Source organism: Ursus maritimus, unplaced genomic scaffold (assembly GCF_017311325.1).
Source record: "Ursus maritimus isolate PB19 unplaced genomic scaffold, ASM1731132v1 scaffold_10, whole genome shotgun sequence".
NCBI classification, from domain to species: Eukaryota; Metazoa; Chordata; class Mammalia; order Carnivora; family Ursidae; genus Ursus; species Ursus maritimus.
In genome coordinates this window covers 46,925,543-46,997,631 of record NW_024423344.1, presented here as the reverse complement: position 1 = coordinate 46,997,631, position 72,089 = coordinate 46,925,543, and the positions used below count along the sequence as shown (strand labels likewise).

The 72,089-nt window shown below is 39.9% G+C and overlaps 1 long non-coding RNA gene across 2 annotated transcripts; it reads right to left on the bottom strand.

Annotated features, from left to right (window-relative positions):
- Nucleotides 1–17,926: 17,926 nt before the first annotated feature.
- On the bottom strand, nt 17,927–39,010 carry LOC103659159. 2 transcript variants are annotated; one of them, XR_005832999.1, is made up of 6 exons: nt 38,393–39,010; nt 38,196–38,312; nt 36,458–37,609; nt 35,811–35,937; nt 18,555–18,732; nt 17,927–18,238 (listed from the first exon to the last, which is right to left on the bottom strand). It is a non-coding gene; the product is annotated as an uncharacterized LOC103659159 (long non-coding RNA). The 2 variants fall into 2 exon arrangements; XR_567412.2 differs by having other exon boundaries at nt 38,196–39,010.
- Nucleotides 39,011–72,089: the final 33,079 nt, after the last annotated feature.

Here is a 72,089-nt window from a genome sequence, read left to right as displayed (position 1 = left end):
TGTCCATAATTCCAAGTCTACTCTCTTCTCTGCAAGGTTCCCGTTTATAAAAAGCACTGTCAGCCCTTCTCATTCTAGAAGAATGCTCGGGACGTGGGTTGACAAACCCTCGTGGTGGCAAACACAGAGAGAAGGTTACTTTAGATTTCTTCATTGTTTGCTAGATTTTTTCTTCTTCTTCTTTTTTTTTTTTGCTGCAAAAAATTACCCCATTGCTTCTTGTCCTCAGTTCCAAATCAAAGCTTTTCCCATTGTGTGCATATCTTAAATATCTTAAACCTCATAGATGCAATTTTAGCTTGAGTGCAGGCTCACCCATAATCACAAGTCTGAAAAGAAAGGTTTGGGATATTAACAAAACTGGCAAATTTCTCGGCTAAAGCATCAATAATGTCTTCTCAATGTGCTTACGCAGATGTTTACTCTGAATTTATGTAAGAAAATGCTGCCAAGCCACAGGATGGAAACTAAATAATTCAATTAATGCATAGAGAATACTAATAATTCTATATTCTAATAACCATTTTATGAAAAGCTTTTCATTTAACTCTCAAAACCAACTTATAAATCGACACTTGGATAATGCAACGAAGTTATATTTAACTCCAGAACTAGCTCCACATGTCAGGTTTCAGATGTGCTTCTAAGTAAATGTCCTTTTTGGGGCTTATTATGACTATTCCTGTCTTCCCCCAAAACAAACTGGCTATGCATGCTCATTTCACTTCTTCTCTTGATTTCTGGCTGTCAGATTTATACCTCTTCCAATCCATGTTACCCTGGCCTGTAGCAGCAATATCACACCCAAGGACAGGGAGCCCAAGCCTGACAGATGTTGCCAGAGAATACCTAATAAATGTTTTCTTATGGGATGGATCCACTCAAGAGATGACCTAAAATCATATTACACACAAGGTTTATAATAAGCTACTGGGTGAATTATTAATAAATCGCTGATCAAAACCTGTGATTAATAATAGACCAATTTTCCCAAAACACAGAAGGTACATACATAGCCAGATCCCACAGATATACCCCAGTGCCAGCCCAAAGCTTTGAGATGAGAGGGGTGAGGCTGTGTTGCCCTTTGGCAAGGTGTCGAAGTCATGAACAAAATGGCTTGTGGTACGTGAAGATATTGCTGTAGCGGTCAGCATGGCTTCTGTGTCTAGGGGAGGATCTAGTTAAGAATCTTACCGAAAATGCATTCATTTCTTAGTCCAAATCTCCCCCAAAGATTCACCTTTATTAAAACACAAAAACTTCCCAAACAGAGGGTCCCAAAATGCCTCAAGTGCCCTTGACTTTACCAGAATGATCTGTGGTCAGAGCAGCTGAAGAGTTACTCTGTGCATAAACGGAAGAAATGGGACATTCTATCTTTTTATTTGATGACTTTCATAGGTACTAACATCCATGTTAAAATTACCCTTTAGTTTTCAGAAAAATAGAGGCATAAATGCTCAAACGATGAGTTTCACATTCCTGAGGACTCTGACATTTAAAAACATAAAGTTAGCATTTTTAGCTCAGCTTATAATAGGTAACAAAATATGTCCTTATTGTGTACGACATAATGCGCGTGTGTGCGTGCGTGCATGCGTGCGTGTGTGTGAAGAGAGAGAGAAAGAGAAAGAGAAATGTGTTCGACCTTAAACACAACATTAATGGGCACAGAAATCTCAGTCCAAAACTAAGGTGTAACACTCACAAAGATTCATTTAGTGGCTTTGGGCAAGTTACTTAATTTTTGTGTTGTTTCAGTCACACGTTGGAGACCCTAATAGTACCGCATCTCTCAGAGTGCGTGTTCTGTAACCCAGTTTTAAACATTTCTGAAAATAAGGCCTAATTTCTTCACATCTCAATGGAGCAATGAGAGACAAAGCCTGAGACTTGAGCTCAACTGCAAAAAACAAGCAGTTGGGTGCAAGCAATTAGGTGCAGGAGAATAGTTTTCTCAGTGTAGTCCATGAACACAATCTCTTTCAACATTAAAATCTTTATAAACTCGTGGTATTGGTGGGTCCAGAGCCCAAATAAGTGGAATAATATCGAAGTAGAAAATTGTATCCAACAAAACCAAATCTTTGGAAGATGAGGCTGGTGGCCTGGGGTTTGGTCCCTTGTGCTCTTTTCGCCACCTGACCCAAGCAGCAAGCATCTTCCTAGAGACCCTGCGGCAGCCCCATAGCCAGGATCTGCTGCTTGGGAAGCGGATGAGTGGGGCCTGACTCTGCTCAGCATTCCAGATTCATCTGCCCGCTCTTCGTGAATTAGGTTTACTTAGAACCTGTCATAAAAGGTGAGTTATTGATCTCCTACAAATTCGTTCTTTGGAATTATTTGGAAAGATCGTGTCTTCCAAGGGAGTTGATTTCAAAAGTAACTAAAATGTATTCTCAAAACTTAAAAAGGAAATACATAATTTTAGAAGGATATTTGTTCTATGACCTATGGAAAATTTCAATTTCAATTCCCAGAACACTGAACTGCCCTCCTCTTCTCTTTGGTGGTTTCCTATAGAGAATGAAATACTGTATTCGATGATTATTACACATGAGCGTTATTTATGGAGTAAAAAAAAACCACATTATTTTTTTTCTTTATTTTGTCTTCTTATTCAAGGGCTGATCCCTAACACTGAGATGAGAGTTTTATAATCTTTCCCAACAAAGACTGCTTCAGAGAAAATTTGGAAAGATCATTAGGGAAATTGACCCTTTCTCAGAAAGCTAAAGTGAAATGAAAATATAAAGTGAAACTATTCAAGTCAGGACAGAGAACACTTGAGACTAATTTCCAAAGAATAATTCTGATTTAGGTATGAGGGGTGGGCAAGAACATGCATCAGGTGTAGAAGCTATAACGAACTGGAGAGTCCAGAAGTCAGGTGCAAAACAATGTCTTCACCTCATGTAGGTCCATAGCATAGCATTGCATTGAACTATCCTCCCCCCATCCATTGGCTCGCTTACTCATTTATTTATACTTTCATTCATTTTCTGTGTATGGATTAACTGAACAAAGCCTAAAGCAGGCGCTGTGTTAGGTGCTTCAGATACGGAGGTGAATACAGAGCAGCTTCATCTGTAATGTATGCACAGCCGAGATCAGAAATCATGTAAGTCAGTGCAGTACGGAGAAGTGAGAACAATAAGAACTTAAAGTATAGGGTGATAAAGTGGGAGAGAAGAGCACTGGATCCAACTTAGGGGAATGAGGGTGAAGTCTGGGCCAAGTTCTAAAGACTGAGTTGGAATGAACAGGCAGACCAAATCAGACAGGATGGAATTGCAAATAATGGAAACACGTGGACATGGGGACTTGATATGTGATGTGAACGATCATACCATTCAATATGGCCGTACCTTGCAATCTATTAAGGTGTAGGGAGAGATATGGCTGCAGAAATGGACAAAATCCATATCCTGAAAAGACTTCTATGCCACTCAAAATGGTCTGTATTTGGTACTGAAGGTAAGAGTGGATCCAAGAAACATTTTAAGCAAAGCAATAGCATGATCATATATATATTTTTTTACCTTTATGTTCTTTAATTTTTTAACTTATTTATTATGTATTATAATATGTAATAATTACACAGCAATACATAAAATGCTTTCAAATTTTTTTTAAATTTGTGAATAATTTTTTAACTTTAATTTTTGCATTTGGCAGATTCACAGTTTCAAAAATCAAGACAAGCAAAAAATATACAATGAATTATCTCATATCCCTCCCTGCACTAAAACATTCTTTTCAAATGCCCTTATCACGTAGACAGCCAATTCTTTGTTGCTTGCAGAAACAAATGAATATAAGTAAATATTCCTATTTTCTTCCTTTCTTACATAAAATTCAAAATCTATGTCCAGTTTTGAGCCCTCTTTTTTTTTTTTAAGATTTTATTTATTTATTCAACAGAGATAGAGACAGCCAGCGAGAGAGGGAACACAAGCAGGGGGAGTGGGAGAGGAAGAAGCAGGCTCATAGCAGAGGAGCCTGATGTGGGGCTCGATCCCATAACGCCGGGATCACGCCCTGAGCCGAAGGCAGACGCTTAACCGCTGTGCCACCCAGGCGCCTCTTGTGCCCTCTTTTTCCTTAATAATGTATCTGGAGATTTTTTTATATCAATATGTAAAAATCTGCCTCAGTCTTTTATAAAGAAATATTCTCATTACGATGTAAAAGAAGGGTTAGTGAAATAGAAAATTGCAAGCATATGCTCAGGAAAATAATAAGATCCTTGGAAAATTATAGATCTGAGAGATTGGAAAAATACTGAGGAGACAAAATCAACAAAATATGGAGATAAATTGGGAAGGAGGTGAGGTCAAGAAAAGAATCAAAGGTGACTCTGGCCAGGGCAATTAGCAACACAGTGTTAGATGATGAACCATTTACCGAGCGGAGTTAACTCCCTAAAGGACCGTGTTAGGATAAGCAGGACCGGAAGGAGATAATAAGTTGAGTTTCCAACATATGGAACTTGTGGATCCAGGTGGAGCCATTCAGTAGTAAGTATAGAGCCCAAGAGAGAGGTGAGGATGGAGGGTTTGGAATCTTTGGAATATATTTAGTGATTACAGCCTTGGATATAGACGAAATCATCTAGACTGAATGTGGAACAAGAAAATACAAGCGAGTGAGGGTAGAGTCCCCTACACTTAAGAGCAGTAGGAGGAAGAGGAATACACACTCCATGACAGTAGAGAATAGAATAGGTTTTGCCAAACCCTGTGCTATGGAGATGTTCCACACACGGGCACAAGTGCATGCACACACACACACACACACACACACACACACACAGTGTTCCACGGTCAAAAATCTTGGAGGTTCACAATATGCATTACCATATTAAAGACTAATAACATCTTAGATCTCATTTCTGAAAAATACAATCCCAGTGTTCAGATAGAGACGGGAAAGTACTGCTTTTAGATCTAGAAAAATGGCCAGTCTTGGGCTCTGTGCTTTTGAGGATGCTGCCCTGGCTTTCCCCTACTTGTTCCCTTTCCGATAGAATGAAAAGTCGAAGGAATTAGTGTATATATCCACCAGGAATTTGTCCCACCCCTACCTCCACATCTAGCACATGCTCTGGGTATCCCAAATCTGTATCCAGGGCTTGTGTGGCCCCTTATCCAGTCCATTCTCCTGAGGGTCAAGCGTATCTACTCTCTACTGCACACAGCAGTGGGCCAACCTTGTGGTCAAGAAGTGACTGCGTATGGAGAGTGTGAAAGAAGCTTGGATGGGTGAAATGAGGTAGTCATATGCATATGCATACGGATATGATACGGATCCTCGTAGTGTGGGTGGGAGCGAGGGTGGGAGAAGAAAACTGACGGACCAATAACCAAAGACTTCAGCCAGATTTTCTCACCCTACCACATCCCTCACGGAGTCTGAGAATCTACAGCAAACTAGCCTTCCGGGCCATGTGATCGTAGATTTATCAAGTTGGAAGACAGCATGTATTTAATTTAGCAGTGTGTTCGCTTGATTTATAGCTTGTAAATATTTAAACATATGGTATATGGGCATCTGTTTGTATTCTTGAGCTAGCCCCACCGTTTATGGGCTGGTCTGGGAAGGAATAACAAGAGAATAGGACAATTGACAGCCAATGAGGAAGGGTGACGTAAGGGCAGAGTATCTATAGAAAATTAATATTATTAAACACGCTTGAGAAAAAGTTGGTTATTCGGTCAATAGCAAATGTCCTCATTCCTAGAGCTATGGGTCCTGCATTAACTCCTTTAATCCTTACAACCTTTGGGTTTACTAAGGAGTACATAAACTGCGATGAGATCGATCAGTAACGTGCCCAAATTCACACGACTAGTACTTGCTGGAGATTATTGCTCAGGATTACCAATTCCCACACCAATGTCATTGCCACCATATCCTGCCGCTTCAAAACCTGGGAACGCCAAAACCTTTATCTTGCACAAAATGAAAAGAAATACCTTACTAAGACAAATATGTGGTCTTCAACACATCGTACATTTGAAATTCATGATGCAGGCTTAAAAAGTAATCTGTTATACCGTCCTCATGCATCATCTGCTCAGGTGTCTCCAGTTTAGGAATAAGCAGTTACGCTCTCACGTAGACACAATTCTCTCACCAGAAAACATACACATTAGTGCACCATGCAAATCACCTTTTAACATGGACATTGTGGATCAGCATTTAATAACTTAACTATAAACGTTCAATTTAGCCCACATACAGAAAAAGGGAAAACTCTCTCAGATACACACACACACACACACACACACACACCACAGTGTGTGTGTGTGTATATATGAAGGTTGGATGGTGAGGTGCGGTATTCGTAGAGATATGCATAAGGACCCTCATAACTGAGTTCGGGGTTAGATTGATACGTGTGAAACAATGCCCCTTCCCCTCTAGGGAGGAAAAAAATGGGACCCTGGGAGTAAACAGAACATCGTTTAACTCCCATACTTGTGGAGGGAGGTCCAGGATTGTGTGCGGCCACCACTGACCCAGTGTCCCTCATTCCTAGAGCCCCTGCTTAACATCAGTGAAAGGATTGTATTACGGGGCCCCAACCATTCTGCTGTGGGAGTCCACCATGAAAGACCTGGGCACAGAGAGTGTGAGAACTATTGGTCCAGAGGAAAGAGGCAGCAGTGACACCATGTCCAAAAGCCCCAAAGTGACCGTGAGAAGGGTACAGAGTGACAGCCACAGCCTCTGGCATGGGAGCTTTACCATTTGTCCCCCTCCTGGCACTCCCAAAGGCAAGAGATTTGCCTAACACCAACAAGGTGGCATAGGGCGCACTTGACTTCCACATAATAGTTCTAAGATTTCCCAGAGATACTGAGGGAGGGGAATCTGGAAAACTCAGTACCTATCTATTATCAGTAGATGAGCTCAGAGCATCAAAATGTGGGCATTTACCATAAATGAGATAGACATTCGCCAACTAGGAAAGCCAGGAACACACATAACACTACCTAATATGCATACATCCATATGGCATGGTATACATAATGTTATGGTGCATTTTTGCCATTTGATCTCATTACTCAAATGAAAATTGTAATTCCTCTTGAGATATGTCCTTTATTTAATTTTAATGCCACTTCAAGATAGACATATACTATGCATGTGCCTATAAGACATTCATTCAACATATTAAGTGATTTCCATGTGTCAGGCCCTATACAAAGAGCTGGGGGAGCGGGGCAGATGTAATTCCTACTCTCGTGCACATTAGAATCAAACTCCCCTCCAAATGCAATTATCACTGTTTCATCAAAATCCCAAGTTTAAAGTATGCTAGTTTCTACCTATTTTTTAAATATAAGAGGAAATATTTCTAGATTTCACCGTAACAAACCACACCATACCAAATGGTAAAAGCATGGCCAGCTTCATGGGTGGTGTGATCTGTGCGATCGCCCAGGGCCCATGCTTAGAATGGCCCCAAGTTTAACTTAATGCTCCGTTGTCACCGTCTTAAAACGTGTAATAATTTTTGAGCAAGGAGACCTCATATTTTCATTTCGCAGGCCTTGAAAATTACGTAGCCACTTTGAGGTCAGAATAGTTCTGCTGCTTCAGGCATAGACAGAGTGTCGCTCATGTAAATGGGTAAAGGGTTCATGAGTAGGGTCGCCAGATTTAGCAAATAAACATGCAGACACTTAGTTTTAGTGTAAGTCCCAAATATTGCATGAGACATGGGTAGGCTACAGAGTTATCTGTCGTCTATAGAAAACTCAATTCTAACTAGGTGTCTTATATTTCAAGTGGCAAGCTGTCTCATGAGGTAAAGGCAGTTGTAGGCATGACTGTTAGTTTCACTCTCCAACGTGTCTTCATCTGTGAAATAAAGCTTTCGATCATTCTAGGTAAAGGGCCTCAGAGAGGAGAACCTGATATTTATGACAACTCTGAGGCCTGGAGCCTTTGGGACATCTTGAAGGCTGAGGTTCTGTGCCCTTAGCCTTTAGAGACATGCGCAGTGGTAAAAGGCCCAGGAGGGTGATAGGAGAGGAGGTGCGTGGTTAAATGTGGCCGGTGCCAGCGGGTCTTATGAGAGAGAGTTCAGCAGACTCTCCAGATTTAATCATTTTGAAAATTCTTTTCAATGTGGAATTAGGGGGAAAAAATTACCTCATAAATCATGCTTAATTGCTCATGAATAAGCCTTGAGGAGGCTTTCTTTGAAAGGACAAATTCGGGAAATGGAGAAGAATGTGCAAGGCATGGAAGCCTCTCAAATCAGCTGAGTCATGGAGAGTTTGCCAAATCTTGACTGTGGAGTTTTTAACTTCACTTTTTGGGTTCATTTGTATGTCTGTTTTCATTCCCTCTACAGTATTTCCTTGCGATAGTGGAATTGTTTGAATATGGCCCAACGGTGATTGCTAATAAATGGAAATCCATACACCACTGACTCAATCCTGAATCCCTTATATTCTGACTTCTGTTGCTACCAATTTCCTAAAGCTGTTCTCTTAAAATCCTCAAATTTCTCTTAATTGCCCAACTCAGCAGTAATTCTTCTGTCATGATGTTCTTTCTCTTTCTTTGGCTTCTACGACACTCGCTCGTGTTGATGTCCCATTTTCCTAACTTCTAGCACCTCCCCCTCGTCTGGCTCCACATCGTCCTCATTGTCCTTAATGTGGGCAATCTACAGATTGTCTTGGTCTTTTTGTTTGCTCGTTTCTTTTGTTTTTTTCTATGCTCCCCTCTGCAATTTCCTCCCTTCTCATAGCTTCAACTAACAGGCGCTGATTCCTACGTGCAGCTTCACGTGCAGATAGAAAATCAGCAAATACACAAATCTAGCAACTTCTTCCCCCACCCGGTATCTGAGTATTCAACATTTATCAGGCCACTCCTGCTATACCCAATGTTGAAGGCCTCTTTAAACCTGGATGCAACCTATCCTGCAGCCTGATCTTCCCACTTCTCGCTTTTCTGTGTCGTCTGCTCTTACCAAATGAGACTATTCAGTGTTCTTCCAATGGCTATAAGCCACCCTACCACTCTGCCATTGTCCGTGTTCCCTACCTCCTCCGTGATGTCTTCCATCCTGACCCAGACCTACCTCTGAACTTGGCTCCTAATTTTGGCGGTCTCTTGTCTTGTATATCTCATATTCTAACTTGCATCACAGTTACTTGTGTACTTGTCTTTTCTCCTTTCCAAAGTCAAAAGCACATCAAAACATGAGCCCAATCTTTCTTTGTCTGTTTTTAAAATATGTTTGTCTCTTCCTTTATCTAGCCCACTAACTTAAATAATCCCTGCTTTGAAATACAGGTTCTTCGAGCCCTGGATTTATCCAAATGAAAAAGAATTCAGACTTTGGAGAGCATCTTTAAAAGATAAGCAAATAATTTGGCACAGAACAATTGACTTTGAATCTCTTTGATTGCATAAGTCTTAGAGAGATGCCAACGTACTCTAATAAAACTATGCTTCGGTTTTATTGAGAACCGAGAATTTTTTTTAATGTGAATGGCAATAGAAGAATCCTTTTAAGCTGGAAATTTAGGAAATCATTACCTCCTCATGATAGATCATAGCTAACATATCACATTGAAATTGCCTCAACAAATATTGAGTCCCTCCTCTATAGAAGATGCAATATTATGTGCCACACTTCATAAAATACTTTGAATTGCCAGAAAATAGAAACCCGTCCTCAATTTTTATGTGCTAATGGTGTTGAAAACAAAGAGGGTGATTCATGTAGTGCAATCCATATTAAAATTTAAAATGCATTAAAATTAAATAAAGGGCATACTTCAAGAGCACATATAATTTACATTTGGGTAATAAGAGAATAGATACTTCCTTTTCAGAATTTTCCCTTGGTATTCTATGAGCGGTGTCAACTATTGATGCCTTCAGCTTATAAATGCAGTGCAGTCATAGAAACAGAATTTTAAAATCCATTTGCCGGGCCTCATTCTCTCCCCAAAAAAAAAAAAAAAAAGTCTCTATTGTATGCCTCTTTATCTATTTCCTGATAGCTTCTCTCATTTAATTTTACTGGTACTGATAGTGGTTGGCGTGTGTGTGTGTTTGAGCGAGGAAATGTAGAGTGGAACAGTGTGGTAATTCTTGAGCTGTCATGCTTTCATGTAACACACACACACACAAAAGAGGACTGCATTAAGATATGGAACATTCCACAAAGCCAGTGAGATCCAAGCTAATTTCATGGAAGTGGGGTGTGATAACACTGGAAACCGAGGCATTTTTACAAGCTCATAGGCTCGCAGCGAGCAGAGAGCAGCTCCAAGTCTGGGCGCTGCATTTTTTGCAGCGCTGTTGGGCCAGACTTTGAAACGACCGCTCTGATTCAGGTGGCAGGCTGCAGGAGACAGCCCCTTCAGGGGAAATCTCTGCAATTTCTCAGCCAGGGCTGGACTCTGCTCAGTAATTATTCTAGCTCTGGGGAAACCTTGATTCTTGACAGTTCTCCAGGAAAAGGAGGTGAGTGGAGCAACAAGGCTCTTCAACCATGAGACCTGCCCAGGAACGTGGACTCACCGGAGCGTGCCCAGCTGGTTCCGAGAACGGACAGCAACCCTAGCTGGAAGGAGTTCCCCATTAAGCAGTTAAGACTGCTCTTCCCAAAACCTAGCTATGTCGAGCCTGCCTCCTCTCTCACTGGCCTGACAAAACTTGCAAAACTCTACCTTGGGAAGACAAGTGTGCCAGTGCCAGAGTCACTCCATCAGGCACCCCTGCGCAAATCTGCAAAAGGCACCCCTCTGGGAAGACAGCCTCCGCACAGGGCGCACGGCCCAGCGAGCACGGTGCCAGCTGGGTTTCACACCCGCCCAACTGCCTGCCCCACTGCGAGCTCTTTTGCAGGACCCAGTTTATATACCCAACAGTTCTGAGTTTCACTGTTCATTTGCTGTTTTCACTTCAATAGTACGGACAACATCGCACCCATCCATTTCTTCAAGCTTAATATTTGCACTGTTCAGCAGTACCTTGATAACATTCCATGATGAGATCTGCTGATAATAAGCCCCTAATTACATCCCGGTTTGCCATATCCTGTCTGCTTCAGACACGTCATTACCAAGGTTATAAGCAGATGTATGAAAGATAAAGCCTTCCTTTAAGATGACGCTCACAGTGGTTTATCTGTAAGACATGTCAGAAGATTTCTCTGTATTATCAAATTATTGTAAGCCTGTTTTGGGTGACTCGATGTTACAATCTCTATGTGTACTAGTCATCAGGTAATTAAATAGCCTTACAAAGAATTGTTACTGTGTTCTAACATAATTCTAGGGAATTTCTCTTGAGGTCCATGTGGTTACAAGAAGGGAAGGAAAAAAAAAAAAAGTTAACAGCACCATGCTAGAAATGCATTTCTTTTTGGCTAAGTCACCAATATAACCCACTCCTTCCTTTTCTGTGGGACAAGTGTCCTCTGCAGGGACGGCCTTGAAGGCCCAGGGCCTAGGGAAGGTCATCTCCTTGGAGACAGGGGACCTCCTCACAGGAGAGAAAAGAAGGAACCAGAGTATCTTGTTGCTGACTAGAGAGGGGGAAACAAGCAGAACGGGGTGAAAGTAGATGGGTAGGATCCCAGCCATTTCTACGCTTTACCCTTGCACTGTGCCTGGAACAGCATAGGCGCTCAGGGAATATTTATTTGTCGAATGATTGATTGGGGGGGGACTGACGCACAATAGCCTTGTGACATATATCACCATCTCAGGACTAGGTCCTTTCAGATGTGGAAAATCTGAAATGACACCGGAGTTTTCGATCCAGTTCCGTCCGTGCCTTAAGATACACAGACGAGGACGCCGATTTACAAATTCCCAGATGGTTCTATTTTTCTATATATTTGCCACAATGGAAATGCCTATGATCGCATGTGCATCACCGCATAAGCATATCCTGACAAGTTTTTAAAAAAATTAATAGCTATTTAATTTACAAAGAATGTTGCTATTATTAAGGACATGTCGGTTCCACTGGATTAGGGCAGCTCATCACATTTTATAAACTGCTAACATGTAGTGACACTTGCCTCTTTAGGATGAGTTTCATCAAATTGAAGTGCTGGTTTCTGGTTTATAATTCAATCCATTTCACTGACTCACGGGAGGGTGGAGTAAAATGACAAAGGCCTTTGGTCCTGCAGTCGGAGATCTTCATATTACCGGGTGATTATACATTTATCTTCTTACGCCGTGAGGTGCTGTGTAAAACCGCGGTCAATAATTACCACCCTGCAACTGACTTTTATGTATTCGAGAGCTGCCCTCACATAAACATGTTGGATCAGAGGAAACAAATAAAACATAAGACTGTCATTAAACTGAGAAGGGTTGGAGGAACCGGCAGGGAGAAAATATCATGGCTGTGCCAGGTAGAATCCTGCCCAAGAGGAGACTCCGGCAACTTTTCACCCCCAGGTACATTACGTACTAGCCCCAGTTATTGCCTGTCATAAAGGGAGGCAGAACACCAGCAGACGCAGCGTAACAAAGCTTACATTGTACACACGAGGATACAGGAATATAAATATAGAGAACCAAATGCTATCACGATTAAAAAAAGATATTAACTTATTTGTGCTGGCAACTTTCTCAACTGGTTAGGTTAGACTTTAGACTTCCTTCCTCTCCTAGACCCCTATTTTGTGTGTGTGTATGTGTGTGTGTGTGTGTGTGTGTGTGTGTGTGTGTATAATCAGTGTTTTCTTATACTTTGGACCAAGTGGCCTCATATAGTTGTTGAAGTATGTTAAGGAATTAAGGCTTTTTCAGAATATCTGAAGGGATCCGGAGAGTACAGGGGTTATGTGGCAGTTAGGAATTCTACAGAGAAGTACAATGATTTAACCAAATCATAAACTCTCTGTAGTGATTTGGGTTGGTTTTTGTTTTTGTTTTTTTTTTAATATGTGCTATTTTCTAGTTGAGGTCATTTAAAATGGGAACAGTTTAATTTTGAATAGATTGTTGATTTAATGTTTAAACATACGTACCAACCGAGGAGAGCCAGGTCTGGAGCCCCCGTATCCATAAAAGAGAAAGGTAGCCTAACATTTGAAAATGAAGATGTTAAAAGGATCCTGTATGTTTCTCTTTGAAAAACATTTCTGGGTTTCTATTTCATTGTAAATATGTCTGAATCCTGGGTGTTTGAAAAACCTCAATGAAATAAAGCCCCAATTCTGAAAAAGGTAGAGGACTGGCCATCTTCCCCATTCCATCAATTTCACAAGCCCTCCTTGCTCCTCATCCCACACAAGAAACTGACGATGTTGCTGGTCAGTGCTGGGCATGCATGAGCCTGAACAGAAGCCGACGCGAAAGTGGCCGTGGACAGTTGACCTATAGATGGTTAAACTGTTATTGTCTACTTACGTACATATAAAAAGAATTACACATACACACCCCAGCAAGAACATGCTCTTTTTCAGAGGCTGTGCCTCCCTATTGCCTGATCTATTGCCCTGGTAGTGGGAGAGCAGGGGAAATGGGATTTACTGTGACATTTTCCTAACTTGGTAATTCTAACTTAAGCTCTTTTGTCAATGTTCATTTTGAAAAGCAACAAAATATTAGGGTAACAGGTCTTCCATACTCATGCTGCATTTTGGTTTTCCTTAACCCTAATGAAGTTGCCTTCAGAACGTTAGAACCCAGTAGCTCTGCAAACATATGAAGTACAAATCTAGTTGTTTCTGTCTATAAGCACGAAGCAACATTTCTCAAGCCCTTTTGCTCAGAATACTAGTCCTGAGAGATGGTAATAGATTTACCATGAAATCAAGTTTTTCAAACAAATTATGTTTGGAAGCATTTCTTTCTGGATAACTTTCTTGAAATTTCTTCATGAACATACTCATAACAAAGGCTCATGAAAGTACTGTTATTAAGAAACTTCTTTGTTGAACCCATAATTTTCCAAACTTCTTTGACAGTAAAACTTTCTTTAAGAAATACCTACAAGCATCTTGTAGAATAAGTGTCTACAAACATATTTTTGGAATCCTATGCATAAAGAACAAGAGTGAAGGAACTCTTATATCTGTACGTAAAAGGAAAAAATCCACATAAAAAGCAGAGTGTTTTAATAATACTCCATGACTTCGTTTTGAAAAGAATTGTTACAAGTCCCTGGAAGAGTGAATTTATGAGCAAGCAGTATTACGGTTATAGCTTAAAATGATAATGGAATACAGGTCTCCCCCACTATCCAAAAGATAAGAAAACTTCCAAAGCCGAAATGACATAAATTGAAGGAGCAATTGCCAATAATATATGAGAAAGGGTTTTTTAAGAAGATTTTATTTATTGATTTGAGAGAGAGAGCTCGAGCACAGAGGGAGAGGGAGAGGGAGTAGCAGGCTTCCCACTGAGTGGAGAGCCCCACATGGGGCTCGATCCCAGGACCCTGACATCATGACCTGAGCCGAAGGCAGATGCTTAACAGACTGAGCCACTCAGGCACCCCTGAAAAAGTTTTTTAGAGTTTCCAGACCTCCCCCCAAAAAACCCTTTTAGGCTTTTCTGGTACCTTAAGACATGTCTGGATGCACAAAATAAATCAAGACAAAGCCCACATGCTTGGGGTGCCTGGGTGGCTCAGTCAACTGCGTGCCTGATTCTTGATTTTGGCCTGGGTGGTGATCTTGGGGTTATGAGGTCGAGCCCCATGTTGGGCTCCGAGCTCAGGCGGGAGTCTGCCTGAGATTCTCTCTCTCCCCCTCTCCCTCTGCCCCACCCCTGATCGTTCTCTCTCTCTCTCTCTCTCATAAATAAATAAATCTTAAAAAAAAAAAAAAAAGACAAAGCACAGATGCTCACAGACTGTTCAAAGACCTGGAAGCTTGATGCTGAGATACTGAGCTTTGTTCCTGGGGCGGGGGCTTGCTGGGCCCACTCACCGCTGGGAGCGCACACTGCCTCTACGCGGGCTCACTGCAAAACAAACACTGTTTTGCTTTTCACCTTTGCTCTTAAAAGTGAAAACATTCATCTCTTTCTTTCTGTTAGTGAAAACAGGTACTAATATAGGCCTTTCGTAAAAGTGAAGTGGCATAATGCAAACTTTCTAAAAGCTGGGGATACCTGTAAATAAATGTATCTTAATATACTTTATTTTTATTGAATGCCATTTGTACTTTCCTTAGAATGACAATGGGATAACAATAGTTTTCCTTCTATTTTACATCGTTTAGATTTACCATATCGTGTACAAACTGTACTTTAAAAATTAAGAAACTACAATGCTGAATTTAATATGTGAAGCTGTGAATTACACCCCAGGCCAATTTTCCCCCCATTGATTCTTATTCTATGACCTATTAAAACAGTTGAGATTGAAAAAAGTCACTTTCTTCCCAAATTCCCATCACTGGACTATGGATGTTCCATGAGCACCTTTTCCTAAAATCTTTTGGAGTCTGGAAATTTCACAGGATCTCCACCAGAGAGTCACGCTTTCTTCATTTAGAACAAACATGCTCGAAGAGATCATTTGCAGTTCTCAACAGCAGTATCGGAGGGACTGAGCACCTAAAACACAACGCTCTGGGGGTCGCAACAAAATGCTGGCTATGCATTTACCTCTATCCCCATAACGGAAGCGTGTGCTTTCCCAGGAGGAGCACTTCTAAGCTGTGCACCATTCCTGGCTTGTTACACAGGTGAGGAAAGATCACTGCCCTGCTCCCCTGGACCCTGCTGTGTGTTCCCAGAGCCTCGTCCTCGCCTGGGCGCCCTCTGATCCTCTTTACCCTGCAGAGACCGACCCCGGGCTCCACCTTCCACTCTCAGCATGTCTCCCATGAGCTCACATGAGACAATCGTCCTGATCAGCTCATTTCTCTCCAGGCCAGAGCTCCCCTCCCCTGAAGACTCTTGCACCTGCCGCACGGAGACCTACAAGTACCTCAGTCAATTAATAATATAAACCGGGGTCGATTTTAAAGACATGTTGAAGCTAAAAAGAAAAAAGTAAGAGGCTAGAGCCTAGAGGGGGAAATACCTATTCTTATCTGCTAACTCATTTCACCCTCCTGAGACTCATCAATGTATGTTCTAATTTGTCTTCCCTTAGCACCCATGTCGTCTTTGGCACTTGCCCACCATGACACATTTTGCCTGGAGATTCTGGTAAAAATACCTAACAGAGGAGGATTCAACTCAGTTCCCCTCCCCCCCCACTTTCTTACCTCTCTTTCTCGCTGCTTCTATTAGGGATTCTCCCTGGCCAACAAGCTCAAATGCCTGGCCTATTCTAGTGGCATTCAAAGGTTGCTCTGCGGAACGCTGAGAGGAGTGAAGTCCAAACTATTTTCATAATAATATTAAGATGATGATTATTAGCTGCTTTTTTCTCTCACGTTCCTTCACGAGTATACACATTTGGAAAACCACCACAGGTTTCTATCAATAGAAATCTCTGGTAATAAGAACCAGTTGTCCAGATTCAATTAATGAAAGTTGCCAAGCAATAAGCTAGATAATTTCATATGTACAAATATTTCATTGTTACTACAACCCTGACAGACAGATACTATAGCAGTTTTGCCAACGAGGAAACAGAGGCCCGGGAGATGTGTTTGTACATCTGCGGCCTGCACACCCCCCCCCCCCCGCCCCGTCACCATTTGAACCTTTGTCTATTACCAATGGTCCCACCTCTACACCTCTCCAGTAACACTTGCCTGAATAATGACATTTTCCTTTGAAGAAGGGCTAGCAGCTATATAAACAACTTTCTCTTTACACTGGGTGATAATGAGGTTGGCCTCTAAATTGTGTAATAATGAAGCCTGAGTCTTTGGGGTAGAGAATTGGCTGTGATGCTCTATTTGACTCTCCGTAGATGCAATCATTTTCTACTCATTGGTATGTGAGCCATCCGAGGACTTGTGATCAGAGGGATTTTTTTTTTCTTCTTAGAAAGTCAGAATTTCCCAGACTGAATGTTGTCAAAATACGAGGTCTCCCCTGCGATGCCGGTTATCTGGCACGATAGGCACATGGGAATGTCCCGGACGGAGGTCGGTTGGGCACGGTCTTCGACATCTTCAGAAAGACTAGGCAGGACTGTCATTTGCTATTATGCTTCTAAACACCACCAGAGGACACCGAACAATGGGGCACCCAAAAAATAAATCAAAGTTTTAGAAGTGCTCTCTCTGAGATCACGAAGATCAAAGAGTTCAGGGGCAGTTTGGCTGGGCTTGTGTTTTAGGAGCTCAGAGTGTTTCTGCCTTATTGATCCTGCAGCCGGACGTTGCCAGTCAGCCAATATGGGTCAGACGTCTCTGAGACCAAAAGGGGAAAACAGCAGTCCCTGATTACAGGGCACCAACCAATTGATAAAGTCCACTCTGTCTGCTCAGTTGCCTGGCTGCCATGGACTTCCCAGGGGTGCATATGATTTTGCTAATTAGCCCTTTAATTCGTTTTATCTGTATGGGTAATTATTCTCTGGGGATGGTGGGGAGGGTGGCACCTGCTGTTTGACCATCGCTTCTGTTGACAATAAAATCTGCTGTGTGGATGTTTCTAGTCAGGCCTGCGAGGAGTCTCGTAATTCTATGCCATGGTTTCTTTGAATAATTTCTTCTAATTCTATGTCATGGTCTACAAAGCTTTCTATCATATCTGCAACGGCGAATTTGAAAATCCCTCTTCTAAAAATGTGCATGACAGAGTTCAACGGACTCTGACTACATTTGAATAACTCACTGTATGGCCTTCATAAGAAAGTTCACTGGGGCCCATTGTTTGGGATATTATTGACTTAACATTCATTAAGAGACTCATAAAAACTTACTTCCTGCATGTTCAGGGCATGGTGTTTAAGTTGTAAATACGGCAATATGGGTGTAAATATTGGCTTAAAACTCCTCTTTGAGTCATTTATTTTCTTTATCTTATTGTCTCTACATCACCATTCTCCCCTGTTTAGCCTGGCCCTTCCCCAGTCTTCAAATGTGTTCTCTGAATTCCCAGTGGCAGCTTGGTTGGGATTCTTCCCGAAAGAGTCAGGGGGCACCAAACGAGGATAATTTTTGTTCTCACTCTGTTCCAGACACTCCGTAGCGGCTGAGCACGAAGACGGCACTCCACTGGGATGACCTTTGACTCTTGGCAGAGGAGAGCGATTTCACTGAGGGAATTCACTCCGCTTGATGAGTCTCTCGTGTTTGTCGAGATCTCTGTGGAAACAAACATTCAGAGGGTCTTTGTGGAAGAGTCCAGAAATAATTGAGTAAGCCAGGAGACCCTTATTCCACCCGCTGCAAAAAAAAAAAAAATGTCAGGTTACACTTTTCTTTTAAGGGCTCCCTAACTGATGGCCTTGTATAAATAATTGCTATTCCCCAGCACTTTCCCTTTTACTGAGAAAAATACAAAAGAAAAGTCAACCGAATCAAGACATAAATTCATTTTTACAGCTGAATAAGCTTTGTCTTTGGTTGTTTTAAAAATGAAATAAATGGGAAAATATTTGTTAGGGAATAATAAACACACCCAGGTATTTGCTGCTCTTCTTGGGCCAGGCTAGGATTGAAGAGGCTCGGTAAGACCACCTGTGTTTCTTGGTGCGAGCCCAGCAGAGCTGCAGATTTTGTGTAGTTGGTCTCAGTCCAGCGACCTGGCTACATTCTTGGATCTCTTACTCAACATGAGGCATCAAGATCACTGGAAACTTTAACAAAAACATCAACAACTGAAAGAGCCAGTTAGCCTATGGTCTGACCCCCAGCCTGCACACCCCTACATCAATCTACTTCGAATCTTCTGGGAAATCAGTTCAGCGTTCAAGGCAGGAGAAGGGGCAACCTGAGGGTACAGCTGCTCGGTCTCCCTGAGGAGAGGAAGAATCTGCAATCACCCCAACGCGTACATTTCGACGGTTGCTTTTTAATCTGCTTTCCACTTGGCCAAATAGATACTTCCATAATAACTCTAAAAGCATCAAAGAAAAAGCAGCGCACTCTGTTGCATTCCACAATGGAATCCAATAAGAGAAACATAACTCAAAATCATTTCAGAAGCAATTAATAAATTGCTACTCAGAAGCAGCTCCTCACGGAAGTTTGCTCTGCGGCCCAATAATCTCAAACACATCCTGAGAACAGGAGCTGAGGAGGAAGCAAAGCGATAACGAATCTTATTTTCGACTTGCCCTTTTGGTATACTTCACAATAATTTGGATCCTTTCTGAAGCAGCTACTTGAGATGGTTTTATTCAAGTTCCCAAAGGTCTACTCCATTTAACTACCTTTATCTACGGAGGGCAAAATGGCCACGTGAGCTCTGACAGTGTCACTATTGATCCAGCCAGCCGTGGCCTCAGGACAGCTTCCAGAACCCATCTCTGTGACTGGGGACAGGTCATCTGAACCCTTTCGGCTCAAAGAGTTCACGTAAAAAATGAAAAGGTAGGATAAGATTCTGGTTTCCCCCAGGGCATTCCATGAACACACTGGGTTAGTAGGTATTACGTGGAGAAAGATTTTTACTTTTCTGTTTCAGAAACACTATATTAAGCAAAGTTAAATGGAATTTTACAAGAGGACTTCTCATATCTTTTAATGTACTAATCACTACCGTAAGTTGGGGGGCTACACTATGTAGCAACATGTAAGCTTATCTGACCATGGGACTCTTGTTCATAGACTATCACGGGACTAGTGTAGTCTAAGGTTGCTTCCAGCTCTAAAATTCCATTTTTTAATCTGAAGTAGCTAATTGCGAATTGGCACATATACAGAGGTCATCATCACAGTATTACTAATCATCATTGAATGATGTACTTGCAGGTGGATGTGTGGGAACATGGAACAGAGCAGGCAAATATAAAACCCTACCTCAGCAGGAGGATTTTCCTATTCTCCACCTATTCTCCTCACCCTTGGGGGGCTGATCTCCCATATCCACATGGCCTTGTTCAGAGAGAGAAGGTCCAAGACTCATCAAAATGTAAACTAGTATTACTCATTACTGCTATTACTCATTGTACCCTGTTATTCTCCTTGCCTTTCCTAGGGGCAATATAAAGTTTAAGTAATCGACAAGGTCTGTTTCTCTACTCAGCATTATATCCACCACACATACATCATTTCTTTTCCAGAAAATAAGATCAATTGTATTTTAAAATCTTTTAAAGCAACAGGCTCAGTTACAGCCTTAGACTTTTATAAGTTCCTTCCTGCTATTGTGATTAAAACTTATCATCAGAGGTTAGGAAAGAAAAAAAAATTGAGAGTAAATATGAAATAACTGAATTGTCTCTGTAGTGTCTTTCTAGGTTGTTTTCTTATCTCAGTTGTCTCCTTTTCCTAAATTTTAAAAGGTATAAAAATGATCTGGGATTAATTTATGTATATGATAAAGGATAGAAAGTTAGTTAACATTTTAGGTAGATTAATTTTTAACTATAAATGTAAACATATAATTGTAAATAAAAATAAATTATAATAGTTTTCCTTGTCAACAGTTACTCGTCTCCTTCACTTTAATGATTAAGTCCGTGTGTGGTCAGGTCAAAACTTGTTTAACACTTGGTAGCTGTAAAAATACTCCTCTCAAATCTCCTATCGCATAGAGTGTAACTGACTGATGGCTTCAGCTGCTGCTCTCTGAATCACCACTGAATTTGAGCAAAGGTCACATTTCCCATGAGCATTCCTGAGAGACACAGGACTTCTTTGATAGGCAAATTTGGCTTGAAGACTCTAACAACCTTGCCAAAACTGTTCAACTGAACTACTGTCCAAGGCTCCTCCACTCAAACTTCCTTCCCCCTCTCTTTCACAAGGGTGAGACCTGCATTGTGGTCTCTGATGGTTCTCCCTCCCTATTTTCCCTTCACTGGCATTTGCTCTAATAAATCTCTTGTATTGCTCATTTTATCTTGGCTTCTGTTTTTTGGAGGACCTGAGCTAACATGAACCAATTCCCTATATTTGGAGAGTTGGGCTATTTCAAGTTTTTGTGTTTATTTATTTTTAATAAATAGCATTGCAGTGAAATTTTCATAAGATCTTATCCATGGCTATTGTAAATTAATTCCTTAGTACATAATCTTAGAAGTTTAATTGCTGGCAGCACAGAGAGTATATTTTTTAAAACTCTTCATACACCTCGAAAAAATGCACTCTAGAAGTTGTTCCAGTTTATATAACCAAAGCAAATTCCTTTTCTCTTTTGGGTTGTTTATACTTTTTCCTACTGACTTACAAGAGAGTTTTACATATTAAGGGCAGTAAACTTAGTGAAATTATTTTTTTTTTTAAGATTTTTTTATTTATTTGAGATAGAGAGAGAAAAAAAAGACTGGGAAAGTGTTGGGGGAGGATCAGAGGGGGAGGGAGAAGAAGAGGTAGAGAATCTCCAGCAGACTCCATGCTGAGCCCATCTCAGGCTCAATCTCACAACCCTGAGATCATGATTTGAGGCAAAACCAAGAGTCAGATGCTTAACCAACTGAACCACCCAGGCACCCAAGTGAAATCATTTTAAATATTGGCAATCATTGACATAAGTCATCAATCCCAAGTCAAATAACCATACTAAATGAATTCCACCTACTGTAATAAAACTTAAACCTCCCCCGCACTTATGGATACACACACAAACTCACAATATCTAAAAAAATATATTGTACCTGGGATTATTAAATTGAATGAAGCAAAATAGAAAAATTTGTCTTCTGGAAGAATTCCTATGGTACCAATAATATTAAGGAGCAACTCAGTCTCATATTGCTGGTAAATCATCTTGGGGAGCAGCTAAGAGAATCTGGCCAGAGATAGCAGAGGAATTTTGTGTGGGCATGTGCATTAGTTTACTTTCCAAAATAATCCCATCTGGATGTATGAGAAATGTTCTATCTGTTTCAGCTCATTAGGAGACGAGAGTCAAGCAAACACACTCATTGATTTAACATGCTGGATCTGTGAGAAATGAGTCACCCACTGCAATTTCCTTCACCAACTTTGGAGACAGAAGATGACCCACACACATTTTCTGAGTTGCCTGTTATTTTATAGTTTAGAAACCCATAATATCTTATAGACTGTCTCTAAATCGGACACCTGAAACAATTAGAAACTTGGGGAGTGGGAGGATGAATGGTTTCAACTCTAACATATTTTACTTGATTCTTGAACCTTTGGGGTCAAAGAGACAACATTGCTAATTTTAACTAAAATAACCCTGTACAAAGATACCTTGTAAAACCTTAGTTTTCTACGCTCGGAGTCTCAACTCAAAAATAGTCCTCGAAAATGCAGTTCAGTAGTTTAGAAATCATACCATTTCCCCATGTAAACAATGTTTTTTTCCTGTTCCTTTCTACAGACAAGTACTGACCAACCATTGTATTCCCAAGTGAATAACAAAAATCTTACAAAGTCCATAATAGACTCTATAGGAGCTGTGACAAGTGACAGAGAAGGCATGACTCTCCACCTTAGGGTCTCCCTGGCTGGTAGAAAACAGAAATGAAAATGTCTGAAAACCATTTAGGTCCACTTAAAAGCTCCAAAGTATCAACTTACTGCTAAGGGGCACTAATAGAGAGAGGGAGCTTAACATTTGCATTACTGACTTGAGCAAAACAAAGGAAATGAAGGCATGAGCCTTTTAGAATGACCAATGAAAGATGCAGCCGTTCAGAGTATTACATATTCATTTTCCTGGAAAATGCCTGCTATTTTAACTTTCGACATATCTTTTGAAGTAATAATCTATGATTATTAGTGTGTTAATATCTTTACAACAAATCTCTCCATTTTGACTCTGATTTCTAGACCATTAACAATAGGGAGGTATGTGGTCCTGTGTGTGTGTGTGTATATGCGTGTGTGTGTGTGTTGTTATTTTAATTGTTGGTGTATACTGCTGTTAGAATCCTTTTCAGTGTTGGTATAAGGACACTAATGACTTTATTTTAAATAAACTGTAGGAAATAAATCCACAAGCAAAACCACCTAAAATAGTGTGAAGAATGTAAAAGCTTGTATTTCTATAAAATGAACCAAACCACTTATACTGAGATTTTTTTAGGACCAAATGATTTAAAATAATGTTTTCTCTATCTACTTATGCTGACAGAAATGTATCTGTTTTTATCAAGGCCAAAGAAGTTGGTAAACTGAGGACAAACGCACTGTCTCAGCTGGCTGTTGGCCAATTTACATTTCCCAAGTTCAGATTGGAGGAATTATTGTTACTTTTTGTCCTAGATTGTTAAATTAATAGTTTCAGGGTGCAAAGTTAAAGACTGTCATATTTATTCCAAAAATGAATACATTTTAGAGGAAAGAAGAGTTCCTGCACGTTGTGGCTGAATAATGGCCACCCAAAGATGTCCATGTCCTAATCCCCGGGAAGCTGTGACTATTTATATTACATGGCAAGAAGAAATCAAACTTGTAGATGGAGTTAAGTTTGCTAATCAGCTGAACTTAAAATAAGAAGATCATCCTGGATTACCTGGGTGGGCCTCGTGTAATCACAAGGGTTCTTAAATGGGGACAAGAGAAGCGAAAGAGTCAGATCCAGGAAGATGGCATCATGAGAAACACTCCCCTGGCCATTGCTGGCTTTGAACATGGAAGGAGCCATAAGCCGAAGAATGAAAGTACCTTTTGGAAGCTAAGAAAGGCAAAAAATGGATCCTCCCTAGGGCTTTCAGAAAGGAACACAGCCATGCCCATACCTTGATTTTAGCCCAGTGAAAGCCATTTCAAACATCTGACTTCCAGAACTGTAAGATAATAAATTTGTGTTATTTTAAGCCACTAAATTTGTAGCAATTTGTTACAGCAGCAATAGGAAGACGAAACACTGTGTCATCAGTCAGTCATACAGGATTTTCAAAGGTAATGGGGTGTGTGTGTGTGTGTGTATTCAGTGTTATTAAATCTGAGTTTTTAATCATAATAGGCTAAATTCTAAATTCAGATAAAGTTCTCATGGATGGTTCTTTTTATGAGAGTATAATGCAGTAGTAATATAAAACTGCTTGGAAAAATCTTGAATCATAAGAAATAACTCACTTCTATTAACTTTGAGGAAAGTTCTATGACTAGAGACTCATCTCTGGGGAAAATAACCTCTGATTATTCCAAACTGAGTGTTTTAGGCAGGAAGCTAACGGAGGATGTCCTCTTTGTAAAGAACAAGGGAGACTTAGGGTCCAGGAAGGAAGGGATTCAACACAAAAGTGACAGAAAGGAGTCCTCAGGATTACAGTGAAGAGAGATCCCAAGACGACAGTAAAGCACCAAGAATAAGGTAGGACAGTCATTACTAGAGAGATCAGCCATCTCCAGGAGAGACATCTTCCAAAAGTTACACTGATAGAATAATAACTGATGCATTAAAGCATAAATTTGGGGGGTACCTGGGGTGGTTCAGTCAGTGAAGCATCCCACTAGATTTCAGCTCAGGTCGTGATCTCAGGGTTGTGAGATCAAACCTCATGTGGGGCTCCATGTTCAGCATGGAGTCTGCTTGAAATTCTCTCTCCTCTCCTTTCTATGCCCCTCCCCCTGCTCGCTCTAAATAAATAAATAAATGAACAAATAAATAAATAAATAAAATCTTTTTTTAAAAAAGCACAGGTTTGGGCTTGAATTAATGACAATTACTAATTCAATGAAAAATCAGGGCACCTGAATGGCTCAGTCAGTTAAATATCTGACTCTTGATTTCGGCTCAGGGGTTGTGAGATTAAGCCCCTCCTTGGGCTCTGTGCTCAGTGGGGAGTCTGCTTCTCTCCCTCTTGCATTCCTCTGCTTTTCCCACCACTCTCCCTCTCAAATAAATAAATAAATCTTAAAAAAAAAAACTGATTCCATGAAAAAACAAAAAGTGGTGCAAAGGACAGCAATAGCATGATACTATAGAATTTAGCTGCCAATAATTCTCTCATGATCACAATAATGCAGTCCTGAAGATTGAGCTAACCAACATTACAACGTAACATTAGGAGAATGGGGAATGGGAACGTTGTTTGTGTGGCGGAAGATGGGATGTAAAAGAGACCCAAATCATTATTTTCCAAAGTGGGAAGTCAATAAATAAAGCCTAAGTAAATAAGAAACGTCTACAGCTCAAAATCCAGAACTAGTCATTAGGAGGTGAATACCATAAGGACAGCCATAGGAGTTGAAAAGTGGTTTCCAGGAGAAAAGGAGGAGGTAGAAGGGCACCGGGCATCCATGCGTCTCAACAAGCCTCATACAACCACACCACACTTCAGACGACGCATATGTATTTAATTGTGTTCAATAAACAACCTCATAACATTGAAATTTTACACTAAGAAAAGACCAATGAACAGTATGCTTTAATAAGCACCCACACCTCCACCTCTGCTGAGCCCACAGTGTATATTTCTCCAAGGGTTTTTATTGTTGTTGTTGTTGTTGCTGCTGCTAATGATGATGATGATGATACAAATTAGCCCTGGGGCCTATTTCTCAAGCTTTCCTAGTGAATTTGCCATGGGATAATGAGGTCTGAAGGTTTGCATTCTGTAAGGAGGATCATTAAACACACCTTGTCCCCTTACCCTCTCGGAGACTGACACCTACTGAAACATATACTCGAAAGTCAGATAAGAATCCAAATATCTTCTATGTTAGTTGTAAGCCTGGATTGGAAAATAAGATTTGGGGTTTTAGTTGAAAAGACACTTCCTTCAAATCTCCCAGAAATCTGGATGTAGAAACCCTTATGGGAAGAGCCGTGAAGAGGAAAGGCACTGCTAAGGCCGCAGAACGAGTGCACCCATCGGGGCCCAGAGCCCAGGTGGGCCTCTGACCTGCCTCTACATGGTAGGTAGTGGGCCCTGAGCCAGTGTGCCTTGATGGGAGGGACAGGAGCATTACAAGTTCCCCCCTCCAACTCTAGGGAGACTAGACTGAAAAGGGGGGAGACCTAGAGCCCCTAGCTACATATGCAAAATCTCCTTGCCCTACCTCAGCATGTTGCTCTTGAGACTTTGAGAGGGGACAAGGTGGAAGCCTTTCCCCAATAGTTCTAAGAAGTTATATGTTTTTGCCTTATGAGGTTTGAATAAAAGGAACAGGAGAAAGTGGTCTCTCCTCTATGGAGAACTGAAAGACGGCAAGTGGTTGCCAACAGTCAGTCAACAGATACGTATTGAGTGAATGCTCTACACCGGGCATCGGATGCCACACTTGGCTCAGCTCCTGTGCTTTGCGAACTCTGACCTCTCAGTAAAACTTACAGGACTTGCTGATTCCTAGCACCCTAGCAACTTGAATTTTGTTCCACTCTTTCTCTATCTATCTCTGTTTCTCATCTTTTTTCTGGGGATGTTTCTCCGCTTTTCTCCCATTTTCAAGTCTGTGTGCGATATCTATTTGACCTAGTTCTAAAACACCCCAAAGCCAAAACACAGCCAAGCACTAAAAATATAAGCTAGCAACAAGAAAAGAAGCAGGTACATTTTCTGTTATGTTACAGCTTCATAATATTTTATCTATTTTGCAGCCAGCAACAAAGCAAACAGATAAAATTCTCCCTACTACTCCAGAAATACCATTCATGTCTTTTTGAACCTTTACACTAGAAGAAAGCTCCTTATGAAGTCATTTCCTTCCTGTAAATCAAACAAAATTATTTCATAAAATAAAGTTTCTGCTTTCCTATCATCATGATAGCCTATAAATCTGGAAGAGAGGGCAAGGAAAAACTGTCTGCATCAAGGTGAACTCTCTGAAGATGCAGGAGTGGCCTTTCCTGTAGCCTAGTCAACCAATGCAAATATACCCCATTCTGGAAAATAGGGAGGACCCCTGGGAGGAACTAAGGAGACTGAGTCTAGTTAGGCATGACATGAGATTCCAGAAGTAAAATATATCGAAAGCAAAAAGAAGGAGCAGAAAAGAAAAAGAGCTAAAAGACACTTTGCTCCGAATTCTCTGGTAAGGCACAAGAGCACAAAACGAAAGGAGCCCAGTGCATTTGCCACTGCGGCCCTCGTGAGTGTCCGCCGTATGTCGGGTACTAGACAGACACTGTCTCGCATCTTCACAAGAACCCTGCTACGGAGGTATTTCTACCCACGTTCACAAATGAAGACTGAGGCTCAAGCTGGTCAAACAACTGGTCCAAGGCCACCCGGCTCTTATGTACTGTAGCCAGGATCCCAACCCTGACCCATCAGATGGATAAACTCCAAAGCCATCCTTCTCTCTGCCATTCCAGACTGCCGGGCAGCATTCCCAAATGTTTGTCAAACTAATGAATGAATGCAAGAATTGGGTTCAGGAAAAAATGATTTTAGAATATGGAATTGCAACTATTAGAAGGAAGGAATAAATAGACACAAGACTTGAGTAAGGACGTTGGCCTTTTTTTTTTTTAAGAATATACATCTGGAATCGTGACGGATAGAAAAAGAAAGAAGCCTATGAGTAAAGAAAAGCTGCTGGACAGTAAGAACTGCTATTTTAAGGAATTATCTCCCTAGCACAGTAATGAAAGCCATCATAGGGACATTGAAAACCAGCTGAAAATAATATTAACGAGAGCTTTGGAAAAAGAAAAACAATCCTGGCAGCAAAAACATGGATTAATTGTTATGTCGATTCTATTCATTTCAATGATGTTATACTATGGAATTCATGTGGCTCCTAATTAACTCAAGGCTGTAGAAGATTCTTATATTTATTGAACTTCATAAGGGGAAGCAACAGAATATATATTTCAGCATCTTAAGTGATATTAACAAATGATAATGATACTTACCTCTGGGGATATTAGATACTAATAACATTGCTTGTTCATGTAAGTGCCAAATGCTTTTTACATCTAACAGTTCTACTTAAATTAATACTACCCATTAATTCTATCTTCTGACATTAAGTTCTACAGGTTAATTACATATCTTCGGTTGTTTCCTTGTTACCAGTTTTACTTGTCTTTAATTGGGTCTTCTTTTGTTTGAAAGAGGCCTGATCGCTCTCATTAGATTCACTGCCTTCTTTAATTAGTTTAGCTAACTATTAAATCTACTGCATTACCAATTCCATGGTCTCCCCTGCGTCTAATACCATGTTTGATGCTGCATGCCTTAAGTAGAATTAAGATAGACTTTCACCAATAATGTGACGTAGGAAAAATGTGGGATCTCCATTCCCTTTCCAATACTCTGCCTTTCCTACTGTATACCCTCTTCCTCTTCTACCCCCCGAACCCTAGACCACCACAACCATCGCCATGTCTGTCGGCATCACCATTACCATCACCACCAAGTCCTCCATAAACATATCTTCTGGCACAGGGATCTACACTCGTGGTTTGTGAGGTTTGAGCGTCACTCTGAGTATATACCGAACCTCATAAAATAATCTTGTCAAACACGGTTCCTGTCTTCCAGAAAGAGGTTAATCCTCCCTAGCCTCATTCCCACTTGTTTTCTTCAAATTTCTTTCATTCAAACTGGCCAATTTACCATTCCCCTTTTGTAACCTGACCCTATCTCCTTATAAATCTGCATAGCCTTTTCTATGTAAGATGCTTTACCCTCCCAAATCATCAAGATACAGTACAAAGGCCACATTCTTCACAAAACCTACTCTGTTCCCTTCTCTGTAAGTTCTGTCTCTTCTATAACTCCTTATCTGCACATCCTTCACGTTATCAGTCTGCCTTTTATACTAAGATTTTATGTCTTCCACATAGTAGAGCTTAGTAAATGTTTGTTGATGGAAGGGAGGAATGAGGGAATTTAGAACATTGATCTCGGTTTAGCTTTCAAGGGTTACATGCCTTTCTCCTCCATTGGAAAGGGAGTAGAGGTGTCACTATGTATACTCATATCCTCGTCACACCTTTCAGTGTAAATCCCATAAGATAGACACTCACTGCACGTCTACTTATGCGAAATAAAAATCGTATTCGGATGGAGAAGGTGAATGATTGCTGTGAAAATGGTAAAGTGTGAGAATATTTTTATAGCAGCAATGTTAAAGCATACGCAAAAGCCTTCTAAAACATAACTGACCAATTGCCCTGACCTCCCCACCCCAATGTGGTATTCTGAACTCAACTGAGTAAAAATGAAGTGTCTCCACAGATACGGAGGGGAGATTAATGAGCCTTGGATATGACAATATGAAGAGGTCATAGCACTTTACTTCCCATTCAGTAATAGTATAAACAGGTCTGAGAGACATTGCAAGAGAAGAGCTTTCTACACCCCTGTTCTCCCCTGTTCTCCATGCCTTCCCAGGATCGATGGGCCTGCAAGGGGTAATGAGCAGCTGTCTGTCTTGGTAGGCACACGGTGGTTGGTTCTTAATGGTCCCTGTGCCTTTAAATGGCCTCCACAAATATGAAGTGGGAAGAAGTGAGTTCACAGTGTCATGGAAAGAACTTGGTCTGGAGACTCAAACTGATCTCACTTTGAGTCCTGGATCTAGTACTTTCTAAAAGTTACTCCGCTGCTTGGAGTCTCAGCATCCCCATCTGGGAAAAAAAAAAAAGTGGGGCTAACATCTTCTACTCTGTAAGATCATTAGAAGAATTTGAGGATATGTGATAGATGGATAGACATACAGACATTCTCTAGAACAACACCTAGCATTCCAGAAAAAAAGACACAGTGTTTTCAACTTTGTCAGGAACCTTAACTTAACTGGAATGGATCCCGTATTTACCAAATTTAGAACCTTACTTTGAGATCTTAAACAAACACTGAGGCTAGTACGGATATATCAAAGGTCTGAGGTTACCCAGACATTTTGTTAACATTAAGTAAATCGGAGATCAGGGCAGTAAATATTTATAGCAAACACGAGCAATGGAAAGCTCTATTGTGTCTTAGAAGTGATGAGTGACTCATGTGTGGCTGCATGTTCAGGCAAAGTGGAGTGGAGGAAGAAATTGCTTTTTTCCCAGTTACTAAGCAAAACTTTGGGAAAGAGGTGAAAATAGGGGGAAAAAGGACCTGGTTCATCTAAGAACAGCTGGTGTTTCCAGGAATAAAGATTAAAAGAGAACAAGGAATTGATTAAGTCATCTAAAGAGAATTCACAGGGACTATAAAATAGAAAAATAAGAAAACACCTGGCTTTCTTTTCCTGGTGTGTGCTTACACAACCTCTCTGAGGCTCCTTCTATCATTTACTCATTTATTCATGTACTCACTTACTCAGTTGCTAACAGGTATTTAGTAGTAACTATGTGCTAAGCACTAAGTGTTGAGAACAAAACAGAGAACGCTTTGGACCCCACTGTGTGATGAAACTCTTGCATGTTTCATTATAAAAGGATGGCTATACGCTATAAAGAAACCCTCAGTTTTTGACTCCCTATAATTATGGATTTGACAAGTTGTGTGTTTCTTCCCTCTCCAAGACTACAGTTGTGAGCGCTCAAACTCCTTCTGCCAATCTGCGCTTTCCAGTTCGGCAAAGGTCATCAAACACAGAACATTGCTCACTTCCAACGTTCTTCACGTCTGAAATCCCTGATGGGCTGCTATTACCCGTGCAGGGACTCGTATATACGCTTGTCACCACAAGCCTACAGACCTAATCTCTCTCTCTCTCTCTCACACACACACACACACACACACACACACACACACACACGCCTGGGAGTGGCTTGAAGCACTCAGGGAAATGTGGACATTAGAAAAATATCTTAAGAAATTATCATGGGATTAAGATCATGCATTAGGGTCAGTATGCAAATAATTGTATCAAGTATTTGCCCTTTCTAATGAGATAACAACACTAAGATATTATCCTTTAGGATAATATCTTTTATCTTTTTCTGTCCAGTCGTTTAAATCTATGAACTAAAGACACTTTTGTATGTTTTAAATATGAAAACAGTGAACTATTACGATTTTCTTTAAAAAAAATCTCATGTAACTCAAAACTATTTAAATGCTAGAACAACAAGCATCCCCCCTTCTCAAGTTTTGAGTCATTCATCTCAGATGTGTTAGTCACATTCCTCAAGGCTGAACCTTACTTTATTAATTTCTGAAAACTTTTCCTCATATAAAGATACCTGCAGTTCTGCAAGAGTATCAGAACAAGATCAGTTTGTTCTCAACGTGACAAATTATACGGTTTCTTTGTGAACATTGCCCTTCTCCATTCAGAGTCAGCACGAGAGATGAAATGACTCACAGTTTCCCGACACTGGTGGAACTAGTTTACTTCTACAGCCCCTTAAATACCAGCAGAGATGAACTTGATTCTTCCCAAGTGCAAGCAACTTTTAGAAGATCACATTCTAGATAAGTGATATATCATTAATAACATACGAGTGCAGTGTAAGTTTAGCAATAGAATTATAGCCGTCAAGATAAGAAAAGGAGCCGAGGAAGCCATTTTGTTAACCCCCATGTTGTCCCAGACAAATCAACATTGAAACTTTCTTACACAAATGTTTATCCATCAAACCGGCCTCGTAATGTTAATTTGGTAAGGACTATCAACATCTTTATGTTGCAAACAGACATGTAGAGACCTATTTCAAATCACGAAGCAAGTCACAGATTAGATAATCAATGGCATGCCAATGCTCAGACCTCCTGGGAAACCCAGTGTGAGGCTACGTTTCTCTACTTGATTGAAATATTGCTCGTTTCCTCAGCAGTCTTAAATTCTAAAATTATTCTATATGTTCTTTTTTTTTAAGATTTTATTTATTTATTTGACAGGCAGGGTGGCAGGCAGAGGGAGAGGAAGAAGCAGGCCCCACTGAGCAGGGAGCCTGACATGGGGCTCCATCCCAGGCCCCTGGGATCATGACCTGAGCCGAGGGCAGATGCTTAACCGACTGAGCCACCCAGGCGCCCCAACATGTTCTTTTTTAAAAAGACCCTGGGTGTCAGAGCCATCGCCCAACATATCTCAGTACTTGCATATGAAAAAGTAGAGTGCACACACAGAGTGGTGGACAGAAAATAGACTTTAAAGTCCAAGAGAATTACATTAGGGCCCTGCTATGTGAATTACTTAATTTTTCTCCACCCTAATTTCTTCATCTGCTAAAAAAAAGGATAATGAGATCTATTTCATGGGGGTTTGTGAAGATTAAACAAGATAATGCATTTAAAGTGTTACTCCACAGATGTTAGTTATCATTCTCTTCCCTTCTTAGAAAGCAATGAAGTTTTTTTTCCACAAAGAAGATTGAATAAGGATATGTTTAACATTTATCCAAAAAAAAAAAAAGAAGAAGAAGAAGGAGAAGGAGAGGAAAAGAAAGAAAAAAGAATTGTACAAAGAAAATAGTCAACAAAGGACTAATGGAAGCTCTGTGTCAAAGACCTATTAGTATAGTGATTACCAAGCTAAGCTTAGAGTCACCCTATAGCAAACACCCCCAACACTGCCTCTACCAGGCACATCCCACATCCCAGATTCCATTGCAAGTTTCCCACCCCTGGTATTGATGCTAAGGAGAATGGGTTGTGGGGACAGGATGAGTTTTCTTCCACATGGCATCTCCAGCCCATGCCATCCTCCCCAACTTCCTGGGCTAGGGCAAAATGGCGGCAGAAGCCAGAGTTAACAATAACAATAGCATCATCTCCTTCAAATCCTTTCCGAATGGAGGCAGTCTATAAATGTAGAAATAAACAAATTGCAAGCTGGGAGGCAACCACAGAGCATTATAAAAAGTGGAAAGACTGTCGGCTGTGGAGTCAGCCAGATGTGTTCTCTGCTACTTCTTAGTTGCACGCTCTTTGGTGAGTTTCCAAAGACCCCAGAGCCTCACTTTCTTCATTGTCAAATAGGGCAGTAATAGTGCTAAAGAAGGTAGTCCTTTTTTTTTTTTTAATTTTTTTGAAAGATTGTATTTATTTGTCAGAGAGAGAGAGAGAAATCACAAGCATGGGGGAGGGGCAGAGAGAGAAGCAGACTCCTCACTGAGCAGGGAGCCAGATATGGGACTTGATCCCAGGATCCTGGGATCATGACCTGAGCTAAAGGCAAGTGCTTAACTGACTGAGCCACCCAGGCATCCCTAAGGAAGGTTATTCTGAGAATAAAAGTATATAGCATAGGGGCGTCTGGGTGTCTCAGTCAATTAAACGTCCAACTCTTGATTTTGGCTTAGGTCATGGTTTAAGGGTGGCAAGATTGAGCCCTGTGTTGGGCTCTGCACTAGGCATAGACCCTACTTAAGGTTCTCTCTCTTCCGGGGCTCCTGGGTGCCTCAGTCGTTAAGCGTCTGCTTTCGGCTAAGGTCATGTTCCTAGGGTCCTGCGATCAAGCCCCGTATCAGGCTCCCTGCCCAGCAGGAAGCCTGCTTCTCCCTTTCCCACTCCCCCTGCTTATGTTACCTCTCTTGCTGTGTCTCTCTCTGTCAAATAAATAAATAAAATCTTTAAAAAAAAAAAAAAGATTCTCTCTCTTCCTCTCCCTCTGCCCCTTCCCCCCACACTCTCTCTCTAAAAAAAAAAAAAAAAAAGATGTAGTATATGTAAAATGATTAGGCCAGGTTCCCAGAACCTGGACTGTCCTATAGATGTTAGCATCTTCCCAATGTTCACAGACACACGACTGCCACATAGCATTTGCTGTATTGGAAGAAGTGGGGAGCGAAGACAGAAATTGAGAGGTTACAAACAGCAAAGCAATTACACTACTAGCAAAGGCAGTAATAAGTTGAAAGGGTGGGCAAGGAATTAACCCACCAGCCTAATACATACTGATTCAGATTTAGAAAGTGCAGAACATATGATATTTTTTAATAATGCCATGAAAAAGGGGAAATGAGAGTTGAAGAAAGGCAAATAACTTATTCTTTATCAGGCTGATTTGGACTGTGTAGTAATCTCCACAAGACAAAATATAGAAAAGACCATAAGACTCATGTATTCAGTTAGTCCCTGAATACCAACAATTACCAAGTTAAAAATTAAAAAGAACAACACTTACAGTGGTTCTTTTTTTTTTTAATAATAAAAGTAGAAAAAAAAATCTCATTTTTGAAAATTTAAGTAGAGAAGAAGGAAAGAAGGAAATTTAAAAAATCTGATTTATTTAGAGATATGTCATTTATTTGCCCATTTGTTTATTTATTCAACAAATAAGCCAGGCACTATTCTAAGTAATGGAGAGCCAACAGTGTGCAAAAAAAAGTCATCATCTCCCGGAAGGCTTATATTCTATGAGGAAGAGAGCATGAATAAGGAAAACATAAATAAGTCCTTTGGTGGTAAAGGTTATCTAAGGGGGTAGGGAGAGGAACTACTGGGGTAAGGCCAGGGGTCATTTTTGTCCTCTTTTTTTTTTTTAAAGAAAGGCAGACTGCCACTTGCAGCGTATCATCTGGATGTGTCTGGGGTCTTGGAAGTTTGATTACCCTATGTTCTCCTACAAATGGACCTTGGGAGCTTTTTTGGAGGTTCTAGCAGTGGAGGCCAGGGGTCCTTTAATATGACTGGTCACATGGGGAGATGACACACAGATAAATCCCTAGAGAAAGTGATGGCATCAGCCATGTGAAGAATTCCCAGTAGAGGGAAGAGTAGGTAGAAAAGACCAATGGAAAGGAACACAAGGGGCTAGAGTAGCTGAAACCAATAGTTTGAGAAGAGTGGTAGAGAATAACTTCAGAGAGTGAGTAGAAATGCCAATCAGGATGAGCTGGCTTTATTCTGGAGGTTCTGAACAGAGGAGTGACATGATCAGACATATTTTAACCGTTCCCTCTGGATGCTGTACTGGGAAAAGAGCACAGAGGGTGGAAGAGCTGATGCAAACACCCAAATGGGGCACTTCTGCAATGACCTAGTGGGGAGGTGATGGAGGCTTGAACCAGAGAAGCAGTTGAGATGGACAGTGGTCAGATTTGAGACAGCTTGAAGGGAGAGGCAAATGGATTGATGGCTGGATTGGCTGCGGGTATGAAAGGAAAAGAGAAGTTCAGGAAAGATTTGACCTGAACAACGGGAAAGATGGGATTTCCTTTTATTAAGATGAAGAAGACTAGAGGAGAGATTTAGGGGTTGGGGGCTGGGAATAAAGAAATTTGGATGTAGACAGGTCAAGTTTGAGATGCCTATCAGCCATTCACGTGGAGATGTCTAAAAGACATCACTAACACTCACATGTAATACACATGTAATAACAAAGTGAGATCATATACTCTGTTCAGTTCTGTAATATTGTAGTATTTTTCCTCACCTTAAGTGTTTTTTGAGAACTCCATATAAACTTCATAGCATTCCTTTGGTAGATTTTACCATTCATCTCTTTTCACACATTAGTTTCACATTTATCATTATTATATATAATGCTTTCATAAAAATCTCTGACAGCCTCACTGACTAATTCCTTAAAGGACACGTCCAATTAGAGGGTCAAAAAGTGTGAAAACTTTTAAAACCCTTGATACATATTAAGCTGCATTCCCAAAAGGTTATAACAATTTACAGTCTCACACTTCGGTATAAGAGTACCTGCCTGTTTAACTGTATTTTTGCCTGAGTAGAAAATTACCATTTTCAACAGTCCTCTCCAATTCTGTAGTAAAAATGATCAATGTTGAATTTGCATTTATCTGGTTGTTAGGGAATTTGAATGTTTCCTTATCAGTTTATATGGCTTTTGAATTTCTCCTTTTATAAATTATATACTCCTAACACTGAACACTGAAATAAGGACTGTCATACAGCAGTAGCTAACACCGGCCGTATGTGCTGGGTGGTACACAAAGCAATTGACAGGTATTAGCCTTCACAACATTATTAATGCTGACCTTACAGATGAGGAGATCTCAGAAAAGGAGATGGCCCACTTTCGGGTGCACGACTAGTCAGTGTCTGAACTGGGACTTGAACCCACCCTGACTCCGGAGTCCACCAAAAGTAATCATCTTCGGTAATCTGAGAAGAGAACAAGTTCAGAGACCATAGAAAAGTTTGAAATGTAAGGTCTGCATTTGCTCAGGTAAGAATTTACTAGGACAAATGCATCCAGCACAGAGATGTTATTTTAGCAATGCAACTATTCTACTTAATTGAATATCTGCTTAAAGGCAAAGGTTCACAGAAGATGCTAGGGAAATGTAAAGGAGGGCTTGATGCGCTCATTTCTAGAATGTGAACACTTAGCTTACCACCCCAAAATATGGCTGATCTATTTTCAGATGGGAAGTTCTGCTAGTTTTGAATTTACCTGAATTTTACATAAACTTTATGACTATATTTTAAAAAGAAGTGTTGGAAGAAAACTATGGGCTGCCTGAAAAGATGCTTTTGGTGAGTGATTTATTTTCCTTATAGTAGATGCCTCAAGAAATAAATGGTACTTAGATCTTTTTTTCCTAATGTCATAAAATATTTTTAGAAAGGATGGTGAGGTCCCCTCCCTTTCCACACCCGGCACCTGCCCCCTTGGTTGTACCTTCCTTGGCAGATTTTTATTTCCCCAAATTCATAGTGAGCTGTGATCTTGCCCAAGGCGACTTCAGCTTCATTACAATAATGCTTGTATTTCAGGATCAAAGTTTCACTCTAAATAAGTAGGTGGTTGTGCCTGTGGCAGAGAATCAGGGACAGGTCCTCAAGAAGGAAGAATAGACAGAAGGTTTAGGTGAGGATCCCCGCAGGTTGTACAACATATTTGCCAAAGCCCTGGGAAGATTCCATTTTTTTCTAGGCCAAGAAGGGCAGCCAAGACAAGTATATCTTCTAGTCACTTCAGAATGAAGATGAACAAAAAACTACAGTCCCTACAAACTTAGATTGCTTATAAGATTAATGAATATATCGTTAACAGGTCCCTGCATTAGTCAGCAAAGCCTTTAGGTATCATAGATATCACTCTTGAAAAGTTGAAAATGACAAGGACAAGACATGGCCGAAGTGTAGCAGGAACCTGGTTATAGCCGTGAAGGTTGACCAGGGGTGTCATTGAGAGACCCTGCTCAGTGCTTGGGAAAAAAATGGATTTGAATGATGTCATATGCTTCATGGATTGCTGGATTCATGTTTCTTCTAATCTTCAAAAGAATAAGTGTTTTTTTAAAAGCAACTGGATCTCAGTAAAGCTGTTAAGAAAAAAAAAGGCAACTGGGAACTTCTCCATTCAATCATACATTTATGGGAATTAATATTAATCATCATCATCATAATAAAAATAGCAGCCATTTGATAAATTTTACTATGCACCAAACATGGTGCTAAATATGTCACATGGGCTATCTTCTTCAATACTCATTCATAACTCTGTGAAGTAGGTCTTATTCTTATCTGCATTTCATAGTCTAGACATCAAGCAATGTGCCCAAAACGACATAGCTAGTATATGGCGGAGTTCACATGCAAACTCAGATCTGTCTCCTGGCAAAGAGCAAGAGCTCAATCATTATTCTGAATTAGGCAAGACTAGTTTTGTTGTAATTGTATTTTACAGGTTAGCTATATGTGTTATACGTAGTTTCATATATGTTTGCTCACTCCTCTCCTGCCATACTTTCTCAGCTGTATTTTCTTCTTGCTTCAGTTTTCTTATTTATTAATGTATTTGCTTCTACTTCAGAGTCCTTTTTAAATCCTAAGGAAAGAGAATAAACAAATAAATGAGACAAATAACTTTACTTACAAATATTGCTTTAAAGTCCAAAGATCTGACAAATTAAAAAAAAAAAGGAATAAATATACTCTACTCACGGCCAAGGGCAAAACTACCTCAGAGCAAAATGCCTGGAGTACTTAATAGCATATTCTACATGTCAATACTGAGTAAAGATAGGAAGTAAAGCATATAGCATACCTAAAATGGTATTAGCAATAAGTTACTACCACAATAGAATTGATTCCTCCATTTTGAAATTCTGAAGGCATTGCGTAGAGCAATCTCTGTGAAAGCTCTTCAGTCAGCAAAAGTGATTAAGACCTTTACTATACATCTTATTCATAAGCACCCCTGAAAGCAGAGTGCCCACTCACAATGATGAGTTAGTGGGTCAGCCTGAATCATAAGCAAGAATGCACCTGACTGAATCACCCGTTCCACTTCCTGTAGCACCTGGTTTTTCTTGGACCTCTGCCATTCACAAACTGCCTCAGCCAAGGTCTCCTTAGCTTATGAAATCTGATAAGGTCACAAGCGGAGGTAGGGGGGTAGCGAGATCCACTACCTTGCTTGTGCAAGAGGCAGGAATCCCATTACCATCTGAAGCCGATGCATGTATGTTTTCCGGTGTACAGCACTATATAGTTTCCAGTCGTCTCGGTAAAGCCATTCTGGTGTAGCACTGGAAAGCATGCAGGAAACGGGGCTGTTATATTTCAAAATGATCGAGGCACAAAGTCTCTGATAAGCATGGCTGCTGACCTTGTGAGTCATCTGTCACCAAGTTGTGGCATGAGAATTATCCTTCTTGCTGGACAGCTTGAGAGTCTCCCAGTGCCTCCTTCCCCCAAGTCTTAACTTGGTCTTCTCACTTCCACTCTCTAGGACTAGTGAGGGAGCTCTCGTGTATATGAGCTGGAAAACAGTCACTTGCGTGAAAATATTTGCAAATCATATTTTTGTTTCAGCTTGAGGAAGGCAAGTAATGAAAGAAAGAAAGAAAGAAAGAAAGAAAGAAAGAAAGAAAGAAAGAAAGAAAGAAAGAAAGAAAGAAAGAAAGACTGCTCGAAGCCCTGATTGTTGGCATTTACCTTAGTGGATATACCAGGATATGAAACCTCTAGATTCGGACCACTCATATCAGCATGCCGATGGTGAGCCATCTCTCCTGAGTAGATTTACATTAATTCAGCTCACAGGGATGGATCTATAAGTCATTTACAATGAAAAATTTAACTGTCAAAAAGGTTAGATTGATTGAGTTGGCAGATCGATACACTGTCTCCCACAGTCAAGCAGTGTGGAAGTGTGCTTGGTGAGCATGGATGAAATCAGAACAGGAGGACTAAGAGAGCTGCAAGTAATATTCGACACTCAGCCAATGGAGGAGAGTCTTACCAAGTCTCCCCCGATAATGTTGGCTTCTGTGACTTGGCCTTTCCTAAGCTTCCATAGTGGATGAGCTTCATCATACTCATAGAGGCTTTCTCCAAGACAGGGTAGGAAGCAAATGTCTAAATTTCTCCATACTGAATTACAAAGTTAGAACCACATTCTAGCTCTCCTTTCTGATATTCCTTCCTGAACTCACCTTGGTTCAAGTGTCAATTGTTCCCAAACTCTTCTTTCACCATATTTAGATGGCTCATCGTATCCACTGTGCAAGAATTTTTTAACTTTAATTTTTTTAAAGGTTAACCTTAAAAAAAAACAATAAAATAAGAGCAACCTTATTTCCAAACTCTTGGGGGGACACCTCACCATCACCTCTAGATACAGACATCAGCCTTTAATTTCAGCTTAAGGTCTACCATCAGACAACTACCAAAAAGTGACTAAACTGTGCCTGTTTCAGACACATTTATCTACAATATTATATTTATTATAACAGGAACAGTGTTTAGACACACACACACACACACACACACACACACACACACACACTAGTTACAAATATCCACACAAATGAAAAGTGTTGAATACGTCCTTTGCTACTCAACGTAACCCAATTCATAAGGCTAAAAAAAGTGAATGCTAACCAGAACCTTCCAAAGTGGTCACAAGGTTTTGGCTATTATAACTTACAAAGTATCAGACATGGTAACTCTGCTTCAAAACAGAGATTTCCAAAATCTTTCCTCAGGAATAGCAACTATGTTGCTAAATGGGTCATGCCTGGTTGTTCTGTCTACTTCTCTTCCTGCTTTGTGGACACATTCTTATTTATGCAATCATGGCATTTAAGTACCAGATGAGACCTACAGAAATTCCAGTTAAGCCTTCTGCTTCAACCCAACACCACACGAGATTACCTAGGGCTTACCTTTTCAATTCTTAAAGATTTCCTGAAGCAAAGACCCACAATTTTCTTCCCTCATAAGTTCTAGAGTTTAATCAAGAAGTTCTTTATTGTGTGTAAACATAAGCTTTCTTGCTACAAGTCCATTTCTATTTCTGATCTCTATTGAAATAGAGAACAAATAACTTGGTTCTTTAACAAATAGCATTCCATAGGCTTGAAAACACTGAAGTTATCCCTAATTGCTTTTCCCCAGATTAAATTCCTCGCAGTCCTTTATTTTTTTCTTCACCTACTCTATTTCCCAACATTTTAATTATCATTGTTTCTCCCTGGAAGCTTAACAAATTTTGCAAATCCCATGTAAAATAGGGAGAGATCCAACCCTGTTTAAAATGGTGTAATAAATCTCCAGTAGCTTCTCCAAATAAATATTTAGGGAAAATTTTCTCAAATAAATATTTTATTCCATCTCACATATCATAAAGTTGTGACTATCCCTTCTAATATGCTGACAGGAAGGAAAAGAAACTGTATGCTATCAGTCCTCCTATGGACTGTCTCTTATTCATCTTCATTTTGGGGTTGCTGATGCTCAGAATTTTTGTCTGATAGTTCCCTCCACCTTTAAGCCTATCTACCTCTCTCAGTTAGGACTCATCAAAGTCCTACCATTCGACCTAAATTCCAAATTCTTCCAGTGAGTCTGAAGTCACTGCCTGAGAAGTTGGTGCTTATTCAAGTTTATTGAAAACGCCCAGTCTTTCCTTCATGATCTTGGTGAGCATTCCCACAAGCAGTTCCCATACAGTGAACAGATTATCATTACAAATCAGGCCTTTATATTAAAAGTTGAATAGTGATTTTAACAATTGGGTTGAGACAGAACCTTGAAATAAGAAATTTGTAAGCAGTAACGAGAAGATGTTTAGGAATAGCCCTCAAAATTACAAGGAAAATAGAGAAATGCTCCGAGACCATCACAATCTGGGGGAATTATTACTCTTTTTCATGAGAATTCTTGTAGCAACAATTGGATGAAGGTAAGGGATTGGGCAATGATTAGAAATCCAAGATAAGAATGGAAAAGATAATAGGGAAAAACTTAAGTAAAAGAGAAAATCATCATCAGTAATTAAGATCCCAAATGCATGTGCTCCTTAGCTCCTTTTGGTTGTATTTCCATCACAGAGCACGTGTTAAGAAGATGGATAGCTCAGTGCTTAAAAGCACAGGCCTTGAGGTCAGAGAGCCTGTGTTCAGCTCCTGTCAAGAGTTCTGTTGACAAACTTCCGTAAACTTCAGCTTCATCAACCATCCTTTCCTTTGTGAAACCCATCTCCCAAATACCTATGATATGTCAAGCATTTTTGTAAGCTGTTTACAAACACCGATTCATTTAATCTTCATTACAACCCAGTGAGATAGAAGTTATTAAAAACCCTGTTTTACAGATGGGAAAATGGAGGTCCAAAGAGATTAAGTAAATTGCCCAAGGCCACACACCTAGAAAATGGCAGATGCAGGCTCGGAGCTCAGCTGGCCTGGGTTCAGGGTCTGCTGTTCACTACTCCTACTAAGGTTGCCTTTAGAATTAATGGAAACAACTTTCAATTGTTTGTTAAATAGTAGATACTCCATAAATGACAGGGTTTGTGTGTTTGCATGTGTGTGCAGTGATGGTAGCGGTAATTGGGTTCCTAAAGTTGCGGATTAGGATGACTTCCAAGGGTGTGGGAGGAAGTGGTATTGCTGATTGGTAGGTGGAGCTCTTTCCTCTGAGTACGCATTTACCCCCACCCTCACCCCTTCCCCACCATTGTGTTGTCAGGAAGTCGGGTAACGCTAGATGTGTCAGATACTAAACTGAGACTCCATCCATGCCCCATTGTAAAAACTTAATAGAAAGTCTATAATAATACCTAAAATGTGTGCATTTTGTCAAACTACATTTGTAAAGAATCTATGGAGAGTCTAATAATGCTCATTTTAGTGCCTCTATTCAGTTGAATCAAGTTAATTTTCCTTGCTGTGTGAAGATGTGTTGAGAATAACAGATAAAATACCCTGTACCATGTCTATAAGGGCAATCAAAATACTCAGCTTATGTAGTCATAGCACTTAATACTTCACTCAGTTCAAATTATGTTTACATTAATTAACAACTTTGAGTAAATCAGTTCTAGGATAATTATACCCATTTAGCAGATTAGAATAGTGAGTCCAGAGACATTCAATGAAGTTAAATGAATCAGGAAAAATTATTATTGGAACATAGGATTTTTGGATCTTTCTCTAGTGCTTTTACCACCATAATATATTGGCTATGACAGATGTTCTGCTAGTAACCACTCTTTCCTCCTTTCCTCCTGCGCCATACTGAAACCACATGTGGCTCTATCAAGAGGCAGCAGAACTCAGTGTTTGAACACTCAGTAAGAACACTGAGTTTGAATCCTGTTGTCTACCAGTTATCGATCAGCTATGTGAGCTTGGGCAAATTGCTTAACTCTCTCTGCTTTGGTTTTGGTAAATGGGGATACTGATAGGATCAACCTCATAAAAGTAAATGCCATGAAACAGATATAGCATTTAGAGTAGTCCCTGGCTCTTAAAGAGTGTGAAACAAGTGTGCAGCATTAGTATAAGCTAATTTCCCATTCCTCCTTGTCTTGCTCTCTTCATCCCACACTTACAGAGTACCTGTGTGGAACCAGTAGGTGCTAAAGGAGACACTAGAATACGAGACCCAGAATTTTAAGTTAGGCTTTTAGTTACCAGCTGTGTTACTAGCAACAGAAGAGCCATGGCCATCAGGGAGCTCAGTGAGCAGAGAATCTACTGTCACTGATGTGTTCATGTTTTATTTTCCCCAGTGGAAGTAATCATTCATTCATTCAACAAATGCTTATTGAGCACATACTCTGTTCAGTACACAGGGCTAAGTGCTAAGGAGTTTAAAAATAAAGGTGAACCAAGTGTGGATTTCACCCCCAAACAATTGAAATCTCATTTAGAAAACAAGAACTATACTAAATAAATGATGGAAGGCAGAGAACACCTGCCACAAAGAGGGGCAAAACTCTTTTATAGTTCATTCATATAGGTAGTAAGACAATCATTCAACATTTATTGTACATAAAAAAGTTTATGTAATACAAGCTCATTTTTTAAACTTTATAGGAGCATAGAAGATTATCTAGAAAGAGAAACTGGGTGAGTGAGATGAGATATGTTTTTCTTTCTTTCCTTTCTTTGTATGGAATTATAATCAAATATTTTAATTAGAAAAAGCTTTACTGAAAAAAAGTGTATTAAGTTCCTTCCAACTTTTTGTGAGGAAGCTCAAGTATCCTTCAGGCAGGCAAGTTTAGTGAAAAGAAATGAAAGAGGAAGTCAGGAGACTTTGCTTTGACCTTGAACAACTGATTCCATTTCTTAATAACTTCAGTTTGCTGTCTATAAAATGAGGATAATAATAACTGCATTGCTTTGATCACAAGGATGTTAAAAAGATACAGTGAGAAATAGTCAGTGGGAAAGTTCCTTAGATTCTACTGAAAGTGGAAGGTTGTATAAACCAAAGCTATGGAATGGATAATGCAGACAAATGAGATAAGACTTTCGTCATTGGTAAGATGGAAGGCATGACTGCACATGTTCCACGTCAGCACCTCATGGTGAACACTGCTCAGAATCGGCCCCTTGGATTCATATTTCTGGGTCCTCTCCGCACCTGGGACCATGCTTTGCATATGATAAAGATTCAGTTATTATTATTGATAGAATGGCTCTTAGAAATTATAGTAATATTCAGGAGTTTGGGCAAATAAATTTTTAAATTTCTGTTACAGAGAAGGAAATTTGAGTTTTATCATTTCAATAGATGTAGAAGAAGCATTTGAGAAAGTAGGTCTAGAGGGAATGTACCTCAACATATTAAAGGCCTCATATGTCTTTCCATTTGTTTGTGTAGTCTTTAATCATACGCAATGGGGAAAAACTTAGAGCTTTTCCCCTAAGGTTAGGAACAAGACAAGGATGTCCACTCTCACTATTTTTATTCAACAAAGTACTGGAAGTCCTAGCCACAGCTGTTAGGCAACATAAAGAAATACAAGGCATCCAAATTGGTAAGGATAAGTAAAACTCCCACTATTTGCAGGTGACGTGGTACTATATATTTAAAAAACCCTAAAGACTCCACCAAAAAATTACTGAAACTGATAAATTAATTCAGGAAAGTTTCAGGGTACAAAATCAATGAACAGAAATCTGTTGAGTTCCTCTCTATACACTAATCATGAATCATCAGAACGTGAAATTAAGAGGGGTGCCTGGATGACTCTGTTGGTAGGGCACGCAACCCTCGATCTTTTGGGATTGTGAGTTCAAGCCCCAAGTTGAGTGTAGAGACTGCTTAAAATAAAAAATCTTTAAAAAGAGAGAGAAATTAAGAGAATAATCCCATTTACAATTGTACCAAAAATAGTAAAGTATCTAGGAATAAATTTAACCAAAGCAGTGAAAGACTTGTACTCTGAAAACTCTAAAACACTGATACAAGAAACTAAAGACAACACAAACAAATGGAAAGACATTACATGTTCATTGATTGGAGTATAAACATTATTAAAATGTCCATACTACCCAAAGCATCTACAGATTGAATACAATCCCATCAAAATACCAACAGCATTTTTGTAGAACTAGAATAAACAATCCTAAAATTTGTGTGGAACCACAAAAGGATTTGCATACCCAAAGCAATCTTAAAAAAGAAAAACAATGGGTGCCGTGGTGGCTCAGTCAGTTAAGCATCTGCCTTCAGCTCAGGTCATAAAATCGGGATCCAGGGATTGAGTCCCGCATCCAGCTCCCTGCTCAGCGGAGAACCTGCTTCTCCCTCTCCCTCTGCCTGCCGCTCCCTCTGCATGTGTGCATGCTCTCTCTCTCTCTGTTAAATAAATAAATAAAATCTTTAAAAAAAGAAAAAAGAAAAAAGAAAAAAAAGAAAAACAAAGCTGGAGGCATCCCAATTCCAGATTTCAAGTTATATTACAAAGCTGTAATAATCAAAACAGTATGGTACTGGCACAAAAAAATAGACATGTAAATCAATGGAATAGAACAGAAAATCCAGAAACAAACCCACAATTACATGGTCAATTAATATTTGACAAAGGAGGAATGAATATACAGTGGGGAAAAGACAGTCTGTTCAACAAATGGCATCAGGAAAAGTAGACAGCCACGTGCAAAAGAATGAAACCGTACCACTTCCTTAGGCCATCCACAAAAAATAAACTCAAATGGATTAAAAACCTAAATATGAGACCTAAAACCATAAGAACCCTAGAAGAGAGCACAAACAGTAAACTCTCTGACATAGGCCATCCTAACATTTCTCTCGATAGGTCTCCCGAGGCAAAAGAAATAAATGCAAAAATAAACTATTGGGACTAGATCAAAATAAAAAGTTTCTGAGCTGCAAAAGAAACAACCAACAAAACTAAAAGGCATCCTAATGAGTGGGAGAAGATATTTGCAAATGACATAGTCTGATAAAGGGTTAGTATCCAAAATATATAAAGCACTTATAGAACTCAACACCAAAAAACAACTCAAATTAAAAAATGGGCAGAAGACATGAACAGACATTTCTCCAAAGAAGACATCCAGATGGCCAACAGACTCGTGAAAAGATGCTCAACATCGCTCAGCATCAGGGAAATGCAGATCCAAAGCACAATGTGAAATTACCTTGCACTGTCAGACTGGCTAAAATCAAAAACACAAGAAACAACAAACATCAGAGAGGATGTGGAGAAAAAAGAGCCCTCTTGCACTGTTGGTGGGAATGCAAACTGGTGCAGCCACTGTGGGAAACAATGTGACGTTTCCTCAAAACGTTAAAACTAGAACTACCCTATGACCCAGTCATTGCACTACTGAGTATTTACCCAAAAAATACAAGAACACTAATTCAAAGGGATACAGGCACCCCTATGTTTATTGCCTATGTTATTATTTACCATAGCCAGACTATGAAGCAGTCCAAGTGTCGCTGATAGATGAATGGATAAAGAAGTAGTGGTACATATATACAATGGAATATTATTCAGCCATAAAACGGAATGAAATCTTGCCATTCAGAACAGCATGCATGGAGCTAGACAGTAAAATGTTAAGTATAACATGTTAGAGAAAGACAAATACCATATGATTTCACTCATAGAATTTAAGAAATAAAACAAATGAACAAAGGAAAAAAGGGAGAATAAAAACAAGAAACAGACTCTGAACTATAGAGAACAAACTGATGGCTACCAGAGGGGAGGTGAGTGGGGGATGGGTGAAATAGTGATGGGGATTAAAGAATATACTTATTAAAAAGAAAAGTACACTTATCTTGATGAGCACTGAGTAGTTTATAGATTTACTGAATCACTATATTGTACACCTGAAACCACTACAACGCTATTTGTTAATTACACTGAAATTTAAGGATAAATAAATAAATCATTTTAGATAACTTCAAAAAAAAAAGTAAATTTGAGTTTTATTCCAGTTTGAAGTAATTTAGTTACCGGTTATTCACTCCATTTCTATATCTGAGTATTTACTGGGTGTCACATTTCTCTCTTCATTTTTTTTTCCAACTACAGAACACAGTACATTGAAAAGTATATAATTCTAAACAGTCAGAATTTTAAAAGGCAAAATCAGTGGCCTGAAAACTAACCTTGATTTCACTCTGATTGTCTTTTCCCACCTACACTGTAATTTTTAACCAGCCTGGTGCATGGCACTTAGCTGAAAATTCCTTCCCTGTTTGTGGAACTGACCTGAATTCAAATCCTTAGGGCTAGAACTGAAGTTAGACTTTCAGCTGCTAGTTATATTACCAATGTTTGGGGGGTTCAGGTGATACACATGAATATCCTTCTTTCTTTCTCTAACAAATGAAGCTAATAATTCAAGCCATTTATTTAATTTGAGAAGGTGTTGTGGGGATTTCATTTCAGCCTCTACTAACCACCGTGGTATTTTCAGATGGTGGGAGATGTAACTGCAAAGCGTGATAGGCACTGATTCTGACTTTGCCCCTGGGTTTCCCTACCAATAGGCTCTAGGGAAGAATAAAGAAAAATGTGCACTGTCTCAACTTTCCCATCTCAGTGTTCTCTTTCTGATCATTTTACATATAAACTTAGAATATTTTTCTATAGACCCCTTGCGTCTTTTACGTTGAAGTTAAGAGCCTAGACAAGGAAAGGGAGGTAAGAACGTTAAAGAGGGAACATCTATAAAAATAAGCATTTGTACTTATAAAATACAGGAATAAAAGAGATGATTGATGTATTTCTTTAAAGAGTTTGAAATGCTTTGCTTCTTGTGCTAAATATCATTGCTAACCCTTTACTATACTTCAAAAAGAAGGTAAAAAGTGGAGCAGCATGTTAAAATTTCACAGCTCTCCTAAAAAAACAGAGCATTTGACTAAAGTAGAAGATGCCGATTGCTTCAGTGATTTACTTACAAAACCCAAACTGTCTTGAAGGAATCTCTTGAAGTTGCCATGAGGTACTAGTGGAGAACTGGGTAACTGGGTGTTTGGGGGGGGGGGGACATTATGCCTACCAGTATGAGTGGATGTCCCCGCTCACAGGGCAGTTTGGGGCTCTAAAGGAACAGAGAAACTTGTTTCTGGTCCTTATCTTATTCATATTCAATTCACAGTACAAATTCCACTTACAACCTTTCCAAGACCCTAGTATACACAGAGAAATAAACAGAGTAATGGGGAGCTCTGTGGTTAATTTCCTATACAAATAACAGCAGGGAATCATTTTCCTACAGTGAGCTCATGTGTGTCAAGGAAACAAGATGTAAAGCCAGCAGAATAAATATCAGTGATAGCAAGTAAGTCTAGAGGTGAGTATTTGCAGACTCAGAGAGCAATCCAACCTCCCTGGTCTGCTCTGTCTGCAATGAAAACTGAGGACACAGCAGGAGCACTTGAGGACTTGATAAGGGTGACACAAGGGACTTTGATCAGTCCCCTCAGCACCCCACTCCCACCCCCAGTCCCCACCATCTCCATCTCAATAAGAGAAGCAGTCTCCTTCACCAGCTCGGGGATCTCTGAAGACTTGCCCACGTTCTTTACCAGCTTCACTTAAAACCACCATACATTTGGAAAACGTCATACTGCAAGATTTCTTTGATATGGATGCTTTCATTTTAGAATTTTTTTCTTTTTCAAAAAAACAGGCGAGTTGATTCAAAGTGTGGAACCATGTGACAGCTTCTACACAAGGAAAGCCATGTAAAATAAGAGAAAAGGCCATCTTGAAAACTCACTCGAGCATTCTTCTGTTTTATTTGGCGATCTCCATTTAATTGAAGAATTAGGGTTGTAGAATGGGATGATGCAAACTTAAAACACCTAAAAATGCTAGAAATGCTTATTTATCGAGGATGGTTAAGAATCAATGTGTTGCTTTACTTAGATGTTCTTGTTCAAACCAGGAGCATCATCATTTTACCTGTGACTGCCAATTTTCACCATAAACAAAAATACACAACCTCCTTGATGGAGATAGTTCAATCTTTGAAAATTCAGCAAGAACTTTGGGATCTTCAGTACCTGTGCCTTTATGATGAATAATAGTTATCATTGTCTGAATTCACAGGTTTGGAAGATATCAAATAAATGGGTGGAATTTTGATTATTATGGACCTAATGACACGCCATGGGCATTTTTAAAAAATCCTTCACATTGGCTCATTTATTTCTCATTTGTCTTTAGTAAAAGAGGATTTCAGAAAAATCAAGATGAAATCATATTGGTGGTTTGGGTTACTGAGGTCTTGACTACTGATTAAATTCCAGATTCTGAAGCAGCAAAAGAAGAGGGAATTGAGATTCCAGTTGTTGACCAGTAACTCGCCATGCAACCTTGAGTGATTCCTTTACAATCCCTGAATATCAGATTCTCTCATCCATTAAAAGAGGAGGACCAACAAAAGTGACCTCCTTACAACTTTCAAATACTATGATTTTATGATTGTTAGCATGCAGAAAGACAATAGTGAAAATTTTTTTAAAACAGGATTAGTGGGAGCATGGATCAGTTAAGATCAGGAGGCTAGATTCTACTTAGCAATACCACTGTAGCTGAGTGAGCCAAATTAAACCCTTTCTGAAACAGGAGGGAGTACAAAGAAATTAAGGTTTTGAAAGCTGAATAATTTCATGCGAGCCCCTTACTAACATTTCTGGATCTCACTGTTTTTATCTGAAACATGAAAGTGATTGACTAATCTCTGGAAGCTTCTAGCTCTAAATTTCAAAGTTTCTGTATCATTGTCATAAAAACATTTGACCATTTCTATTTTCTAGTTTTGCTATAGCATAATGGTGGCTAAATCACCATTTTCTATACCAATGATTGTAAAGACCAGTTAAGTAGCAGTAAATCACTTCTGATCTATTCATCACTCTTCAAAATAATTAATATGATCTAGGTGTTCATTGCCAGGAGAGCCAAATCTTGTTGACGAACCATTTCACTCATTTATATTCCTTGAGTTTCATTCAATAAATAGTCATTGAGTGTCTCTGCCTTCTTAAATGATGACTAATTCTTTTGACTAAAACATATTCCACTTTAAAAAACAAAAACACTTACCTTCCCTGTGCTTCTTTAACTATAAAATTGTGACCACAGATACTTCCCTCCATTATAGAAGGGCTTTGATGACTCATGACATTTGCAAGGTGCACTGAGGTCCTTGATGGAAGGCACTCCATCTGTTGCAGAGTGTAATTAACATTATGAGTTTACCAAAAGAAACATAAGAGTCATTGTTAAAGAGCATCATGGGGGCTGTCTCGTCCTTTAGTCATAAGACACCTCTGATGTGGAGGAAGGTAATAATTTATAATAGCTACTAAAAGTAACTTGGACATGAAAAGAGTTAGTTGTTTTTAAACTCAACATAGTCTTTTTATTAATTAGAGGAGCAGCCATGGCAATGTATTCAACACATTTTATTTTTGAACTAATGAGAAAAACAATTAAGCACCATGCTCTAGAGGACATGTTGGCGTCTATGAATGCCAAAGAAGGTAATATAATATTCATATGAATTAAGCAAGCTATTCTTTAGGGAGTTCAGTTGCTACAGGACTGGGAAATTCCAGTTCCTTTGGTCAAGAGTGGAGAGATGCTGCTTCTACTATCTTTTATATGTGCTCTAATTCTGCAACACAAGGAAGCAATGTCAAGAGAAAGGGTATCCATTTCAGGGCTCTAAGCCTGATTGCTCGGCAATGCCAAGTGAAAGGTTTCCCTAATCTCAGCACCTCCTCCAGGAGGCAGGAAAGGCTCTGGGTAAGTCTCAGGGATCCAGAGAATGGTTGCCAAGCAGTTCCTTCTGATAAGCCTAACAGCATCATGCACATTTAGGTACTGAATAAAGATTCTCGGCAATGGTGATGCTGCTGCTGAACATGGTGGTACTGATGGGGGTATGTGATCATTTTGATGACTTGGGGACGAGAGCTGATTGTACTCACCATGACCCACATTGACAGTTCAGTACCTCTCACCTTAAATATAAGAGGGAGGGGAAGGAAGAAAGAAAATTCTTGGTCTTATCCAGAGAATTTAGAGACAAAAATAGATGAAAAGAATTCATTGATAAACTTTCTGAGAATTTAATTAAATTCATATTTATCTATGTATTGTTCAAAAGCAGAACTTGGAGTAATAAGATGAAAATAATAATAGAATGAGAATAAAAGATTATACGTGTTCTTTTGGTATTTGGCATGTTTCTGGCATTCTTCTATGCTGCTATTAGAAGAATATTATTCTACTTTTCATAAAATTAAACCATTAAGGGGTTTGAGGGAGGGCAGGAAGGGTGAACAGATAAAGCACAGGAGATTTTTAGGGTAGGGAAACTATTCTGTATGATACTGTGATAGTGGATACATGGCATTATGCATTTGTCAAAACCCATAGACCTGGATAATGCAGAGTGAACCCTAATGTAAACTATGAACTTTAATTAATAATAATATATCAATATTGGTTCATCACTCATAAAAATGTACCACACTAATGCAAAATGTTAATAAAAGGGGAAACTGTGGGGGTGGAGGAGAGAGAAGTTAATGGAAACTCTGTACTTTCTGCTCAATTTTTCTGGAAACCTAAAATTGCTTTTAAAAATAAAGTCCATTAATTTAAAGAAATTTAAATTATTGCTTAGTCCAAAAAAGAAGGGAAAGCTTTTATGTTGCTATAAACAAATTCAATTTAAACAAAAAGAAGTCAAGGAGGTTCTATTTTTGAAAACACTAATGATCTCCCCTTATTACAAAACAGCATATCAAAGCCAAGCTTGATTGTAACTATCCCCTTAACCTGCAAGTGCATGTGACATGTTCAAAAGAAGCAACATTCACATGGAGTTCTTAGTTTATTCTGAACCAGAAGATGAACTGAAGTATTGGTTTTTAAAGTAAAGATCAGTGGTGATCGTATGAAACCTATCCCTATATTCCTCAATCCAGAACCAAAGATAAAATACTTCACATCACATAGGACTACTGTGTTTTTGACCAGTGTAGACTGCACATGAACAGGGAGGTAGCTGGATCACCCAGACAACTAAATTCTATGCTCTCAATTTTTTGTACTTCCTATTCTGGGAATCTCATAAATCCAGATTTAAATGTCATGGGAAAGTGGAAGTGAATACACTGTTCTTTAAGGTAAGTCATCTGGAATCAAATGGTTATGGTAAGTAATAATATTTCATATTTGTGCAATGCCTTTATGTCCTGAGTCATCTCTCTAATGGGTAGTTCAATTAAGTCATAAAAGACAATGGTAGCTACAAGGAACCATTGTGTTAAGATTTTGAGGATTACCAGAGTCCAATCTTACGAACTCCATAAGGACTAAATCTGCATTTGAAGAAACACTCTCGGGTGCTCCTTTAGATAGCATTGTCTTTTGAGGCTGCAGGGTAACATTGCAGTAATCGCTCAGATCATTGCGGTGTGGCTAACCCAGGAAAAATTTTAAAATAGGTAAAATTGACTTTGGAATACCTCCAGGGAAAACTAATTTCCTTTATTGTCAGAAACAAGTTCTTGGTACCCCAACCAACCAGGGATTTTTTTCCACCTTGCCCCTAAAACATTTGCTGCTCCTTGCCTCACCCCAATTGATTGTGTAAAGGCCAGGGCCCAAGCCATGGTGGCCCACACAGTCCTACCCTCCTCATTCATGTTCCTACTGCTCCACCAGTACCGTCCATGGACTCACTCATTCTTCATTGACTCCATTTTTTTTCATTCACTTAATCACTTATACATTCCATGTGGAGTGCCTATTATAAACTAGATACCAGTCAAGGGCTCCATAATACTGCAAACAATAAGAGAGATGTGGTCCCTCTACTCATGGAGTTTACAGTCTATCTAGACAGACAAACATTAAACACATACTGCTCAAGTGAGTATTTAACTAAAAAACTGGTAAGTGCTACAAAGGAAAATGCAGAGTTCTAAGAATGTGTAAAAAATAGAGGGACTTAACCTGAAGATGTCAGGAGATGTCTGAGTAAGAGTTGGCCAGGAGAAGTTTGAGACTGTGATGTTTTTTACTTGGCCTAGCCTACCATCAACATGCTGAAACCTGCCAGTCTTGCATCTCCGCTTTGGGACAAAGCTCCCTATTCCTTTTGAAATGCAATTAGCTAATCTGATTCATCATAGTATTGATATGTTGTGGAAAAAACTCTTGAAGATACCTTCAAAAGAACCTCTTCTCTGACTCAACCCATATGTTTATGTCAAAGGAGATGTATCTGGCCTCTCTGCTGTCCACAGACCAGTATCTCTAACTGAGGCAATGTGAGGTCAATTATAATGGAAAAGCTGATGAATGAGCTACTTAGAGTGGTTTATGTTGCCCCCTTTACCTTTATCTGGGCTGGAACAGACAGTGAGCCTCAGGTAGATGTCACCAAGGCCAAGAGGGACATCACTGGTGCTTCTCTGGTCTCACAACCTGCCCTACCAGAAGAAAATCCCATGGAAAAATCAAAAATAACCCGATCAATGGTGGTGACCCCTTAGGTCATCTTCTATAGATCTTCACAGAAGGACCTTACAGTTATCTCTTGGCCTTGGGCTACCTAATGAGATAGACTTTATTGGAGCCATAAGAGCCATAAGAACTCAAATGGTTCCAACATGATATTGGTCAGCCAGCAAGCAGAACCCACAGGCACAACTGTGAGGTAGTTTAGTTCTAATGTGCCCCTATGATGTCTTATGTCTCCCCCTTATAAACACCCCATATCACAGGCAAGTGCCCACTTGGTGTTTCCTGTTCGATATTCAAAAGTCTACATTGTTATGTCCCACTCGTCAAAACAATATCCATACCTCCTAATCAAAATTTATCTATTCTCTGTACCAGTCTTTCAAAAACCTACTATCACTATGGTACAATTAGTTGTAACATCAATTAAGAAGTCAGCCAGTAAAGTGGAGCCTGGGTGGCTCAGTTGGTTGGGTATCCAACTCTTGGTTTCTGCTCCCATCATGATCCCATGGCTCATGGGATCAAGCTCCATATCAGGCTCTCACGCTCAGTGGGGAGTCTGCTTCTCTCCCTCTCCCTCTGCCCCTCCCCACCACCCCCCCAAGATAAATAAATAAATCTTAAAAAAAATATTTTAAAAAGTCAGCCAGTAAAAATATATCGAATGATTGGATTAGTTGTGTCCCAATATTCTTGTACAAATTGCCCTTCCTCTACTTTACACTTTGACTTTTCTGAGCCTTATTTTTTTCTGTGACTAAAATGAAGGAGTTGGACTTCAAGATGAGCTTTGCGTTCCTTTTCAACTCCTATAATCTATTCGATATAAATGGGTTGTAAAAGTATAATCAAAACATTATTTTTCTCACTGGTAGGTTTCTCCTTCCAGGAACTGCAGTGCTCACAGGTCTACAACTCTTCTCAACTCTGTGTCAGCTAGCAAGGTATTTCATGATCTGCTTTTTTCCACCACCCTCTTTACTAGAACCTTCTCCCATCACTAGAACTCTGCACCTTCTTTAAGTTCCTCCAACACATCCTGTTTTCCCAGGCCTGAAAGATGTGCATTCTGTCTTTCACTTTTTCCTCATATGTATGTACTTATAAACATTATTTAGAATTGTTTTGTGACATTGTATGTATGTGGAATACCGTGCATATTGATTTATTATTTGCTTTTTGGGGGCAACACATTTTCTGATATCATCAATGCTAATGATGTATAGAGCCAATTCATTTACTTAGGCTTCTATTTCCAATATGTGGGCATACCATAAATTAATTATTCATTCATTTACTGAATATACACTTAGGCCATTTCCAATTTTGTGCCTTTACAAGTAACACCACAAGAACAATATTCTTAAATGTTTCTTTGATCATGTGTGAGAGTTTCTCTCAAGATGCCTAAGCATAGAATTACCGGTCACAGATTATATATATCTTCAATTTTACTGGATATTTACAAGTTATATAAATGGTTAAGAATTAGTATGTGGGATATATAAAGAATTCCTAAAAATGTGCAAGAAAAAAAATGATCTAATATCAAATGGACAAATGATACAAATAAGCAACTGAATAAAGAGAGACCCCACTTGGCCAATAAATATTAGAAATATGTTCAACTCAGTAGTAGCCAGGGAAATAAACATTAAAATAAACAAACTCAAAAAGTGAGCCACTATTTCATACATCTCAAAATGGCAACAATTTTAAAGCCTGGAAAAAAAGGATACTGGGGCAGGAGTAACAGAAGTCATCCTATGGGATGACAACGAAATGACTTACACTCTCTGAGCCTTTGTTATTTCATTTCTATAAAATGAGGATGATCTCCAAAACTCCTGAAAGCCCTAACATTTCCCTGACTTCCTTTCTGTTCAATTAAATATGATTCTACCAATGCTGTATTCAGGAACCAGGACTCTTTGTCTCAGCCAGTGTGCTGGAGCCTGCTAGTATTGACGGACCCTGTTTTGATGCATTCATTTGTTCTTTTTTTTTCCCCCAAATATTTATTAACTACATAGGACATACTGGACATTTGGCAAGTTGTTGCCCTCCCAGTGGGGGAAGAGTGAAAAAGAGAAACTCTTAAAGAGACCATCATACACACAGATAAATGTTATGATGTGCAAGAATGGACAGGGACAATAGGAGGTGCTATAACTCAGAGCTGAAACATTAGAGAAGGATTCCCAAACATAGCCTCATAGAAATGAAACTTAAAGGTTGAGTGCATCATCCACGTATAAGGAGGAGCAAACATAACCAGCTAAAAGGCAACAATCAGCATGAGGGGAGATGGAGAAGCAAACAGACTATCTCAAGAGTGGCATTCAAGAGGTGAAAGGTAAAGAGTTAAGGCCATAGGGGAATACAGAGTCCAAGAATATACAGACTTTGTAAGCTATGTTAGAAGATTTAACTTTTTCTTTTTTAAGACTTATTTATTTATTTCTTTATTTGAGAGAGAGAGAGCATGCATGAGCAGGGGGAGAGGCAGAAGGAGAGGGAGAGAATCTCAGGCACACTCCCCACTGAGCACAGAGCCCGCACCGTGGGATTCAGGCTCACAACCCTGAGATCATGACCTGAGCCAAAATCAGGATGTTTAACCGACTGAGCTACCCAGGTGCCCCAAGAAGGTTTAGCTTTTATGCTAAGAGCAAGGGGAAGCCACTGATGCCTTTAAGGCAGATTTTAAGACTGGAAGATTTGAGTTATAGTTTAGAGAAGTCAGTCTCCAAGGCTGAGGGCAAGGAGCCCGGCTAAGAAGCCAGGCAGGAAATGGTGCAGAGCCATGGAGAGACATGCCGGAGGAGATGGAGTGAAATGGGTAGGTCTAAGAGATTTTGGAAAGGTAGAATCAATAGGACCTGGTTTGATTAGACATGTGAAGTAAGGGAAGAGGAAGAATCAGAAGGACTCTCAGGTTTACGGCTTAAACAAATGTGGTAAAAGTGATGTTATTCACTGAGATACAGGCCACAGGCCAGAAAGGGGTCACCAGGACATTGAAGAGTAACTGTCTAGTAATTAGCTGGATATGTGATTCTGAAACCCTAATGAGCAGTGCTGCCTGGAGATTAGATTTGAAATTCTTACTATATAGTAGGCAATTGAAACTCTACTAGTAGATAACGTTATCTCCCCAGAACATCTAGATTGAGAAGAAGGAGCAAAGGAGATTGAGAACAAGTTGTTAGGGGGTAGGAGGAGAAAACAAGAGAGTGCCGTTTTACACACACACACACACACACACAAGATAGAGTAAGCAACAAGTGTCAACAGTGACTGAGATCCACAGAATTTTCTATCTCTAAATATTTATCTCTTCTTCTTAAAGGTTGGTCTTAGCAACAATAACTTTTCAGGAAAGTCCCATGATGGATCGTGGACTTAACCCTATCCCAGAGCTGACTTGGAGGGATCAATTTATGACTTCACTGGGGCATTGGGGTGACTTATGAAGAATTTGCTTACAATTTCTGCAGCCCCAAGGAGCGTCTGCCCTGGTACAAAGTGTCCTTTCTGGATTCACCATGCTTGTCACTCATGCCTGCGTGGTCCCAGTGGAGAAGGCAACCCTAATCAACTTGCTCTGCAGGGACAAATAAGAGTTAGCAGGGAGCTACTGGATGATGCTGTAGAGTGAGGTAAGAGAGTGTCCTGTCGATATCAGCGGAAACTCCCAAGACACAGAATGCGATGGCGTGGTTAGGAATGTAGCCAAAATGATAGGGACTATCTCCAGTCGTAGCGGGAAAGAAAGGCAACCGACAATTACTCTGGGGCCTTATTCAGGGCGTCGTACGCAGCCGCAGCACGGATCATGCCACTATTGCTAGCTCTGAGCTCCCCAAAGAAAAGTGGAGCCAAATAAGTGTTCCCCTGCTTCTTTAACCCCTTCCAAGCCACCGTGTGCTCCCAAACAGGTACCATTTTACACCGTTCGTGCATCAGCTATTCACCAGCCAAGCACACACATCACTCTTCCAATAAAGACCTTGACATCACTGCTCCAATTATTTAAAAACAAAACCAAAAAACTGATTTTTGCTTGCTGTCTCGTTCCTACAGACTGGACAAATCACGAAGGTGGACACATATGGCAATTTCAAATAATTCTGCCTCTGGGAAGTCAGGAGGACCGTAGCATCAAGGAAGCACAACGTGGATGACAGGGTGATGAAAAACAGGAGCTTCGAAGGAACAGGAAGCAGAGACCCGGTGTCCTAGAAATATTTCCAAAGTAATAAAAGAGAGAGAGCGGGGGAGAGAAAACACACAGTGACAATGTATGTCAAAACAGTGTAACTCGAAGTGCGTATTTCAAAAGGTTAAGAGGAAGCAAAGGGCAGGCAGTGTATATAGAAATTTTCAGTCATGTTTTCAAGTCACTCACAGGATCGAGGTGCTGAAAGACCTGTGGGCCAGGGATTTATGCATAATCGGATCATTCAAAAACCCAGAAATGGCTGCCAGAGCAAAGTACAATGTTCACTTTTGAAATCACAAAAAAAGCTTTGTTTTGCAGCAGGCTGAACTGATTGAAGTTGAGTTTCAGTGAAGCATGTTTTGGCTTTGGGTGTCATTATTTAGTTTGGCGTCCTTGCCAAGGAAACCTTTTCTTACTTCGCCTGTTGTTTTTCTTCTGGTGCTACAACTGCGAAAGTCGAGGCAAGACCTCGATGCTCCGTATTTAAATGAGAACTGGCTCCCTGTTTACCTTTGATTCTGATGGAGGGAGTAGGGGAGCATGGGGTCTTGATTGCTTGCCAGGACTTGTAAAGCTGATAGATGTGTGCCTTGTCTCTTGAATAATCTGGAAAATCAAGTTTAGCTGGTTTGATCAAAGGGTTTGCAAGTCAGTTGCAAGTCAGTTTGCAGTCACTTGCCTGCAATAACTATAGATACTGTATACATCGACCAGCCAAAGGCCAGAAAGCTCTGCCAGAGAGAAAGGATTATGTATGCTGTGCTTGCGACTACCAAAGGAAGGAATCCTCCATTTTAATATTGATGGCTAAGGTTTGTAGTGGGGAGACCCTCAGACAAACAAAATACTCTAAATCTTGGCGACATAAGTCACGATGAAAAACTCTTCAAATCCTGCTGCTATCTGCCCATGGAAATCCAGTGTGGAGTGAGGGAATAAACGACACACTTCTACTGACAGTTCATCAGGAGACGGGAGGGTAGCTTTAAATAGCTGTGAGTTGAGGTTTTCTCATGTTTTTTTGGAACTCCCTTTTCATTGGAAGCTTCCAGTTACAACACCTGCGGAGGCAACCTTGATTTGAGATCGGGGTAGAAAGGGACTGGCCCGCATTCTTTTTCAGCCATCCTCCTTTCGGGCAAATTGGTCACGAGGGAGAAACTTGATTACTCTGTCAAGAAGAGATTCCCTACATCAGAAAACTGCACGGCACGATGCGAGAAATGAGAACAATTCAAACCAAAAAAGACACGTCGGAACATCTGCATCTGGTCTGTCCTATGCATCCGCCCTGCGAGTGGGTCTCACGAGTTTGTTTCAAGTCTCCGTGCTTTGGTTTTGATTTAATTCACTTAAAAGACAGCATCTCTCTTGGCAAAATTATACACAACTTACTAACTGCACCTTCGGCCAGTATTTCCCATTTTTTAGGATAATATTAAATAATCCGGGGCACCTGTGTGGCACAGGGGATTAAGCATCTGCCTTCAGCTCAGGTCATGATCTCAGGGTCCTGGGATCGAGCCCCGGGCCGGGCCGGGCTTCCTGCTCAGTGGGAAGCCTGCTTCTCTCCCTCTCCCTCTGTCCCTCCCCACTGCTTGTGCTCTCTCTCTCTCAAATAAATAAATAAAATCTTAAAAAAAAAAGATAACATTAAATAATCCTCTATAAAGTGAACCACTCAATGCCCTCGTGTGAGCAGAGTATATAAGAGAAAGCTGCAAGAGACAGTCATTTTGACTGATTATGATTTCCTAATCTAGACACTGTTTTCGTTACTACCGTGAAGCCCCATGAAACAACTGTTGGGGAAAGCTTTAAAAACACAGACACACACACTTGGCTCACCGGCCTGGCATTAAACTAAATTACAGGTACAGTGGTGACATATGTAAACGAATCTGCCAGTACAAGTTACCAAATATTATGCGCCTCGCACAATAATAGGCAATGCATTATTCAAGTTTTGTACTAATTAAAGAACTACTTTGTTGCTAAGAATCAGTGTATTAAAAACATACATTCTTATTAACTGCGTTCCCAAGAGTTAGAAAGATGAGAGGTGGATCTCAGGTTTCAAGGACCTATTATTAGGTTCTCAAAGTATTTTCTTAATCGCGTGCATTTTTGAAGAGAAAACTCTGAGTCTGTATCACATAAACAAGGTCTGATTGTGGGGTTTTAAATGGCTATCTTGGGGTTTTCTTCTTTCCATGTTGTTTTTCCTTCTCATTCCACCAAATTTCATTTCTCGGTATCAGAACCTGAACCGAAGTTAAACATCATAAAGAAATTTGCGCAGTAAAACAGGACTTTTATTGGCTGAGAAGCATTTTTACAGTGTAATCTGCATTTTTGTAAGTCCTTGTAGAAAATCCCCTCTGATTGCATGTGCTTAAAAACTTAAAAATACACATTGCCCATGAAGCTCTCAGAATTTGACAGAGGGGGACAGGGGGAAAAAACGGGTATATCTGACCCACCAGTCTGTTGTCACCAAACAACAAAAATGCTTTTTTGGACGACCCTGCAACTTGGGCAGACCCTGGATCACCCAGCCTGGCCCCTCGGTCTTGGGGTGATGTCTGCTCTCTGCCCAACGGTGAAACACAGAACAGAACAGCTGTCCCCTCTCGGCTCCAAGGACTCCTTCCCAGATTCTCTGTCTCCCCACCATTTCTTCCCTGCAGCAGTGCCTAGGCTTTTGCTCATATTCTCTCCATCTTCTCCATGCTCTCCAGTTTTTACTCTCACCCCCAAACCAAGTTTCTCCATTAACATTTTTTTTTTTTTTTAGTTCTCAAGACTCAGTTCTTTGAACGACTTCTTCATCAGAGGTTCTCATAAGTCCAGGGTTGCAAAGAGCCTTCCCCTTCTCTCAAACTTGAAATGGCTGAGACACAAAAGCCCCCTGTCCATTTCCCTGATAGCCCATTATCCCCTTAATCCATAGCTCTAGACCTTCCCTTTCTCTTGTTTTCTGGCTCATGCATGCGAGAGATTTGGCTAAACGAGAGGGGATTCAGTGTCACTCTTTCTCATTTGCACTTTGATAGGCTTTCTTGAGTGGATGAGAATGAGGTGAAATTACAGCTAATTTGCCAGAAAGTATATACTCCCATGATAGCACAGAACACATGAACATTCTCAGTCATGTGTGCACACTGGAAAAAGTTTGAGAGCCATTGCTGAGGCATGCTACGCTGGCATATTTTTACTAGACTTGCTCTATATTTTAAATTCTTGGCTCTGATTGAAGGCAGTTTTCCTGATCTTCTGTTTTTAGGTCCTTCTTGGTTCCTCTGAGACTCGCAATGGCCTTCGGTCAAATGGTCTCTGATCTCCTCCACGCTCAAATAAAAGAAAACCAAGCACACCCACCACTTAACCCCATCCCTCTGTTTTCAGTTGGTCCCTTTCTTCTCTGGCTCACCCCAACTTCTCTTCCTTTGACCACCTCCGATCTTTGTCCTGTCCCATTATTTTTGATACTACTTAGAGATCTCGAACGGTCTCATAATCGAATTCTCTGTGCCCTTTTTTGCAATCTTCATTATCATCCCAAGCGATTAATGCATTCCATAAATATGGATTGGCATGGTCCTACAGTAATACCTACTTTCAACATTGTTGCCTGCTTTCTTTCTGCTTTTGTTCTCCTGGCTCAGTTTTCTTTCCAAAATAGCCTTCCGCCTCTATGCTCATCCCTTTAGAACCTTCCTCTCTCAGTGCTCCTCCTCCCGCTGTTCCTGACCACCTTCTTGAACTTTGTCAAGCATTTTTCATTCCAAATTGCTTTTTCACTGTCTCTCATCTTCCCTTCCTCTCTGGTAGGTTCTGCCTTACGGATCCCCTTTCCTCTCAAACTTTCCTCCTTTCTCCTCTTATTTAGAATCCAACATGGAAAAATCCGTCCTAACTCCAGACTTACCAACACTTGGAACAGCAAGTGACAAAAGCAATGACATAACTTCTTTTTCTCTTTAGAAAAAGTCCTTTCTAAAGAGCTCCCCCAGCATAGTTGGTGGCAAAAGAAGTTCTCTATTTTTTTTTCTTGAAATTTTACCTTTGAGTAACTTGTGAGCCTTCACAATTTTTTGCCATAGGCTCACCAACTATGTCTTCCAGAGCTTCATTTTACAGATTTGCCCTTTCTCAAAGCAATTCCTGAGTGATTCGGCATTGGATGGAGGACCAGTGGCTGCTTTCAACACACTTGGGCTTATCTTATAACAGGATTTATTCATTCATGAATTGACTTACGCTTGAAAGCTGATTGTTGATTTTCACATAAACAACATCTTTCTAATAATAATTATAATATATAGCTTCCTAAGTAGTATATATGCCAATTAGGCATTCAATCATCTTATTAAAATACTGACACCTAGAATTTTTTTAGAAAACATTTATGTTATTTTATATTAATACATGTTTTAAATTTTCCCAGTGAAAACTTTGAGTCCCTCACCAAATGACACACTTTATTTTTGGTCAAACATCTCTAGATTGTAAGTTCATTGAAGACATAAGTCCACAGCTAGTACTGAGTTTTAAAAATAAAATAAGAATATCTTACAGACTTCTGAACCTTGATGTGTTCTAAACTGAGTCATTTTTTTTTCTCTAAATTCTAATTCTATGACCATTTCTATGCAAATTCTTCCCAAATCTTCCTTAAACTCTATGTACTCCCTGAGCCGCAGATGGGGATTCTAGCTGCCTACTGCCCACCTCCACCTAAAACTACCCTTGCAAGCAGTGGATCCAAAACGAGGCCTTCCTTCCAATCTGCTGCTCATAGGGGCTGTAACTTACAAGAACTCCAAGCGTGATCTGATCCACATGCTCTCGAGGCACCAAGAATGGAGACACATATGCCATCTGAGAGGTGGAGGAAGGCTTCACCTGGAGGTGATTTTTACAGCTGAGTTTTGAAGGAAGAACAGAACATTCCCAGGAGGTAAGTTAGGCACAAGAAAAGAACACGATTGAGACAAAAACCACAAGTCCCACTAAGCCCCTGGTTCATTTCCATTCCCACTGTATATACTCTGGTTCCAGTCTCCATAAGGCTTCTCTGGTCTTGCCCTCATTTCCGGTATCTTTCATCCCCCACATAGATTCATTTGTATCCATTCCCCAGCAGGACTCCACGCTCTAGGCAAACTTAAAGACTTTCCGTCACATTGTTCCTCTACTTGGAAAGCCCTTTGTTCCCTCTCTGCCTGTAGAAGTTCTACTCACCATTCATCTCTGTGAAGCCTCCCTGAATCCTCTGGACAAAATTAATGGCAGTTTCTTTTATACTTTCATTTATAGCATTTGTCACAGCCAGACCTATGTTAGAGTTAGCTGTGTACTTGGCCATCTCCCCCGCTCGACTGTAAACTCCTTGAAAACAGGAACCGTGTCTTGTTTGTGCCCCCTGAGTGGTGCCTAACCCCGTGCTTTGCACGTGGTAGGTTCTCCATTATTACCTATTGACTCGAATTGAGTAAATGGTTACTGAATGAAAAAAATTACACATAATTCTATCTATATAATTAGAGCTAAGCTGATACAGGTGGGTACTATGCAATCCTTTTTGTTTCCAAGTCTCAACTTGCTGTTGAATCATTTGTAGATTTCCTGACAGATTATTTTTTATATTACTAGGATTTAGTGGTGTAAAAATATGATCTAACAATTTGACTTACTGTAAAAGTAGTTCCTTAATTTTGTAATCTGCGTACAGTAAAGGTTGTAGCTGCGCGTTATTCTTCTATCTGAACAAGTAAAACAATTTTAGTTGTAGGGTGGAGTGTTTTTTTTTTTTTTCCTTTTTGCCTCTTCATGTCAGCCCTTTAAGCTCAAAAGAAACCATTTTATTCCTACATAAGGTAATAAAAAATACGCTGCAGATGAATCCTGGACCACACTTATTTTATGGCCCACACTCAAACACATGGTCCACAGTCTGCATGTAAACGGAATGTTTTGGTACAGATGGTCAAATCTTGCACTAAATCTTCAACAACTGAAACTTTCCTGCAATGAATAAAGCCATAATAATAATAATACTGTTTCTATGCGGCTGCAGCTGATTGGAAGGGAGTGGAATACTAAGGAAGTTTGACTTGCCTTGGCCCAGTTCCATGGTGGGAATGGTGGCAACCTGACTTCTCAGCTCTTCTATTTGAGGGCATCTTAATTGGTTGGGGCCAACTTGAGCCAATGGGGACATTTTTAGTCACTTCCTGTCTGACTTTAGCCTTACGGGTAAATCCCTTGCTGTGCCTGAGCCCACTTAAAGAGCAATTTCACTTAGATCAGCCCTGTGACTACGTGAAGACCTGATGTTAATATTTATCTTCACATTCCATGTCATAGTAAATGCTTTTTGTTCTTCAAAACAAATCATATGCAACTAGTTGCAAACAGAAATCTGAAAGATTGGCAAGCAAGGCTTCCTTAACTAAACATTGATTAAAATGTGGTCTTTCATTTGAAAGTCGTTTCTCTGGTTATAAGATTGAAGAGGATCCTTTTGCTCATTGAATTAGGCCAAAAACTAATGGTCAAAATGTCTGGCAAACACACCTGAGGATTTAATCGTTTTGAGGGAAGAACTATGCTACAGGCTTTAAAAATACAATTCATACGTTTCAACCACATCGTATTGATTTTAATAACATATATCTGTCTCTCTCAACCCTGACATAAATCTTAATCTACTCTGCTTGAAATACCAAATATTTTCGTTTGCCAATAAAAGCAAATTTGTCATTAAAAACAAGTCTCTTGGGGTGCCTGGGTGGCTCAGATGGTTAAGGGGCTGCCTTCAACTCAGGTCATATCTCCAGGTCCTGGGATCAAGCTCAGCCAGGATCCTGCTTCTCCCTCTCCCTCTAGCCCTCCCCCTGCTTGTGCTCTCTCTGTCTCTCTCAAATGAATAAATAAAAATCTTTAAAAAATAGAAAATAAGTTAAATAAATTAAAAAATAAAAACAAGGATCTTTAAGTGCCTTCTGTGCTTGGGGTTAATCCTGATGTGTTCAAGAATCAAAGAAAAGTGCAAAGGAACAGCAGTAGGGAGTTTCTGTCGAGAAGCAGTATTGGGAATGACAGGGATGACATTGGGGTGACAGGGACAGATATGAGTTTGGGGAATATGAACAAAGGTTGCAAATGACAGACCGCAGAGTGATGGGAGAAAAATCACTGGCTTTACAAGTGGTAGAACTGGGTTTGAGTCCATACTCTGCACTTCCCACTGAGCTCAGCGCCCAGGTCTGTGCAAAGACTTCAAGCAATTGTCGTGAACTCTGCGAGCCTCCACACAGGAGATCCAGCACTTAAAAACCATAAAGTATTTTTAAAATGCAAGATGATAACAATTGTTATTAACAATGCTATTAATGATCATATTAAAACATTTCTCTTGTTTAAAATCCTGCAGGGACTTCTCTTTGTACTTACAATAAAATCTAGACCTATCATGATCACCAAACAATGACAAGATCAGGTAGCTGCCCACTCTTCAGCCTCAGCTCTGTTTTGACTGCTTTTCAGCCATACTGACCTCCTTCCCTAAACCCCACATGTTCCAAGCTGAACGGGGTCATCTGTGCTTTACATTTCCTCTGTGAATCAATCTTTCTCTCCCTTTCTCTCTCCACCCCAACAACAACGACTAGAAAAATCTTCAGATTCCAACTCAAACATCTTAAAAAGGCTTTCTAAACTATTTTATCTAAAGATCCCAATGTTTCTCCGCCTGTTTGGTTTCTTCACTGCAATCCGAAATTATTTTGCTTAGTTATTATTATTATTTTTTTTTTTTTGGTTATCTATTGGCTCCTGTATCATCAGTTTTTCTACTATACTGCATCATTCTCACTGAACAACTCTCATTGCACACAAAACAAAACTTCCTGACTTTATATCTTTCTTCAGTTGTTGCTTCCCTTTACTGCAAAACTCATTGAAAGGGTTCTGTGCTTGCTAGCTCTATTTCGTTTTGTCCCATTCTTCCTTGAACTTACTCCAGTCATGCCTTCATCCCCCAATCACTCCATGAAACTGCTCTTATCGGTGTCACTAATGACCCTACATTGCCAAATCCAATTGACAATTCTCTTCCTATAAAACCCTATCTTCCTTTGATCAATAGCATTTGACAACATTGCCTCCTCCATAACTTGCCTTCTTTCCTTGATCACCTGGACTTTATTTGTTCTTAGTTCTCCTATACCCTCACAGGTCTGCTCTTAGTCTCCTTTGCTAGGTCTCCACCATCTTGGAAGTCAAGAAGCTGGGCTCAATCTTCAGAACGCTCCTCTATGGACACTCACTCCCTAAGCCACTTCATTCAGTCCTACGGATTTAGTGTTATCTTTGTGCTTTAGCGTTAGCATTGGATCTCTTCTCCATAGGAAGTCTTTATTTTCTAGAAGTATTTATTTTCTGTCACCCACAACATAGTTGTTTCCATACCTAATGTTATTTGTCAAAAAACAATTGTATTATTTAGGCAGTCTATAGTGTGGTGACCCACTCTTGTAGAAACACAGATTTTTGAAACATGATAAAGACCTTAGTGAGCACTTGGCCTCTCTTTGTTATCTTACAGAAGGAACTTGAGATACTGAGAAGTCAAATGACATGTCATAAGCCACACAATCACACGGAGCTGAGACTAGAATCCAAGGTTTCTGATTCTTCCAGTTCCTAAAGCAATGTTCCTCTGATACCCGATCGTGTCTGAGTTCTTACATGAAAATCTGACTAAACATCAAATATCACAGAACTTCAAAACTAGCAGTGACCTTAAGCATCTTCATTGCAACTGTCTTCCTTTGTAAATGGGAAACGATTGCATAGGACCCCGCTGCCATTAAAGGCAGAAGAAACATAGCCTACTGCCAGTTCCGGATTTGGACCTTCAGACACAAAGAATGGGTAAATGACAGGTTTCTTGAAATGCAGTCCATGCTCTTAAACCACTATTGATCTAAATTCTGCCTTCTCTTTTATTTGTCTTTCTTCATCATCCCAGGGTATTTTTCTCTTCTCATTCATTATTAGTAAGGGCTATTTCATCCGCTATTCTTTTGAAGCCTTGCCGTTCTGAAATGTCACATGTAATAGTATTTATTTTGGCTTAACAGCAGTTTCTCTTCACAATGGCCTGTCCAACTCTGTAACATTTTGTTCACTTGGTTGGGTTGTCAACTTAGGATGTTTGGTGATAAAATGCTGACATATTGCCTATTTATAGGCTGTCATGTCACTTTCTAATTGGTTGGTTTGAAAATAACAGTTTCTTATTCTCTGGATCGCTTCCACTGTTTGTTTCAATGTTCTTTCTGGGCAATCCCACTGGTTGTTGACTGACATCAAAACACTCGGAGCTGTTGTACGCTACTGTGCTTTGTTTCTTCCTAATCTCTCATAGCTCCACCTGATCAGGAAATGCCAAGTCCCTGCCTTCACAATGTAGGACAGTCCAACACTGAAAGCAACCTTGTTCCCTGGTATCACTTTACCTTGAATTTGCCATTGCCCTTGTTAATCTGTTTGAAAATTCTGTGGTCAGGTGCCCACAGCTTCATGACCTATGATGGGTTAATATAGTTGACCATGCCTTTGCTCAACCCCCTCCTTACTGGACATGATGTTTGTTGTTCTTTCACTATCCTAAAGATGGCTGAAATACCATGATTCTTTCCTAGAACTTCCCTCATTTTCCTTTTCTTGCCTTTTATTTTCTCAGTTCCCAATTTGGAGACAATTCCAAATTTCATTTTCAGATTTCATTTTTCCAAGGCCAATATAAGTTCTAGTTCAAAACACCTGTTTCTATATCCATCAGTTTTTCCTTTCTCCTGATCTAATAAATAGAGATATCCTAGATCCTTGCTTTCTTTCCATTCCATCATCTTTCTGCTCCAGGAATTTGCTTCTGTTAATTCCTGCCTCTTCCGCATGTTTAGGTTCCCGCATTGAATTGTTCTCTCTTCTGCCTTCCAAAAGTCATCTTGAAAACCCTCCTGCCTTCCTGCTGCCTATAGTTTGCTTCTCTTGATTGTCAAACTTCTCACCTGCCGCCTGCTACCCCTTCTGCCTCCATCTCACCTCGTCTTGGATCCTCCCCAGCCCATCCCCCTTTCTGAAACAGCTTACTGAAAGGTTAGTGATGACCTCCTTATCGATAACTGCAGCCTCAGTGCATCCCAGAGGCACCTCTGTGGTGTCATCTACAGATGAGACCCCGCAGCTCAGGTGTGTTCCTACTACATCCCTTGGACTCTCCTTCTACCCCTGCTGAGTTTTCACCTGCCTTCTTTGCAGGTGCCTTTCTTGCTCCTCAAAGTATGAAGTTCTCCCAGTGGTAGCCCTGCCTCTGAATCTAACTATACCTCAACAACTTTATTTTACATCCTAACTGTGAAACAATGTATGAAAATTTAGCCCCACCTACCCCCTCTGAAAACTGGCTGCTCCCTCACACTTGTTTATTAAAAAGATCACCATTTCCCAAGTCAGAGAATCTCAAACTTTCAAAAGCACCTGTGTAGGTTTCCTTTTTCTTCTCTCCAGTCTTTTTTTTTTTTTTTTACATATTATCCTAACATTTTTTTTTATGGCAGTTTTCATTATGTCACTGTCCACATCAAAAACCAGCTCTGGTTACCTATGGACACACATGGTTCACATTCCTTAATTTGCCATTCACCTAACAGCACTGTACTAAGAAATCTGCATTATGTCAGTTATTACACACACGCACACACACACCCCTCTAAGGAGTAATGATTATTGGCCACATTTTATAGATGAAGAAATTGAGGATTAGCAAGATGTTTTCTTGCCCGAAGGAAATTAGTGAGAACTGTTCTAGGATTCAAATCCAATACTCAAAAGGGGCTCTTAATACCTAAGATAGATTGCCTTTACCCTTGGGCACCAACCTACTTTTCAGACTGCAATTCTTTACTTCTCCTTTCCACAAAAACATAACTGGCATGTCCCTATCTTTGTATTCTCTTCCTCTCCATCTATACTGGCTCCACTGGGACCCATCCTAAACCACTTGGGCCTGCATAACATTCTTTCCCTCCTGGACACTTACTGTCACCAACATTCATTTGGTTTCCAACCATAAGTTGCTTGGTGATGTGTCTTGCTATGTGGGCTTGTATTGCTATTACACTCCAGTCAGTCAAATTATATATATATATATATATATGTATGTGTGTATATATGGTCTCATCAACTGCATTGTAAGGAAAAAAACTTTTCTTATATGTTTTTGGACCCATGTCTCAACTTTTTCAACCCCAACTCAATAATTTGCTCACAGCACAGATTTATCACATGGGTGATGATATAACTTTGCTTAACGCTTACTATATTGATAGCAATGTATGTTCTTTTTTTTTTAAATTTATTGTTATTTTTGTGGTTTATTGATAGGCATTTATGCATCTTATTTATGGTAAATAGTCTAGCTTTTGATGGTTTTGTATTGCTTTATTTTTTTAGCTTTATTGATGCTTACTGGACAAATAAAAATTGTATATATGTTAGGTATACAATGTAATGTTTTGATATACAAATAACTGTGAAATAATTACCGCACTCAAGCTAAGTAACAGATCTAGTTATCACCTCACATAGTTACATCTGTGTGTGTGTGTGTGTGTGTGTGTGAACAATTATGACCAACTCTCTTGGCAAATTTTGAGTACACAATACAGTATTATTAACTAAGCCACCATGCTGTACATTTGATCTCAAGGACTTATTTATCCCTTATAGCTGAAACTTTGTACCCTTTGACCAACATTTCCCCCACTTCTTCTAGTAATCTGTGTCCTTCTTAGATGATACGACCCCTTCATTTGTGATCCAGTAGCTCAAGAGAGTGTAAATTAGGAACTGTAAATACTTCTTAAAGAAGGCACAAGGTGGGAAACATCCCAATAATATGTAATTCCACACCAAGCATACCAGATCTGTTTCAACATCCTCTAAGTTTTATAATATAAAAAATGTGCTGCTACTATTGTATCTTTCAATTTAGATATCCTTTATTCCCTAACATGAAAGTAACCAATGAAATGAACTCTATTATCAGCATTAAAAACATACTAGGGTGAAAAGAAATCACAGCAGACATCCAGAGAAGTAAAATAAATATGCAATATTTTATATCTTTTAAGTTTCCTTTGATTGGTCTTAATAAAATTTGGTATTTCAGAAGCGAATCTCCTAAAAAGCAATTCTAAGTGATGAGAAAGCAGTGTTTTGAAGGCGAGTGAAAAAGCAGCTCTGTCCAGGGGCTACAGAGTCTCCATGACTAAACTGAACACTCCTGGTAAATATTACATGAAAATGTTTCTTTTCTTTCCAACTTACTGATGTAATTGACAAATACAATTGTGTTTATTTAAAGTGTACAACATGATGATTTGAAATACATATCCATTGTGAAATGATTATCATAATCAAGTTAATTAACACATCCATTTCCTTACGTAGTTACCTTTTTGTGTGTGCGTGTGCACTGAGAATGCTGAAAATCTGCTTTCTCAGCAGATTTCAAGTATATAACACAGCATCATTAACTGTAGTCACCATGCTGTACACTAGATCCTCAGAACCTATCCGTAACTAAAAGACTGTACCTCTTACCAACAACTCCCCATTTCCCCCACCCCTCAGCCATTGGCAACCACCATTCTACTTCTATGATTCCAACTTTTTTTCTCTTTATAGTCCACATATGAGTGATACCATGCAGTATTTGTCCTTCTATATCTGGCTTACTTCATTTAGCATAGTGCCTTCTGAGCTCATCCATGATGTCATGGATCTCCAAATGGCAGGATTTCGTCCTTTTTTATGGCTGGAAAATATTCCATTTTACACTATATTGTCTTTATCCATTCAACCATCAGTGGACACTTAGGTTGTTTTCATCTCTTGGCTATTGTAAATAATGCTGCAATGAACATGGGAGTGCAGATAACCTTCAAGATAGATTTCATTTCCATTGGATATATACCCAGAAGTGGGACTGCTAGATTATATGGTGGTTCTATTTTTAATTTTTTGAGGAACCTCTGTACTGTTTTCCACAGTGGATGTACCAATTTACATTCCCACCAGTACACTAGGGTTCCCTTTTTTCCACATCTCTGTCAACACTTAGCTCTTGTTTTTTTGATATAGCCATTCTAACAGGTAAGTGGTGAGACCTCACTGTGGTTTTGATTTGCATTTACTAGTGATTATTGGTGTTCAATATCTTTTCATGTATCTGTTAGCCATTTTGTACATCTTCTTTGAAATATTGTCTACTCAGGTCTTCTGCCTATTTTGAAATCAGATGATTTGATTTTTTACTATTTAGTTATATGAATTCCTTACACATTTTGGATATTAACCCCTTATCTGATATATAGTTTGAAAATATTTTCTCCTATTCCACAGGTCCCCTCTTCATTTCTGTTGACTATTTCTTTCGCTGTGCAAGCTTTTCACTTTGATGTAGTCCCACTTGTTTATTTTTGCTTCTGTGGCCTTTGCTTTTGGTGCCAAATATCTGTGTTCTTTCATAGCTTATTGAGCTTCCTTCAAATGATTACTTTGAGTTCTTTAGCCAGCAATCTGTAGGTTTCACTCCTTTGAGGTCAGCCACTGAGAAGTTATTGTGTTCGTTTGGTGATGTCTTGTTTCCTTGATTTTTCATGGTTTATAGCCTTGTGCTGTCGTCTGCATGTTTGCTGGAGCTGCCTCTTCTCAACCTTATGGACTGGTTTTGGTAAGTGAAGACTTTCACTTACAGGTGGCTGTGAGGGTGCTGGCTGGCTCCCTGCTTCGCCATTCTAATCAAACCTCCACAGAGCCCTTTCTTTTAGAAAAACCTTTCCAAAATATACGTCTGAAAATCTCATGTCTTCACTTACAAACCGCCCATGATTTTTCCTTATCTTCCCAAAGTGTCTTAGAATAAAGTTTAAACTCTTGGAGTTGGCACACAAACCACTTTTTCATCCGACTCTTGCTTTTCTCTCTCGTCTCATTGCTCCACACTTAAATTGTTCCTCTTCATGCTTTGGCTTCTAATATTCAAAAGAGTACCAGTTCTGGGACGCCTGGGTGGCTCAGTCGGTTAAGCATCTGCCTTCAGCTCAGGGCATGATCCCAGGGTCCTGGGATCAAGTCCCCTATCAGGCGCCTTGCTCAGTGAGGAGCCTGCTTCTCCCTCTGCTTTCCACTCCCCCGGCTTGTGCTCTCTCTCTCTGACGAATAAATAAATAAAATTTAAAAGAAAAAAAAGAGTACCAGGTCTTTGCATGTCATTGCCGTTCATGATGCCATCATTGGAGTTAAAATGCAATGCTAGATGCAAACCATAGAGCTCAAGCTGATGTTAGTGCCTGTAAGAGTTTTCAGAGACGAGTGGATGAGCCGACCACCTGTGATGCCGCTCGCTAACGCCTGGGCTCTCTGAGTCTGGTATTTCCCATGAACCTTATCCCCCTCCATAAATCTTTTCCTTAGAAAAGAGAGGCGCCTGGCTCCCAGCAAAGCGGCAAGCATGCAATCAACAAGCTCTTTAGGGATTTGCCCATCTCTACAGGGCAGAGAACAAAAATTCCTACTGTTTGTCAGGTTTCTGTGAATTTATAAAAACAAGTTTCCCAGACATTAAGGTACAAAAACTCAGATGTAGTGGTAGAAAAACATCACAGTACAAAAAGGCATTCAATTCTCTTGGAAACACTGTGCTTATTAAAGGCA